Source organism: Gopherus evgoodei, chromosome 5 (genome assembly GCF_007399415.2).
Source record: "Gopherus evgoodei ecotype Sinaloan lineage chromosome 5, rGopEvg1_v1.p, whole genome shotgun sequence".
Classification (NCBI taxonomy): Eukaryota; Metazoa; Chordata; order Testudines; family Testudinidae; genus Gopherus; species Gopherus evgoodei.
Genome location: NC_044326.1, coordinates 23090996 through 23163084, shown reverse-complemented (window position 1 = coordinate 23163084; position 72089 = coordinate 23090996). Strand labels below are relative to the sequence as shown.

General features: G+C 41.6%; 1 protein-coding gene across 1 annotated transcript; it reads left to right on the top strand.

The window, feature by feature from the left end:
- Positions 1 to 31137: 31137 nt before the first annotated feature.
- On the top strand, positions 31138 to 69890 carry HTRA3 (HtrA serine peptidase 3). Its single transcript, XM_030565059.1, has 9 exons — positions 31138 to 32165; positions 45249 to 45348; positions 48219 to 48441; positions 49950 to 50144; positions 53238 to 53270; positions 53926 to 54040; positions 63180 to 63228; positions 67526 to 67621; positions 69139 to 69890. The coding sequence occupies exons 1-9, from the start codon at positions 31742 to 31744 to the stop codon at positions 69302 to 69304; spliced, it is 1401 nt and encodes a 466-aa protein (XP_030420919.1). The 5' UTR covers positions 31138 to 31741; the 3' UTR covers positions 69305 to 69890.
- The last annotated feature ends 2199 nt before the right edge of the window (positions 69891 to 72089 follow it).

The window sequence follows — 72089 nt, the reverse complement described above, 5'->3', positions numbered from 1 at the left end:
CTTCCCTGAGGGTGGTAACGAGGCACCTGTAAATCTCCTAATTAGGAGAAACCTGGCCAAAAAATTGAACACGTCATTACCCTTATAAATTGCCCACCATGTAAGCAGTGGACAGGGAGAAAACGAAAAAAGCTGGACCTTGTAACCGAGCCTGATCAACTCGAGGTCTCCCTTGGCCGCGTGTTTTAAGGAGCCTACCCGATTGCCGGTGACGATGAAACTTTTGTGGTTTGTGTGGGTGAGTATGCCTAGGTGCTGATTTTGCTATTTTTGTTAGCTAACTGAATCTGTGATCGTGTTGTAAGCCGGAGTCTCACGGCAAGCTTTAATTGTCTTATTGCATTTTGCTTTTATTTAGACAAGTAATTGCATTTATGCTTAATAATAGCACCAACAGCACCCTTACTAACCCTTGGAAGGACCTGAATAACTACTGGGACCTAGAGAGGTACCAGGGTCAGCTTCTGTTTGTAATTGCAGTATTTTTATTATTTGTTCTGGTATTATATTGTAAGCCCAAGTTGTAACTAGTATTGAGTTGTTCCTTATCCTCACCTGTGACCCATTTAATAAACCCTCAATTTTAACCCCACGACTGATTGTTTGCGTTATCCCCATTGCTACCTTCGGGGCACTTGTCACCCCTCCCTAGGACATCCAGTGATCGAGCCTCCGCCCTATCCCAACGCTCATTACCCGGTAGATAACGGGTACCTTGTGACCATATTGGTGAAGCGAGGGGCGAGAGTAATCAGTAATCAACAGTGGCCAGGCTGCATCATTTTGTAATTGACCCAGGAGCAGTAGAGGGTGTCCAGGTAAGCAGGCCAGTGCAGTGTACAATAGCATTGGGAGGACTGCCAGAACAAAATTAATTTGAAATGAGTGGTGTCTATGTGTACCTTACAGCCGAATAACTCATTCCAAACTTGAGTCAATCTAATTCCAAAGTGAATTAACTTCACATGGAATGAGATGCCAAATAATTAAAGAAAAAACAAAGCAAAAGAGCTTTTGTGTAAAGACACAAGGCAATTTATCTAAAAAATTCTTGAGTTAATCCAAAATAATGTTAGTATTTTTATTTTTCTAATAGGCAAAGTTAATGCTATTGTACTTATTTAGCTAGTTTGGAGTTCCATCACCAAATTTGGAATCTAAATTAAGGTATTAAATATGAAACCCTCTCTAGAAATTAAGCCATTTTAACCTCTTATTTTATCAGTTTCATTGCCAAGGGAAATATTTTCAAAAGTAAAAATGTACAAGATTTATTTTTGTATGTGTAAAAAAAAAAAAATTCCATTGATATTCAGGAAAACATAAACAAACCAGAGAGAACTAATCCTGAGTGAGGTAATGGCAAAGTTAAACATTAAGACTCTGCAAGGGCTGAGCCCTGCTAACTTTTTTTTTAAAAGGTGAAAATGTTAACCTTATAGGCTGACAGTCTGACTGGTCTCTTCGACAATTACTAGATGTAAGATGATAGAAGGATTTACTGAACCTTTTAAAAAGTTGCCCTCAGATTACAGGGTCCAGGCCATAGTTTGTGCACAAACACATATACAGTTGTATAGGAATGAATTGTGTGCCCCGATCTTGCAAACGCTTACATACATGCTTAATTGTAATCCCATATGAAATCAATGGGATTACTCACTGTAATAAAGATGAGCACGTGCATAAATGTTTGCAGGATCAGGGCCAAATTCAGGAAGCTGACAAAAGTAGAGCTGAGGAAACAATGAGGACAAATAATGTACAACCATTTTTGGAATTTATTTTTGAAATTCAGAATTTCCTATCCAGCTAAACGTAGCTGAGGCAGGGGTGGAATGGGAAAAAGGAATTGCGAAATTTAATTCCTTTCATATTTTTTATTTTTCACTGAAAAATTGAATGTTTCCATCCAGTCATAACTGGAAGACTCAACAATTTCCATCCACAAATAGCTCAGGCAAAAGTCTGTGTAAATGGAGATAGTCACATGATGATTTTGCTTCTGGGTTTCAGAAAACCTGGTTTCCAAGGACAATTTGACTTCTATCCAGGTGAGAAGTCCTATAGTTTCTGGGACACTGAAATCATGGAAGGATACTGATGCTCTTTGCTTTTATCGAAGGGAAATCTTGGCCTTCTGTGCAAACCATAAAACAAACCAAAAGATCTGCACCAGAGAGCTGTGTAACAGCTTGTGCGGAGAAGAGTTTATGTAAATCAGTTCCTTGCCTATCTTACAACCAGCCTGTGGAAATCATTATCATCATTACTATTATTTATCATAGTGCCGATAACGTGTTAGGCACTGTATAGATCCCAATCCTGCAAAGAATTGCACAGAGCTCCTGTGTGAGCTCCCACATGAAGCCCCATTGATTTCAGCGGGGATCTGTGTGGTTAAGTGGGTCTGCCCAGGTAGTTACATTGACAGGATCAGGTCCATAAATACATTAATTCCCTTTCCTGAAAAGATTACAGTCTAATGGCAAATGTGCCACAACTAGTGAGAGCTGGAAGTTATGGAGGATGGTTGGATGGGCATTACAAAAATAAGGTCAGCCCTTACACATAAATCTCAGACTCTTCAGTGGGAGTTCTGGGTGTGCAGTAAGTATAAAATGTGCAAAACAGTGTTGCATAGTGGCCAAGAGAGCCACAGTGTGAACTGGAGAAGGGAACACTCTAGAGGGAATTAATGGCTGGGGAGAACCTGTGTTTCGTTTTGCTCTTCCTCCATTCAGCAGTTAGTGCACCTTCCCACGAGCTGTGCATTAGGATCTATTTTCAGAAGACTGCCTCACATGTGGTACAAGAAGGATGCAAATTCCACACACGCTGCCTCTTCCACTGAGAAGACATTAAAAAACATTTGCTAAAAATGATTATCATTGTCCCGGTTTCTGGGATAGTCATAACAAAGGGCAAGGCCATCTGGTTCTGGAGCTATCTGAGGGTGACTTTTGGACCACCCATCTTCCTTTTGTGCTTCTTGGCTGTCTCAAACTCCCTTGTCTCCTTTGAAAATCGCAGACATTACATCCTCAAAGATCAGGATGAGACAGGAAGCAGTAGAATTTATACATATGCACATATTGTGTCTGCAGGAAAAGAATATACAGTTAGATATAGATTTAGTTTGACTTAATAAAGGGTGATTTACACCCCTGAGCATGTCAGCTTACCTACTTCTGAAAAAAAAGCCAATGCTGTTATAAATTCATAATACATTGCTAATGAACCTGAGGGTCATTTTGTGCATTTTTAGGTAATCTCTGATTTCTTGTGAACATCTTAATGTTGTTGTTGGCAGTGGCAGCTCCAGGCACCAGAGCTCCAAGCGTGTGCCTGGGGCAGCAAGCCACGGGGGGTGCACTGCCAGTCCCTATGAGGGTGGCAGTCAGGCAGCCTTCAGCAGCTTGTCTGTGGGAGGTCTGCAGGTCCCGCGGATTCAGCGGCAATTTGGCGGCAGGTACTTTGAAGCTGCAGAAGCTGCAGGACCAGCAGACCTGCTGCAGGACCAGTGGACCTCCCGCAGGCGGGCTGCCGAATCCTTGGGTCCAGGGACCTCCTGCAGGCATGCCGCCGAAGGCAGTCTGCCCACCGTGCTTGGACTGGCAAAAAAGCTAAAGCTCCCCCTGGTTGTTGAGCTGAGGGATGTGAATCTAATGTTGAAACAAAGGGTATACTGTAATTTAGCAAAGAATATTGTTTGAATAAACATGAAGGTTCACTTAAAAAAATGCTACACACAAAATATTGTAGTGATTTAAATGTCTACAGCATGACAGATAATTTCCATGGCAAAACCACAATGAAAGCCCACAATTCCTGTCACAGCAGAATTCATCATCATGTTCCACTGTAACTTGGTAATCACTGTAATTACTATCAGGGAATAGATTTAGTTGCTCTCTTTGTCTGCCAGATTTTGGGTATCTTTCTCTCCAAGGGCCCGATCCAATCCTTGGTAAAGTCAATGGAAAGATTCTCATTGACTTCTGTGAGGGTTGGATTGGGCTACAGATATGGAAATCCTTCACATGCATACATAGAATCAAGCATCTTTTACACACTGTATCTCATCCTGAAGAGATAACTAATAACTCATGTACTTCTGTAAATGACAAGGTCTTCAGAAACAAGTTGTAACAGGTTTTGGGATACATTCATGGACAGCAATAGCCAAAGTTCAGCATTGCCTTCTCTCCTCAGTGGCAGGAGTCTGGTTGCAGCATCTTAATTCAGCTACCCAGGGTTTTTATGTCCCAGACATAAAGAGAGAGAAGAGGGATGACAAGTGGTGGGATGGAATATGCACTATTTGTTTCTTGAACTAGAAGGGAAATAAGGGGAGAAAACTGGGGGAAAGTTGGGGGTACCACCCCCCCAAATCAATTTTTACTTCTTGACATTCTCTGCGACAAGGGAAAATTCAGGTCTCCCTGCTGCAATCATTCCCTTTGCTCTCAAAATAAATAAATTGAAACAGTTACATGTTTATTTCTATTATAATAGATCTTTCTTCCACCTCATAACCCTGTCTGTGTCCTTACTCCAACACAATGTAGTGGAAGGAGAATAGATAACACAGAAGAAGCCCCTTCCAACCCTAATGATTCTATATAATCAACTTGTCTGCACAACCTCCTATCTGGCAACCCTTCATATGCACAGTGTTTCTGCTTAAATGAAGAGACATTTTTAACTCTATCAGAAAAGACTATTTTAATGCAAATGAAATGACTAAAGAATCCTAAAACCTCCAGTGGTTTCTTCTGGTGACTTAAATGAGAGGCTGTTAGTTCATTGATGACTGAAAATCTAAACTAGATGGAGTAGCTTGTTATGGCTCCCATAGAATATGGTTTGTTACGGTGATAGTGTGAAAGACATTTCTGTTTCAGCTTCTGTCTTTCAAGTCTTGCATTCAGCTGTTTTAGGTATACCCAATCTTTTAGAAAATTATTCTTACTAATCTCTCTTGTTGAAGGTTTTGTAGAAAATGACTGTATGTGCATTTGAAAGTCATCCCTCTCTTTTCTTCTAAGATGGAGGTACTAGTTTGCCAGGGAACACTGACAGGCCCATCTTATTACATCTGATCTAGCACATTTTATGTGTGAAAGAAGAGCCAAGTTAAAGGTATAGAAAGGAGATATGGTATCTTATTTTAAAAGCTTTTTGTTATCTTGTCTTTTCAGTATGAATTTTAAGGCTTGTGGACAGTGCTGCATTGACAGCTCTGGAGAGTCATCTTTTTGGGGCCCGTTCCTGGTCTTTTGGGAAGTAATGGGAATTTCACCATTGTTTAGAATGGGAGCAGGATCAATCTCTGTAAGGCTCAATCTGCCAAGATGTTGAGCACCTCTGTACATGTTCTGAGATCCTCAAATCCCTTTGATATCAATGGAAGATGTAAGTGCTGAGCCTCTTGCAGAATGGGACCCTTAATCCAAAGAAAAGATACAGCATCAGCAATGGCAGTGCAAGCATCTTACCACTGCCCAACATGTCTCAACCATGACCTTGACAGGCCATCTGTAAGGGTAGTCTCCATGCCCATGTGATCTTTTGGCCTGTCGTCTGAGATTGCTGAATAGTGCTTCATAAAAATGAATCTATATCAAAATCCTGATTCGAAATATTCCTGAATTTGAAGTTGCTTGAAATGTGGATGCAAATATTGTAAATAGCTCTTAACTTTTATTTGATAGAACCAAAACTTCAGGTCCGAAGAGCTCCAAATATTGGGATGTTCAAAATTGCAAGGTGGATTCTGAGTCTTGGACTATTAACTTCATTGGTGCTTTCTGTGCTGCGCACATCTGCTACCAGAATCTGGACTGAGCTCACCAAACAGCCATCAGACGATGATAAGCTTTGATACCTGCCAGTGTGAGCTGGATTCTGAATGGTAAACTGCAAGCTCTGTTGCCTATTATCAGTTGCCTGGTCCATCCAGTCTCCCAAGATGTTCTCTCTGTAAAAATGATATATTAGAAAAGGGTTAAGCACCCGATCTGACTCCCAATGAAATCCACAGAAAGACTCCCAATGACTTCAACAAGACTTAGATTAAGCCCTGTTTGAACTGTCAACTGAAAGCTTGTTTTTGTCACCAACAGAAGTTGGCTCAATACATGATATTACCTCATCCACCTTGTCTCTCAACTAGACAGATGAGGCACAATCAGTGCTAATTTGGTCCTTCCTCCTTGTCAAAGCATCCAGTTATGGATTTATGAACCCAATTAAAGTTAAATAGTGTCTGGCATGTATGTTAGTTCTTTTTTAAAAGAATTTTGTGAGACATTTACTTTAGGGTATTTATTTTAAAAGCTTATAGATGAGCTACTGTTATTAACAACCTCAATCACAGAAAGCCTTCTAGGATAATTAAAGCCAAGAACAAAAGGGAAGCCACAAAATATAAACAAGCCATGGGTCTGAGGAAATGGCATTAGAATGAAGTCACAGAGAGAATGAGAAAACATCAAGTATGTTGTGGTTGTGAACAGCTAAGCAGAAAATATATAGCATAGTAGAGTGGCTGTCAACCTTTCCAGACTACTGTACCCCTTTCAGGAGTCAGATTTGTCTTGCGTATCCTCAAGTTTCACCTCACTTAAAATCTACTTGCTTACAAAAATCAGACATAAAAATACAAAAGTATCCCAGCACACTATTACTGAAACAGTTCTCATTTTTATCATAAAATAAATCAATTGGAATATAAATATTGTACTAACTTTTCAGTGCACAATATATAAAGCAGTATAAACAAGTCATTGTCTGCATGAAATTTTAGTTTGTACTGACTTCGCTAGTGCTTTTTATGTAGCCTGTTGTAAAACTGGGCAAATATCTCGATGGTTTGATGTACCCCCTGGAAGATCTCTGTGTACAGCCAGGGGTATTCATATCCCTGGTTGAGAACCACTGGCATAGTATATAAGAATTTTCAGTGCTAACGGTCACTAACCTCCTGAATTCTGTTCTGCAGGAAATCAAGCTCCATGTGGAGGAGGGATAGCTCAGTGGCTTGAGCATTGGTCTATTAAATCCAAGGTTGTGAGTACAATCCTTGAGGGGGCCATTTAGGGATCTGGGGCAAAACTCTGTCTGGGGATTGGTCCTGCTTTTTTTTTTTTTAGGGGGGGGGAAGGATAGCTTAGTGGTTTGAGCATTGGCCTGCTAAACTTAGGGTTCTGAGTTCAATCCTTGAGGGGGCCACTTAGAGATCTGGGGAAAAAAATCAGTACTTGGTCCTGCTAGTGAAGGCAGTGGGCTGGACTTGATGACCTTTCAAGGTCCCTTCCAGTTCTAGGTGATAGGATATCTCCATTACATTTACATTTATAGCAGCAAAACTAGTTAAATAGGCTTTGTTTTGACTGTGACCTTTGTAAACAGCTGAAACTTTGTTTTCTGTGTGCATAAATTTTAGAGAAAATTTCTAAAGGTTTTAGTGTAATGCAGCATTGATATGGCTTCTGGTATTCAAATAAAATAGGCCATATCCTCAGCTTGTGTAATTTGGTATAGCTCCATTGAATTCAGTGGAGCTTTCCAATGTACCCGAGCTGAGGATCTGGATAAGTTAGGTAAAACAGATGGAGTTTAGTTGGGAACCATCCAAGAGGAGCTACAGTGAGTTCTGCATTAGGGGGGCTGTGTTGTGAGTTGGTGAGGTGAATATTCATGTGTCTGTCTGCTGTGACCATTTGTTGACTGGAGCTAGTTTCAGGGACTGTTTGACCATGTGGCTGGTTGTTTGAAAAGTGTGACTGTTTGACCATGTGGTTGTTTGTTTGAAAAGTGAGAGTTGGGAGTGCTCTGTTCCAGGTGGGCCTTGAGTGGTTGATTGGAGGGAAAGCTCTGAGCTGAGTCAACTGCTTTGAGCCAGCAGCCTTATAAAAAAGCAACCAGTTACGAACCAAGTGAGTAGTGAACAGAGGACAGGCAAACAGAGGGAGTTTGCCTGGGAGTTGCCTTGGAGGGGGAGTTTCCACCAATGATGTTTTCTTCTTTTCTTTTTTTGCCTTTCAGGCTTCTTTGACCAATAAATACAACATTTGAAGAGGCTCTTAGAAGGAAGGCGTTATGGATAGCAAGCGATCAGCTGTTGTGACCTGCACAGGATGTGCCATGTTTGTCTTTTCTCAGAGTATAGAAGTGACTTCATCTGTACGAAGTGCAAGCTAGTCTCCATATTGGACAAGAGGGTTAAAGGACTACCAAGTATGAATCCCTGTGTTGCATTGAGAAAATTTAGACTTTCTGGATAGAAGTCAGCATTTGGTACTGCAGACTCAGCATCCTGAAGAATCAGAGAGGGCAGTGCAGAGGGGAAGAAAATTGGCAGCATGTGACCTCCAGAAGAAGAAGAAATAAGAGAACCCATGTACTCTCAGTGCAGATAGAGGTCAGAAACTGTTTTCAAGGTCTCTGCACAGGTATTACAATGGAGAATGGTTTGGAAGAGTTATCTGATGGAAGGGATCAGAAGGAGACCCCACTGACCGGAAGGCATGGGATGCATGGTCCTTGGGATGGTGGTTCCATGACCACCACTCCCAAGAGAAGGAAATGGGTGGTGGTGGTCAGGGACTCCTTCCTAAGGGGGATGGAGTCATCCATCTACTGTCCTGACCACGAGACTTGAGAAGTGTGCTGCTTGCCTGGAGCTAAAATTCAGAATGTGAGTGCCTGCTGAAACTGATTGAGCCCTTGGACCGCTACCACTTCCTACGTGGCTCTGGGAAGAAGGATAAAGGAGTTTGAGGCACAAGTCATGGTCTCATCCATCCTCCCTGTTGAAGAAAAAGGTCCAGGTAGGGACCATCAAATTGTGGAGGTAAATGCGTGGTTACGCAGGAGGTGTTGGAGAGAGGGCTTTGGATTCTTCAACCCTGGGACGTTGTTCCAGGAAGAAGGGTTGCTAGGAAGAGATGGGATCCACCTAATGAAGAGAGGGAAGAGCATCTTCGCAGGCAGATTTGCTAATCTAGTGAGGAGGGCCTTAAACTAGGTTTTCCAGGGGATGGAGACCTAAGCCCAGAGGTAAGTGGGGAAGTGGGATACCAGGAAGAAATACAAGGAGGAGAGTGCAACAGAGGAGGCCTCCTCATACATAGTGAGAAAGCAGGGCAATTGGCTAGTTATCTTAAGACCCTGTACACGAACGCAAGAAGCCTGGGAAACAAGCAGGAAGAATTGGAAGTCCTGACACAGTCAAGGAACTATGATGTCACTGGAATAACAGAGACTTGGCGGGGTAACTCACATGACTGGAGCACTGTCATGGATGGGTATAAACTGTTCAGGAAGGACTGGCAGGGGAGAAAATGTGGAGGAGTTGCACTGTATGTAAGAGAGCAGTATGATTGCTCAGAGCTCCAGTATGAAACTGGAAAAAAGTCTGTTGAGTCTTTGGGTTAAGTTTAGAGGTGAGAGCAACAAGGGTGATGTTGTTGTGGGCTTCTGCTGTAGACCACCAGACCAGGTATATGAGGCTTTCTTCGGACAGCTAACATAAGTTTCCAGATCATGGGCCCTGGTTCTCATGGGGGACTTCCATCACCCTGACATCTGCTGGAAGAGCAATGCAGCAATGCACAGACAATCCAGGAAGTTTTTGGAGAGTGTTGGGGACAACTTCCTGGTGCAAGTGCTGGAGGAACCAACTAGGGGCTGTGCTCCTCTTGACCTGCTGCTCACAAACAGGGAAGAATTGGTAGGGTAAGTAGAACTGGGTGGCAACCTAGGCATTGGTGACCATGAGATGGTTGATTTCAGGATCCTGACAAAAGGAAGAAAGGAGAGCAGCAAAATATGGACCCTGGACTTCAGAAAAGCAGATTTTGACTCCCTCAGGGCACTGATGGGCAGGATCCCCTGGAGGCTAATAGGAGGGGGAAAGGAGTCCAGGAGAGATGGCTGTATTTTAAAGAAGCCTTATTGAGGGAGCAGGAACAAACCATCCTGATGTGCAGAAAGAACGGCAAATATGGCAGGTGACCAGACTGACTTAACAGAGAAAACTTTGGTGAGCTTAAATGTGAAAAGGAAGCTTACACATAGTGGAAACTTGGACAGATGACTAGGGAGGAGTATAAAAATATTGCTCAAGCATGCAGGGATATAATCAGGAAGGCCAAAGCACAACTGGAGTTGCAGCTAGCAAGGGATGTGAAGGGTAACAAAAGGGTTTCTACAGGTATGTTAGCAACAAGAAAAAGATCAGGGAAAGTGTGGGACCCTTAATGAATGGGGGAGGCAACCTAGTGACAGATGATGTGGAAAAAGCTGAAGTACTCAATGCTTTTTTTGCCTCTGTCTTCACAGACAAGGTCAGCTCCTAAACTGCTGTACTGGGCAGCACACTATGGGGAGGAGATGAGCAGCCCTCAGTGGTGAAAGAACAGGTTGAGGACTATTTGGAAAAGCTGGACATGCACAAGTCCATGGGTCTGGATCTAAAGCATCCGAGGGTTCTGAGGGAGTTGACTGATATGATGCAGAGCCATTGGCCATTATCTTTGAAAATTCATGGTGATTGGGAGAGGTTCTGGATGATCGGAAAAAGGCAAATATAGTGCCCATCTTTAAAAAAGGGAAGGAGGAGAATCTGGGGAACTACAGACTGGTTAGCCTCACCTCAGTCCTTGGAAAAATCATTAAGCAGGTCCTCAAGGAATCCATTTTGAAACACCTGGAGGAGAAGAAGGTGATCAGGAACAGTCAACATGGATTCACCAAGGGCAAGTCATGCCTGATTAACCTAATTGCCTCTTTGATGAGATAACTGTTTCTGTGGATATGGGGAAAGCAGTGGACATGATATACCTTGACTTTAGCAAAGTTTTTGATACGGTCTCCCAAAGTATTCTTGCCAGCAAGTTAAAGAAGTATGGATTGGATGCATGGACTATAAGATGGGTAGATCATTGGGCTCAATATCAATATCAAGGGCAGCGATCAATGGCTCGATATCTAGTTGGCAACCAGTGTCAAGCGTAGTGCCCCAGGGATCAGTCCTGGTGCCAGTTTTGTTCAACATTTTCATTAATAATCTGAATGATGGGGATTGCACTCTCAACAAGTTCGCGGATGACTACGCTGAGGGGAGAGGAAGATACGTTGAATGGTAGGGCTAGGATCCAGAGTGACCTAGACAAATCGGAGGATTGAGCCAAAAGAAATCTGATGAGGTTCAACAAGGACAAGTGCAGAGTCTTGCACTTAGGATGGAAGAATTCTATGCATTGTTACAAGCTGGGGATCGACTGGCTAAGTGGCAGTTCTGCAGAAAAGAGGACTGCAAGGGATTGCAGGGGACAAAAAGATGGATATGAGTCAACAGTGTACCCTTGTTGCCAAGAAGGTCTCATTTAGTCTGCAGAAGAGAAGAGTGAGGGGGGATTTGATAGCAGCCTTCAACTACCCAAAGGGGGGACTCCAAAGAGGATGGAGCTAGGCTGTTCTCAGTGGTGGCAGATGACAGAACAAGGAGCAATGGTCTGAAGTTGCAGTGGAGGAGGTCTAGGTTGGATATTAGGAAAATCTATTTCACTAGGAGGGTGGGTGAAGCACTGGAATGGGTTACATAGGGAGGTAGTGGAATCTCCATCCTTAGAGGTTTTTAAGGCCCGGCCTGACAAAGCCCTGGCTTGGATGATTTAGTTGATGTTGGTCCTTCTTTTAGCAGGGAGTTGGACTAGATAATCTCCTGAAGTCTCTTCCAACCCTAATCTTCTATGATTCTATGAATTTAACAGTAACACTTTGACACTTAAAAGGCAGCTCTGAGCTTCAACTGGCACAAGTTAAAAAATAGAAGACATTTAATAACCTGCCTTTATATTTTGTATTTGTTAACTGTACAGTCTTATCTTAATGATTATGCACTGAAAATTATTCTTGCACTATGATAGTTGCCTATTATCTGGTAAATTTTAACCTGACTCTATAATGGAGAATATATTTATTCTTAATTATTTATTTAAAACATGGTGATTATACAGAATTATCCTCTAGTTGGCAACCATGTAAATTAGGTTGTGATCTCATAAAAAGCTGTAGGACCAGGCCTGGTTAAGATTTGGATGGGAGATTTGACCTTCAAGGAATAATCAGGTGCCTCAGTAAGTGGTGTTGATAATTCATAGAATGGCATTCTTCCCTGTGAGTCAATACTTATTGAATGCCCCACATGTTGGAAGGAAGCACTGTGCTGCAGAGGAAAATAAACTAGAGTCCTGTCCACTTGTGGTCATTAGAAAGACTCTATGGAACATTTCACAAGAGGAAAGGTATGAATCTACATCTTGGCCAGATTACACTGCCTCCTAAAAACAAGTAGAAAAACTTTTTGGTTCAATCTTGCATTTCTTGCACATTCAAAGCCAAATTCTCTGCTGGGTTCTATTGAAGTCAGTGGATGTGTAACCAATTACATCAACAGAGAATTTGGCCCTCTATTTCCATCAAATTTTGGGTGTGAAAAGAATGCAGGATCAGTCTCTTTCTGTGTCAGCTGTGAACTGGGTAATCCACCAGGATTGGGTGTTTTTTTCTGATGCTCACAGGGATAAGTGAGTGAGAGTTATTTGAATTCCAGAACATAGTACTGCAGAGGAAAAGAAGTAAAATGCCAGAGGGTTAAATCATGTCCACTAGCAGACGTTTTATGTCACCACAGTGCATTATATGGTGCACCATGCATTTTCCGTTGAGATAGAAGAACAGACTGCTTCTACTGAGTACATTCCAAGAAAAGAGCTTTATGGGTCTTCTTTAAATATGAATTATAATATAAAAGTAATAGCTTTAACTATGCACATAACATGCTAGGCTGGCAAGTGTTTTACTTAAGCCTCCAATGAGGATACATAAGCTTGACAGAATTAGATTTTTATTTTTTATAATGGTGACAGATATTGATTTTTATTTTAAAGCATTTTTTTCCAATTTTTATTTATTTAAATGTTTGCAGTTGCAGAAAATTAGGGGGGGGCATCAAAGAAAAGTGGAGGATTGAACAATAATTATTTAATGACAGTGGCCATTGAGATTCACAAACTTAAAGCTTTACAACTGTTAAAACACAAATTGTCAACATTACATGTCCAGGTATACAGAATAAATATCCTTAAATCAAACTCCAGTAAGTTCTCAAGCAGTATTTTTCTTACTTTGCCTATAGGAAAATATAAATTATTATTGATGGAAATATTTTTTAATTGGTTTGTGTGTATATGGTGAAATTGATTTGTTTACAGACATTTACTGATTGTGATGAGGCATGAATGCCCTGCACCGGGACTGCAGTGGTTAATTCCTCTCTTTGGGATAAGGAGGCCACACCCCCTCAACCGTCCTGGGCATATTCTGGCTGGAGACCAGGTATAAAAGGGAGCAGCACAGCTCATTCAGGGCTGACCACCAGAGAGGAAGGAGGTGTGCTGCAAGCTCCTGCTGAAGGACTGCGAGCACTTCATGACAAGGAGGCCAGCCAGATGGTGGGGACCCATGACCCTCAGGCTCCGGAAGCCACAGTGGGAACCATGAGAAGACAAGCCATGGAGAAGCGGGTAGGAAGCAACCCAGGCAATCCTTGTGGGGAGGTGATTGTAGAACCAGAGACTAGCTAGGCATGTTTCGGTAGGATCCCCACTGAACTGGTGGTGGGCAACCCCACCACCGACAAGGCCATGGGTCGGGACCCGGAGGAGAGGGAGGATACAAGTCCCCCTACCCTGGCAACCGCCCACCAAGGAGTGGCATCCCACCTCACCAACCCGACTGGTTCTGGCCACTCTGACCCATAGTCCCTGAGGGCAGCTCTATTGAGTTTGGCCACCCCTCCACCCAACCTCCCCAATAGAGAGGGCGACTTTATTGGCTTTGGCTGTTAGACCAATTCCAGGACCCAGAGGATTTGTGCAGATTTGGTTGTGAAGCTATAAGGACCCTTGCCCCATCCCAAAAGTGGATGGGGCAGGCATGCCCCATGGCATTGATAAGAATCTAATTCTGCCAAGCCTAAGGATATAACATGCTAGTAGTAATAAACTTACTGAATATCAACACAACAAAAAATTACCAGTAATTTGATAATATCTCTGATCTGAAGTTTTTATAAGATCCATGATACTTCATATTTATGAGGGAGAATAAAAGAGAAGATAAGTGAGCATGTATGTGAATAGGTGAGTCCATTCATGACATTCAAATAAGATAAACAAAGACAGATACAGTAGTTTTGTTTGTAAGTTCAGGGCTGCCCAGAGGGGGGATCAAGTGGGGCCAATTTGTCCCAGGCCCCGGGCCCCAAAGGAGCCCCCAAGAGAGCTTTTCAGGTCCCCTGGAGCAGGGTCCTTCACTCGCTCCGGGGGCCCTGGAAACCTCTTGCGGGGCCCGGGCCCCCAGAGCTTCTTCTGCTCCTGGTCTACGGTGGCAGGGGTCCTTCCGCTCCAGGACCCGCTGCCAAAGTGCCCTGAAGACCTGCAGCAGGGAGCCCCCGCCATTGAATTACCACAGAAGACTCGGCACTTCGGTGGCGGGTCCTGCTTAGGTGGTAATTCGGTGGCTGGGGGTCCCTGCCGCGGGTCTTCAGGGCACTTTGGCAGCGGGTCCTGGAGTGGAAGGACCCCCCGCCGCTGAATTACTGCCGAAGTGGGGGGTCCCCGCCGCCGAAGACCCCAGGCCCCCTGAATCCTCTGGGTGGCCCTGTGTAAGTTCATCATTCACTATCATGCTTGGATACAACCAGGGAGGCCAGGCAGATAGGACTTTGTAGGGAAGTAGTTGTGCACAGAAAATGGTGGAACTCAATTGAATGACCTGTGTACTTTCATTTCAAATACATCATTCTAGGTATTTCCACTGTGTGTGTGTGTGTGTTTGTTTCATCTGTTTCTGAAAATACGTTGTTTTGACCATGGTAAAAAATTCTAATGATCTTTTCTTTGAATAGCTCTAGCAGACCCATTCCGTTATGTCAGGGATGTGCCTTTTGTTGTTCCAATGCAAATCCACCCAAATTTGGCTAAATTATAATCCTTTGAAAAGTCACAGTTCACACATGTTCAACAAAGTTTTCCAAGAGGTTAAGAGTGTTCTTCAGCAGAGAGCTGAGCAGAACTTTCCCTGCAGTTGCAATGCCCAGCTGCTTTGTACTGAGTCCAGGTTTGGACACTGGAAGTGAGAGCAAGGAACCTGTCTTTGCTGGGCTTTCAGTGACCATGCTGCTGGGCCCAGGCAGTGTGGAGGAGGAAGCTGCCTGAATCAAATGCAGAGGGCACAAGAGTCAGACCTGTGAGTGGAGGGTTAGTAGATTGAGACAAGGAGTCTGGGGAGAGGAAGGGAAGACTGGGACTGGACGTTGGTATGGGGGAGGAAAACTGGGAGTTAAGGGCATAGGTGCTGGAACTAGAGGTGCAGGGGGTGCTGCTGCACTCTCTGACTTGAAGTGGTTTCCAACATATACAGGGTTTACAGTTTAGTTCAATGCCTCTAGGCACCCCCACTATAAAAATTGTTCCAGCACCCCTGGTTAATGGGGAGACTAGGATTGGCTGGGCAAATAGACTGGGACTGAGAGATGAAGTCAACTGAAGGGAACTAGAAGCCAGTCAGTGGGGTTATGTCTAAGCTGAGGAAAGTGCTGATTCCCCAGGGCAGACTTTAGAGCACTCACCAATACTGGGTCACTTGTTGCACTTAAGGGGAACCCAGGAGGAGGAGTTAAAAATAAATCAATGCAATCCCTTAAACCTTCAGTCACTGCAGCACGGGCCTATAATGACATGAGAATCTCAAACCCCCATACAGACAGCACCCTGCTCCTCCAGACCCTTCCTCCACCACCTCCCTGACTGACTGAGAGCCTGTGCCCTCATACAGACAGCGTCCAGCTCCTCCAGAACCTTCCCCACCACCTCTCTGACTGATTGCCAGCCTGCACCCTCATACAGACAGCATCCAGCTCCTCCAGAACCTTACCCCACCACCTCTCTCACTGACTGCCAGTTTATGCCCTCATACAGACAGTGCCCTGCTTTTCCAGACCCTTCCCTCAACATCTCCCTGACTGACTGTGAGTCTGTACCCCCATACAGACAGCACCCTGTGTTACACAATGTGCCCGTTGCTTTGGGTATGCTCATTTATTAGGGTTACTCTTCGGGGAGGGGGAGGGAGGTGTTTCTGTAATTCTGTGAATGCACTGCTTGTGTCATTTGTGTGTTCATATGGAGTGCTACTTCCCCCTTCTGCAAGTCCCCTCCGAATGGAGCTATCCTGCAGGACCTAGGTTCCCCAAGGCTGGGTGCCTCCAGCCCCAGAATCTCTCTCTCTCTCATTCTCTCTCTCTCTCTCTCGCAGCACTTCCAAGCTACCATCCTTATATGTCACAGGTACAGCACCAGAATAGAGTAAGCCTGAGCAGGCAGGGTCGAACAGCACTTCCAAGCTGCAACCCTCGTATGTCACAGGTTCAGCACGTCCCTATCCCCACTTTCACGTTACAGTAGTTCTGGTAGTAACCCACTTGATGAGCAAACCCCACAGTATTTTTGGGTGCTGCGGGGGTCTTTAGCTTAGGTAAGAAAAAAGTTGTTGAAGAGTAAATGAGGAAGCCAGAAACACAAAAGAGTAAAGCTCAGAGAAAGAGAGAGGGAAGCAACCAGTTTAACCATAGAGGTTATTTATTGAATAATAGTGATAACCACACAAGGAGAGCTTAAACAAACATAAGTTACATTATAAAAGATTACAAAAGTCATATATAGAAAACTATACCTGATCAAATAAGTCAGGGTGAAAAAGTTATACCCGAGGTAGAAAAAAAAACAGAGAGAAAGAGATGGCATCTCACCACTCCATGAAGCTTTACCTAGTCAGGGCTTCCAGGTGATGGTGGTAGCTCAAGGCCCTGAGTGCTGGAGACAGGCACAGTCTCCAGCATGATCTGTCAGGAGAAGATGAGGTCCCAGTGGAACTGATGCAGAATTTGGATCCATGCATCAGAACACTTACCTGAATGTGGGTTGGGTTTTTTTGTAGGGAAACAACAAAGGTTCATGGGAAAGCACTAGATTTGTTTATGGGTAAACTGATGACTCAAGGGTTTTCTTTAGGCTAGACAATAGGAACTGATCATTCCTGGGTGGTGGTCCTTCAAGGGAGCTCACAATGCAATTAGGTAGCTTCAGTATTTTGGATATCAATGAAGATTCATTATTAGAATTGGTTTGATAACTGCTGAGCTGGGTGTGTGCAGACTTAGGTTCATTAACATCTGGAGCAGAGATCCCCCATCATGCAGTGCTTCCCTGCTTTTCTGGTCCCAGAATTCAGTGCAGTTCTTGCCTTGGAATCTATGTTCTCCATTCTGTATGCTAATAGAGATGCCTCCCTGTCCCATTTTTGATGCAGATGAGGCTAGGAGAGTTGCCTTAATCTTGTCACCCTTGTCAGGAGGGTTTAGATGTGTCTCTCACCACCTTTTCATTACATTCTGTAAGTCTTCTGATTGGTTTTGATTCAAGCATAGGTTGGAGGGGGTGTCTTTCATGAGTCAGACAGGCTGGATCCTGCTCCGTGGTTCCCCAAGAATACAGAGCTGACTGGTGTCACCTGCTCCTCCTGACCCTTTCCTCACCACCTCCCTGACTGACTCCAAGCCTGTGCCCTTATACAGACAGCACCCTGCTCCTCCAGACCCTTTTCCAACACCTCTGGGACTGGCTGTGAGCTTGTGCCCCCATACAGACAGCATCCAGCTTCTTCAGAACCTTTCCCTACCACTTCCCAGATTGGCTGCCACCCTGTGCCCCCATACAGACAGTGCCCCATTCCTCCAGACTCTTCCCCCACCACCTCCCTGACTGACTGAGAGCCTGTGCCCCCATACAGCCTCCAACTCCTTCAAAACTTTCCCCTGCCACCTCCCAGACTGACTGCCACCTTGTGCCCCCATACAGGCAGTGTCCAGCTCCTCCAGAACCTTCCCCAACACCTCCCTGACTGACTGCCAGCCTGTGTCCCCATTGGAGCTAATAGAAGAGTAGGGACAGTGCAACAGAACTAGGAGACATCATGCCCAACAAAGATTCAGCACAGCTTCCCAAATGATCGCATTGAATGTGAACAGTTATCTGTGTAGAGTGAGGTTGGCAAACAGAAAGGCCATTGATAGCAAATGTGGTGTTACGAATAATTTCAGTACCCCAACTGTTCAACTGACACAAGAAAATGTGATTAAACAACTGGAAAATTATGATCATAAGTACTATTGTTTGTGTTTCATCATGCTACACACATCTGCCATAAAAAGGCTTATGAAATCATTTACAGTCTTTTATCTTCATAAACATTCTTCATGAACTGACATCATACAAAACACGCCAGGATACACAAATAAAACACAATGGCAAACAACTGAATACAATGAGCTCCACCTGTTGTTTTAACCTTAAGGTTGAGATTTCTACCAATATGCCTCTGCTAATTATTTCCAGGGAGAGACCTATTAAAATTCTCATGTTTGTGGTTCTGCTTTCCCAGTCAGAATTACTTTGAGTTACAGATATTTATTTGTATATAAATAAATATAGTTCCATATATTTATTCCCCACATCCAGTTTCTTTGCAACTCTCAACTTGTTCTACTTTTCTCTGTCCATACTCTATGCAGGTGATTCAATGTTTTTTACCTTGAACTTCATCCTCTTATAGACCCTAAGGTTAGACGGAACCATCATGATCATCTAGTCTGACCTCCTGCACATTGCAGGCCACAGAAGCTCACCCACCCACACCTGTAATAGACCCATAACCTCTTTGCCACACTTGGCTCCTTCATTCCTCACTTGAACTGCTCTGCCCATCCACCAATCCCCTATCTTGGTTCTTCCCTTGCATCTGTGTCCTCTGTTTCACCATCATTTTAATATCCCTGAAGTTTTAGGACCACGAAGACTTTCTCTTCCATTAATTTCTCTCTTTATCTCAGTGCTACTATAAATAGTTTTAACTTGTCTTTTCTGACCCCTGTGCCTACAGCCCTCATGCAATGTTGCTAACTCTTGTGGTTTTAACACAAGTCTTGCAATATTTGGTGTTTTTTATTAAAATGCCAGCTCCTGTAATCACACGAGAATCTTTTATTTTATAATGTAAGTCTCTAGCCTGCATAGTTGATAGTGGAAAACTTGAAAACACAAAACCAAAAGGTTCAAAGAAAAAGAACCAAATGCTAATTATTTTAAAAAATCTCATGCTTTTTAAATAACTCTCATGGTTTTTGAACAGTTTAGGTTGGCAAGACTGCCAATGGCGCCTCCCTCCACCAATTCTCCCACTGTTTTGTTAATTAGTTATATTTTATGAGATAAACGGTAGGGTCATATAGTGGCTTAAAGTGTACCCTAAGCAAAGCATAAAATTGATGTTAAATTCTCATTTTTACTCCTTGATAAGTGAGATTGAAGACATAAGCATATACCATTGCACAATTTAAGCAGAATAAATGCTCCTTCATTCAAACCATTTATCATCATTGTACCAATTAATTCTTGGACCAACATAGACAGACAAGCATGAGCAAAAGACCAGGAAACAAGAAGTCTATCTCTGGTTATCATTTCTGGTTCCTTTGTGCTTCATCCTTTGAGACATCCAGTTAGGCAGCCTCTCTTACAAACATTGGGACTGATAAGTTCAGTTGGCTCTCCTGGCCCACTGACGTTCATTTGTCCTTTAATAACAATGCCAGGCAGTTTTAAATGATTGTGAAAATCTTTAATTCATCAGCAGTGCCAGGAATATTAGCTTAACTCTGGTCTTCCAGTTTAAGCTGGTGTAGATAACCAGATAGGTGTTTTAATCCATGGCCTTGAGAGAATGCTATAAAATCAATAGGCACAGGAGTCTGGGTTCTTTGTCAGTAGGAAAAACAGTCCCAGAAAATGGGAAGAAGATCAAGAGAAGGAAGGAAAAGATGGAAGACAGATGTTAGTTCTGTGGAGCTTTGGGATAATGTCCAGTTGTTTACACAGTTAAAGGTAGACTACAAACTGTTTTGTTATAGTGAGTTATAAACAGTACCCTTCATGGTTACATTAGAGACAGGCTTGGTCAACAAATGGACCTTGTAAAATTGAAAAAAACCCCTCAATGTACAAGAGATTTCTCAGAAGTCTTTTCCTTCCTTGCTTAACGTAAATTTAACATAGCTGGTACGCCTCTCATCGCAGCACTGCCTGCCTCTTGGCCAGAGACCTTGCCAAATCTGTCAAGGAGATAATTATTACCATATGGAGGGAACTCTCTTTTTCTTCCCTTTGGTAGAGAATTTTCCTTCTTTTTCTTCCCATCCCATCTGCCAACATTTTGTCACTGATTATTGTCCCGCTTCATCCATCTCGTCATCCCTGGACTTTATACCCTCTGGACTCCTCTCATTTCCACCATCGTACCCTTTCTTTCTCTCTCTCTCTCTCTCTCTTTCTGTCATCTAGCTCCTTTTCCTCTGTCTCCAGCATGTTATTGTATCCCCTATCCTACAATAGCCTTCCTTGACTCCTTCTTCCTCTCCAACTTCCAACTCATGTCCTTCATCTTGGAGGTCTTTGAGTGCATCTCCTAACACCCTCTGAGGTCTTCTGCAATCTGGCTTCCACCCCCTTTACTCCACTGTGACAGTGACTGTGCACCAATTATACTAATGACCTGCTCTTGGCCTCTTCTCTATACTTAATTTCATCAATCTGTTCATTGTTTTGACATAGTCTATCACTCCCTTATTATCAACAGTCTGTTTTTGGACTTCTGCATTTTTGGGCTAGGTTGATTCTTCTCCTTCCTTTCTAAACATCCCTTTTTTGCTTTGCTCTGTTGCTTCTTTTTCTCCTTCCTTCTAATGTTTTGTGTCACTCTGGGACCTATCTTTTTGTCCCTTTCTGTTCTCCCTCTGTATTCCATCCCTCAGTGATCTTATCCGATTTCACTGCTTTGTCAATCCCCAAACAACTTCTTTCTGCTGATCTCCCACCTCCAGTGCCATGTCTGTGACTGTCACAGAGAGACCTCTTGTGCAGTGTCCGGTGACCTTAAAACTGGACATCATCTTGGCGTGAGAATACATGTATTTGCAGCAGGAAGTCAGTCAAGATCAGGGAACGGTGGGAGTAGGTTCTAGGCAGGAGCTCAGCAATGAAGCAAAAAGAGGCAGTGCAGCATTAGGGAGTACACTGTTTTCCTTGCTCCAGTAAAATTTTTTGATGGGAGAAAATAATTTTCTGTGATTCTTTTCAATTGTCACATGACACCTAGCTCCAAAAAGATACATCACATGCTCCTATCTGCAAGGTGGGACAGGTAGTGGTGTGGCTTTCCCAACAGCCTTCACCCACACCTAAACCGATAGCACTGAGTGCCTTGATGCCAATTATACACCTCTACCTCAATATAATATGACCCTATGTAACACGAATTTAGATATAATGTGGTAAAGCAGTGCTCCAGGGGGCGGGGCTGCGCACTCTGGTGGATGTAAGCAAGTTCGATATAACGCGGTTTCACCTATAATGTGGTAAGATTTTTGGCTTTGAGGACAGTGTTATATTGAGGTAGAGGTGTATTTCCCTTTGGGGTGGAGATGTGACTTTTCTCTACCTAAGTCTGACTTCATGCTGTGAGCCGAACTTGTTTTTCTAGGTCTAGGCCTGATTCTTCTGTCACACCAGTTTCAATGAGTTCAGAAAAGTCACTTCTAATTTGTACCAATGTATATCAGAGGAAAATTAGCTCCTTGATTTTAGAACATGCTTTTGATAGCTTTTAAAGGACGCATGAGTTTAATGCATTCTAGAGATTCTGTGTTTCTTCCAAAACTGTTTTTTTGGTGTCATAGGTTTGGAGAGAATACAAGAAGGGAAAACTGATCCCTACCTGCCTTCCATCACTGTCATAGAAGAGATTTGCTATAAGAATATGCCTTTGTTGTGCAGCGATAAAGGCCTCAGACACAGCTTCCCCCTTTGATGAAGGCAGCTGAGAACATTCTCACTGTTTGGATTGACCTGTTTGTGAAAGTTCTCTTTCTCCCCCCGCTTCTTCATTTGACAGTCCAGTCTGAAAACAAACTGACAGCTGTATTCTTGGACCAGTCTGTGGGATTTGCAGTGTCAGAAGTGCAAACAGACTGTAGCTACTTAGTTCAGGAAATGAAATGCAGATAATCTGATAAAACAGAGTAATAAACACTGTTTGTTTATGTGTGCTTTGGATTTCTTTTCAAAATACTCCTACAAAGAGCTGAGAATGACTATTCAACATGTGCTCTTCATTTAAAGTCCTGAATGGCAAGGCCAAATTGCTCATTAACTTAAATAATTTGATCTTCAGAAAAGCGAGAATCCCTGAACTTGAACTATATTAAGTAAACAGTATCAGTGCATTACTTTTATATAGAAATTCATCCCAAAGAAGCACAAAGCCCTTTGTAATATGAATGCAGACAGAGCTAGATGAGAATAAAAGGGATAAATACTGCAGAGTTTAGGACAGAGAGTGCAGAAAAAGACTGTCTCTAACTTAAATGGAGAGGGAATTATTTAAGTAGGGTGATAAGTAATTACTCAAACTGGAATTTGGAGAGGACAGTGGGGTTTAGTTACCCAGTTTGGACAGGACAGTGGGGTTATGTCCTTACCTTGAAACGATTTGTAAAGATATTTTTAATTATCACAGGGGTCAAGAGTCTGGTTTGACATTTAATCCAAATGACACCTCTCTAGCAGCACAGATTTCCCTAGATCAGCACCAAGATGCGGCATCGGTTCCTTACTAACTCAGGGCCAGTTTGTGACCCATTTAAGTAAGGTGCCCCCTTACTAGTCTTTAGTGGCTGCCTGGACTGCTGGTAGCAGCACAGAATGGAAAACAGCATTAATTGGATCCTGCATTAACATTTGTGCAGCTGGGCAAGGAATGGCCTGGCAGGGATAGGGATAGGGTGGAGCCTTGACTCCATCCCCACAGGAGGATGAGCACACACAGCAGGGTAATTAATCTATGCCAGATATAGGACATGCCTGGATTCCTTCCCCTCTGGACCAAGAGCAGAACCATGACCAGAGTGTGATTCTGTGAGTTACAATCTGGCTCCTGGTGTGCTCCTAGGGCAGGGCCACTACAGACTACCCCATTCTCAGAGCTTGCAGAAAAGCTGCCATCTACCCCTCAGGAGAGAAGACAGCCACTCACTGAATCATCTGCACTCTTTCCTGTACTGCTCTGGGTTTGTCTTGAGAAGCCTTCCATCCAACTACTGACCCAGCATGACTGTTGCTGAGTGATTCAGAATCCATGTAATTGTTTTTCCCATTATGCAGAATTCTTTTCACCGAACAATGATTCATTGTCTGAAGGAATTTTAGCTGCATATAGTCAGTATTTGTATGTAGTGTAGTTGTAGCCATGTAGGTCCCAGGATATTAGAATGACAAGGTGGATGAGGTAATATCTTTTATTGAGCCAACTTCTGTTGGTGAGAGAGACAAGCTTTCAAGCCACATAGAGCTCTTCTTCAGCTCTGCCCACTCTACCCTGAATGGTCCCTTACTATATATGCTAACTACTATGCCAGTGGTCCTCAACCCTTTTGTGGCCAATAGCACAGTCATGTTTTCAGAAGAGTGGGGCGGGCGCCAACAATTTTTCAAGGCTTAGTTTGCATTTGTACATTAAATAATACAAAAAGCATCATATTTAATATTACATAATATATGAATCCATAAGATAAAAAGGTAATTTTACATGTAAAAGGCATTAATTAAATTACTCAGCAATTACTCTTTCACCTTACCATGTGAATTTGCTTTCTTTTATCTACCTGTAAGAAAAATTAAGGAGTTTTTACAAAATAAATATCATAAACAGTTTTCATCTTATTTATTTAAAAAAAGTAGAACGTTGTTGAACTGCTGATCCAAATATATTTATTATTCTTACTTTAACATAGATATCCAGTTATGGTTAATTAAAAATATTATTTGTATTGTTACTTGTATCTGGATTTCAATAAACAAACAAATATGAAAAAAAGTTAAACACAAGTTAATCATACGGGCTCATCAGCATTTAATGGAAAATAGGTATAATTATTAGGAAAAACCATGTGAATTAAAGTCAGTGTGATTTTTGGCACCGCATTTCTTCAGCCAATTTTTCATAGTTGGGAGAGTAGGATGATATTCCCGTTTGTAAGCAATCGTCAAGATGGGCATCTGTAAGCCGAGATCTGTATTTTGATTTTATGATGTTCATTGTTGAAAACAGAACTTTGGATAGATAAGTGGAACCAAAATAAGATTCTATTTTGTATGCTACATTTTTTAAGGCAGGAAACTCTTTTTGGTCAACCAGATTCCAAAAGTTTTCATCTGTTGTGCTGGATTTTAGAACAATATCATTTTGAAGGTCCAAAATCTCCAGTTCCACATCTTCTGTTTTACGTGAACGATACTCACAATTGATGTAGCCATTTCTGTTACCTCTATTTGGCGAGTAAAAGGATTCACAAGAAAGGCAAGTACAGGCTCAATGATGGTGAACCGTTGAAATCTCTTTTCAAATTTTTCCAGAAGTGTTTGAATGTGGATAACAAATGGTGATGGGTTAAAATCACTGTCACATACCATTTTCTTCATACTTGGGAAATGTTCAAGAGACTTCGTCTTCATATGTGACATTCACAAGATCAGTTTTGCTTTGAATGTTTGTCTTTTCTCTGGAGCTCAAGATTTAAAATGGTTCAATTTGTCAGTGATGTTGACAAGAAAAGCCAAGCCCATTAACCAGCTGAAGTCTTCTAGTTGCTCGAAGTTCTGATTTGTGGACTTCAGAAATTCTTTGATCTCTTCAATTAGGCTTAAAAAACATGCAATAACTTTACCTTTGGTCAGCCATCGTACTTCTGTATGCAAGATAAGATCAGATTGTTTATCATCAACATCTTCTAACAGGGCCTTAAAAAGTCGGTGTTGCAAAGGTTTCACTCGAATAGAGTTAATTATTTTAATAATGACATTCATGACGTGTTGAAAAGAAAGAACTTTGACGCACAAAGCTTCTTGGTGGATAATGCAATGATAAGACATAAAGTTCAGAAAGGATTCATTCTTCTGGTAGAGTGCAATGAATCCATTGGCACAGCCCATCATTGCTGGTGCCCCATCAGTGGTGATCACAGACAGCTTGTGTAGTGGCATACTAATTGATGTTGTGTATGATGTGAATAAATTATAGATGTCCTCACCCTTTGTTCGCCCTTTCATAGGCAATACTTTTAGTAACTCTTCTCTTACAGTGAAGTCACTAAACACCATAATCACCATAACTGCCAACTGCGCTGTATCCAATATATCTGTCAACTCATCAAACTGAAGTGAAAACCAGACACATATTTCCAAGTCATCCTTTAGATGAATTTGGATGTCGCTTGAAATTGCATGTATCCTCCTCGTAACTGTGTTGTATTGCCGACAAATACTCACGTTTGTTAGGAAATCCTTGAAACAGGCAATCAGCACCAGTCAAAAATGCTTCCTTCAACAATTCACCATCTTGAAAGGGCTTTTTCTTCTTTGCGAGCAGATGAGCAATTTTAAAGGAAGCAATAGTAGCACTTCTAGACTTTACCACTTGTCTAGTGAAAACAGATTGCTGGGCAAATAGGTTTGATTTGAATTGATTAATTTTATTCTTTCTCAACTCAGATTTAAGTGGATGGCTAATGTCAAAAGAGCTGTGATTAGTTTGGAAATCGCGTTCGATATTATGTTTTTTCGGCACTGCAACAGTACCACCGCACAATAAGCAAACATATTTCCCTTTATTTTCAATAAAACAATCGGATTCTTCCCACTCTGCATTGCAATAATACGTACTTGTCTTTTAATTGAATCACTCATTTTGGGGCAAAATGTTAAAAAATAAATAAATCGCAAAGCACGAGAAAACAGCAGGATCAGTGCAGCGGAAGAATACTCACATACAAAGCCGGCTCCAGGCACCAATGGAGCAAGCACATGCCTGGGGCGGCACATGCTAAGGGGCTGCATTCCGTCCATTCTTGGGGCAGCACAATCAGAGAGGGTTGGGTTTTTTTTTTGCGCTTTGGTAGGTTGGGTGGTGGCAGTCCGAGCTGCTCTTTTTTTTTTGCGGGGGCAGTTTTGGCAGTGCAAAAAGAAGCCGTGGCCCCGGGTGTGCCGGGGACAGAAAACACCGGCGGCCTGCAGCCCCGGAGTGCTCTGTCCCTGGCAGGTATGGGGCTGCGGCTTCTCTGCCCTGCTGGGCACAACTTTTCTCACTGTGTCACTAGACAGGCACACGTAAATGCCCCGGCGTGTGACACGGCACCCGCGGGCACTGCATTGGGGACCACTGACTTACACTAAACAATCTGTTCCAAATTGCATTGTGCCTTGATACCAGGAGTACCTTTCCCGGAGCTGAAGAAGAGCTTCGTGTGGCTCAAAAGCTTGTCTCTCTCACCCAACAGAAGCTGGTCCAATAAAAGATATTACCTCACCCATCCTGTCTTTCTTATATTCAATATTTGTATTTGAAGTGAATTTAAGGGGTAGGGATAGGTATTGGATTGACGGCACTGGACAGTGAAGTTCTTTATTTATCCACAAATGAAGTACAGCATGCACAGGGTCAGTTCCATTTCTTTTCATCCCACCATGTGTATCAACCTTGTTTTGGAGAGAGAACCTATGGGCATGAGAGGGTAGCTCAGTATCTCTAACCACTTAGGCTATGTCTACACTAGAGAGCTTAGAGTGGCGCAGCTCTACCAATGCTGCGCTGTTCCCACCACCAACATAGTGCAGTCCACACTGGTGCTTTTGTTGGTGTAACTGCTTTTTTCACACCTGAGTGACATAAGTTATACCAGCATAAGTGCCAGTGTAGACATAGCCTTAATCTTTGGTCTCTCCGGTGAGACTGCTAAGGAAGGATAATAAAAGATTGATCCTGCATGGTGATGAATTCCTACTGGGAGTTGAGAACACTCAGTACCACTCAGGACACAATCAAGATTGAGTCTTAGTGGGGCCAATATTTTTGTTATGTGTACATCTGTCCAAAAGAAATTGTAAAACAAATTCATCTTACGTTGGCCACTAAACAGCCATCGGATAAAAATACCTTTCAGACCCTCCCACCCTGAATTAAAGACATGCAAGCCATTAACCTAGATGTGAAGGGCTGTGTAAAACTCCATACATTTGCTAGATTTCAAGTTCCCCGCGGACAGACCTAAGTCATCCTATATATTTGTAGGCCCCTAGTATAATGGAGATTTAGCTTAAGTGGGACTTCTGTGTATGTCTACAATAGAAATAATTAATAACAATAATAATGATGCTGTTGTGAAAGGTTCTGTCACCCATCAGTAATACCATGGGCTACCCAGTCACTCTCAGCCCATTTATTTACAACTAGAAATCTTTTTCTTGACCGCTCACTTGCAGCTAAAGTTGTGCCAAAAGAACAAAAATACTTCCATGAAATTTTATTTATATATATATATATATATATGTGTGTGTGTATGTTTGTACACACAAACACAGGCGTTTGTTTAAATCCCAACACTTTTCTCTTGTGGTTTCTCCTCCTCACTTCAACCCCAAAATAATGGCTTTACATGAAAAGACAGATGTTTTCAACATTTTGTTTCCGTTAAAAAAATCTTTGTCAGATTATTTCAGTTTTTTAAAATATCTAGGCTTTTGCTCAAAAGCAAAATTTCACAGGCTTTTTTTCCATGAAACTGAACTAGTTCAGCAAAATCCAAAAGGAGTATGACAACAGAACATTTCAAAGTCTTTGAATTTTAAGCTGGGCTACACAGAACATTCTCAGTCAAAGCTTGTTTTGTTTTTCTGTATCAAACACTATAAATATATTTTCTATAAAGTAACAAGAAAATGAATATTTTGATTTACAGTAACAACCAAGCCTGCAAAGACTTACTCATATACTTGCCTTCACCCAATGGGATTATTCACAGAATGTAAAGTTGGATGGCCCAGATCCTCACAAGTATTTAGGTGCTCAACTCCCACAGAGATCAGTGAGAGAGAGGTGCCTAAATATCTTTGAGGATCTGGGTTGACGTGTGCATGATTCAGCAGGATAAGGGCCTAAAATAATGATGGGCAACTGGTAGCCTAGCTGCTGTATCTGGCCTGCTAGATCATTTTATTTGACTTGCCCCTGCCCAGCTTGATGCAAATGATCCAGCAGTGCCAGGGCCAGGAAAGGGATGGAGGGCCATGGTGAGGGCAAGGCCTTGCATGCCTGCATCATGTGACACTGTGGTGAGAGTCAACAGGCCAGGGAGGCAGCTGGGCCCAGCCCCATGGGATAGGAATTGCCACTGAGGAGTGGATGGGAGGGGCATGCTCGCTTTCAGCTCCCCCCCCCCGGCTCTTCCATCCCCCCAGGGGCAGGATGTGACCCCCACACACACATTACACAACCCCAGCCTGCCAAAGGATTTTAGTGAGTGTGATGCCATGGCTGATCACTTGACTTCCCTCTGCTACAGCAGCTCATGCACTCCTGGACAAGAGCGCTACTGCCCTTTACCATGCACAGATGATCAGCCCTGCCGGAGAGCTAAAAACAACATTCTTGTAGAGCAGAAGCATTGGTGGGAAAGTCTAACACACTAAGGCCTGGTCTACACTAGGGGGGGATTGATCTAAGATACGCAACTTCAGCTATGAGAATAGTGTAGCTGAAGTCAACGTATCTTAGATCGACTTAGAATCACTTACTTCGCATCCTTGCGGTGTGGGATCGACGGCCGCTGCTCCCCCGTCGACTTTGCTTCTGCCTCTCGCACTGCTGGAGTACAGCAGTCGACAGAAGACTGATCGGGGATCGATTTATTGCATCTACACTACACACGATAAATCGATCGATCGCTACACGCCGATCTGGCGGGTAGTGTGGATGTACCCTAAGAAAATTCAGGAGTCCATCGCTGCATCTGCCTCCTTGTCCACTGGACCAGGCTTAACAGGCTACTCTCTGGCTTGTCCAGAGTTGCCTCAGCTACGTGCTGCATTGGTTTTGATTTCTTCTTCATGTTGTGATTGTAGGGCAGGGCAGACAATAGCTCACGTGGTGGAAGAGTGCCCAACTCGACATCTGGAGGGCACTTTACAATGCCTAGCCTCCCTTGATACAGAGGCCATGCTCTAGTTACGGAATCTGGTCATTGAACTCTGATATCCACATACGAAAAGAAGGACTTTCTCCTGAACAGAGCTTGCATGAGATTTCAACTTGTGTTCATGAAAGAGTTAACAAGGAGGGTAAATATATTGGCTCCACAGGATGGAGAAGGAAATAAAGTTAACAAAGATCACAGCCTATAAAAGTGACCCAGGATACGTTTACACTTAAAAAAAAAAAATCTGTGACAGAGTCTCAGAGCCTAAGTCCTCTCACTCCTTCTCATGAGCCATGTAGACGTTCCTGCTCAGGCTGGAGCCTGGGCTCCGATACCCTCCCTCCTCACCTGGTTTTGGAGCCCAGGCTCCAGCCCAAGCAGTAACCTCTACACTGCTATTTTTAGATCCATAGCACAAGCCCCACATGCCCATCAGTTGACGGGCTCTGAGACCATAGGTGCTGCAAATAGTGGTGCTGCCGCACCCCTTGGCTTGATTTGGTTTCCATTACATACAGGGTTTACAGTTTGGTTCAATGGCTCTCAGCACCCCCACTATACAAATTGTTCCAGCCTCTGTCTGAGAATCACAGCCACAGGTTTGTTTTTGCAGTGTAGACTTACCCACAGAAGCAGAGGTGCAGTCTGAACAGATGACTGGAAGCTAGAAATTCCTGAGTACTAATGTTGGCTGTGACAATGTCCTCTCATGGCCTTGCTCAAATCATTCATCACCTAAAGTCAATGGGTGCAATCTGGACCTCAATCCATGCCTTAATTGCCCTCTCTATAAAATGGGAATATAATATTACATCCCTACCACTCAGCACTATGAGGATTAATTAATATGTGCAAAGTACTATGTCAGTATTACCTAGGGTGACCAGACAGCAAATGTGAAAAATTGGAATGAGGGAGGGAGTAATAGGACCCCAAAATTGGGACTGTCCCTATAAAATCGGGACATCTGGTCATCCTAATATTACCTCCTACTGAAGTATTTTATAAGAATGAGAATGTAAAAAATAAGGATTAAAGTAGATTTCAGCTAGTGGTAATTTGCAGGCAAAGGGCCAGATCCTCAGCTAGTGTATATAGGCATGATGATTTCAGTGGATCTATGCAGATTTACATTAGTTGGGAATCTCACCCAGAGCTGGGAGTCAGGAAGTCCTGAGCTGTAATCTAGCTGTGCGACTGAGCTTTTCTGAGGGGTCCGGCAAATCATCTCTCTGTGCCTCAATTTGCTCATCTGTAAAAAGAGGATCATAATACTCACTGCTCTGATAAGAGTGTTATGGGAATTCACAGGACAATGGGGTCTGATCTTGGTTTGTCGTTAGGCCTCACCACAATGAACACAATTAATAATGTTTGTAGTGTGGTTTGAACACATATAATTTGCTATATTTAAGTGTTATTTAATTAAGGCAAAGGTGAGAGGGAAAGAGGAAGAACATGAGGGAAGATGATGCCGTAGGCCACTTCCCTCTCCGATTTCCATGCATGCCAAGACTGAATTGTTCACAGCTAATTTTGGACCATCTGCTTGCGAGTTAATCCCTCATTTTCACACAGTGTAGCTCTGTCCTTCTGCCCACGGGCCCCAGAAACGCTGGGCTCACTCCTGCTTTTCATTCTCTCTCTGTTTACCAACAGTTACTGTGGTGATGCAAACATTAAAAACCGAGCCTCTGTCCCAAAGTAAACTGCAGTCATTTCCCTTTGCACTGAACCCAGCCAGCTTCCTGACCCCAGACATGATGTAGCCCTGTGAGTGTTTGAAGGGAAAGGAGGAGGGTTCTCCACTGAGTAGGTGGGGCCTGAGACTGCTGGCTGAAGCTGAGGTCTGTGCAGCTGGTCCTGCCTGTGCTGCTGCTGACAGGGACGCCTGAGAGGCAGCTGCAGCAGCAGCAGCAGCCACATCCCGCATATAACTGTCTTGCTTAACTTGCTTCTGTCTTCACTGCCTCTTGCAGCTCTTCCTCCTGCAGCGCTCCTGATAACTCCTTCACAGCCACTGCAGACCTGGGGAGATAGAGGCTGTGTGTGCAGACTTTTTGAGGACTAAATCAGCTTTCAGAATCCCAGCCCTGCAAGCTAGTCCCGAAGAGCAGCTGAGCCTTTGCAAGTTTACTCTACGCGAATCGACTGATCCAGCCTTTACTTAGTGACTTCATGTTTTAACCTCTTTCCAGCCTCTGTTTTCTTTCTGCCTACTGCTCCCTTCTGTATTGTGGAGAGCCCCATAACATTAGCAGGGTGCACGAGTCACAGGCTGGGGGCTGTTGAGGAAGATTAACCCTTTCCTTTTCTTGTGTGTGCGCAAAGCCTAACTTTCCCTTTTCTATTATTCCCTCATTGCATTTTAATTGCACATTTTGCCTGTTTTTACCTCCCACCCCACCCCTTGTTATTCCCCTGGATTTGCACATTTTCCTCTCCCTGATTAAAAAAGTGTCACTGGTGATGACAGTTTTTCTGTTGCCAGTTTCGTTCCTGCTGGTGCTAAGTTCTAGCCGGGCCTTTGCAGAGCCCTTTCTGGCCAATGGCAAGTGTCCAGCTCGTTGCGATGTCTCCAAGTGCCCAAGCCCCAGCTGCCCAAGCGGCTATGTCCCCGATCGTTGCAACTGCTGCCTCATCTGCGCTGCGGGAGAAGGTGATTCCTGTGGCCGCAAGGAAGACCCACCGTGTGGGGACAGCCTGGATTGCAAGCACCCCATGGGCAAGCGCTTCGGGAAAGGCGTGTGCCAGTGCAAGCTCAGCTACCAGGTGTGCGGCAGTGATGGCAGGACCTATGACAATGTGTGTCAGCTGAAGGCGGTGAGCCGTAAATCTTTACAACAGGGGTTGCCAGCTGTCATCCAGATCCAGAAAGGCACCTGTGAATCGGGTAAGACCATGCAGGGCACCGCCACATGCATCGTTACCACTGGTAACATTGAGCTGCTGCACTTTCAGCAGGGCCATCTTGGGTGATCGGGACTGCTTAATGTGCTCCACCCAGGAGACAGGATGCAATGGGTGGGGGAAAGGGAGGCGTTTTGTGGGTGAAAATGAATCCCTTAGCTGTTATGCACATCCCACATCAGTTTCCAAGTTAATGAAACATTTAAATTTCAAGTAATCTTGGAGGACTGGATGGCTCAGAGCTGTTGTCAGTTAGACGCCTTACTCAGTTTGGCAACCGAAGAAGATCTAAGCTGTTTGTGGCCTATTGAAATGATCCAGGATGTTCAGGCCTTGTCCATATCAGATCAATCAGACTCACTAATGGGCACTGTGATCTAGTGGTTAGAGCCCTGGATTCAGGAGTACTGTGTTCTATTCCTGCTCTGCTATTGATCTGCTGTGCGACTTTGAGCAAGTCACTCTCCGTGCTTCCGTTTACACCAGTTTAAAATGGAATAACGAGACTTACATTCCTTTGTAAAGCACGCTGAGATCTTTGGATGAAAAGCGATATAAAAGAGTAAGCATAGCATTTTATTAGCAGTATGAAAGCAGCAATAGAAAGGCCAGGACTGCACAGTCAGCATTATCCTTTCACCCTTAAAAATGGTCCTTCCAAGTCAAAATCAGGGCACTGAAATCTTACAGTCTGGGGCATTTCACAATGCCTATATTTGCACAATGAAATGTTTTGACCTGGCATACATCTATAAAAACAAAACAAAACAGCACCTGTGATATCTTACATATAAAGCTGGGCAAGAAGAGACATAACAATAACCAGCCTATCAGGTTCAAGCTAAAATATCACTTATTTTTTGTTTTACTGTAACAATGTACCATAGTCCATCATCCATACAGTAATCCCCACATATCACAGTGCTTTTGTGTATTTTGAAATGGCAAAGATACCAGGATACTATTGTCTGTTCATCTTGTACACTAAATCATATGAACGTTTTAGAATGCAATTTGGTATTATGGTTTTTGCCTGCCCTAAGATATTGTACTATTCCCTGCTCATGTCCAGCTGGATTTACTAACTTCAAAAGATTTCAGTGATCAATTATTGATTTTTAGGTATTAAAATGAATGACTTTTCTGGAAGTGTCAATTTTACTTATTTTTGCAAAAGTTCACAAATTTTCTAGTAAATTATTTAACGACTGATTTTCACATTGTTTCCATCAACATCCCCAAAAACAACAGTGGGTAGGTGTTCTGGCATTTCAAGTGACACATTAGTGCTTCAATAATGGCAGATGAAATATATTAGCAAGGGTTGTAAAACCCATTAGAACTGTGGGCAAACAATTCATTGGAAAGGATGTAGGTAGGGAAAGGGGACTGCCTGTTGGCAGACTCTTATAGCACTTTTCATCTGTAGCTCTCAAAGTGCTTGAGAAAGGAGCTAAATATTGTTATCCCCATTTTATAGATGGGGAAACTGAGACAGAGAAGTGGAGTGACTTGTCCTAGGTTATCTTGCAGGCCAGGGGCAGAGCCAAGAATAAAATACAAAAGTCATAAATCCCAGTCCACAGTACCTTCTACTGAGCCACTTTGCCTCCCTAAAATTTTAAAGTTGTAAAGTGCTTTTATCTAGACATCACATATAAAACCATTAACTCTGACACTTTCAATACTTAGTCTGAACTCATTCATTCAGAACATTTAGAATGTTTAAGCATAAAAATTAGCATTTGGTATTGTATCTAAGGACTTAAGGAATGTTTTGGTTTTGGTGCATGTGGCATTTCTTCATGGCATCCTCCTGTGTTCACTGTAATAGACTCAGGAATTTGGAGCAGTGGGGTAGAGGTTACATTTTTTTCAAGTAACTGTTTTTGTGTTCCTTTAATTTGACAATTTGTTTATGACCTGGGAAAACATCAGCTCCAATGTAACATCTGGTTTAGAGTGAAGTTCTGAATTTTTTTTTAATTCTACAGCTGTGCTGACTGAAGCTCAAAGTGACCAAATGTCTTGCCCAAAAGTCAGACAGAATCAGTGGATGAGGCAGGCGTAGAAATAAATTATGGTTCTTTTAAAAACAGTAACATGCTATGGCTGTCATAAAAGATTGTAAAAAAGTAACTGTTCAAAGTTAAAGTCCTGCTTCTACATTTTCTCTATTTGTGCAGGGAATCTGGCTGCAGGTTGCTCAGAATTTGGAGACACTGACATACTTATAAAGTTGATCCAATTTCTCTCCACCAGATGTATATAAAATGATATCCAGACTAATGATAGCTTTACCAAGTGGCTTAGGCTATACCTTACAGAATATACCATGGCACGGAGGAATAACCTTGGAAGTTCTGCTGCTTTGCTTGTCAGAAGTTTGACATATGTAGGTGAGGTTAGGTAGTCAGTATATTTAGCTAAGATAAGGAGATGAAACACTGACTGTACTTTCTAATGACATATATCTCTGATAAATGTGGTTAGATAAAAATAGGACTGGTGGAAGACAGAGGGAGGAAGAATAATGTCAAAAACAGAAGCCCAGAATGACTGAGTGGGTAAAGAGCACTCATTTTTCTGACCACCTCTGCTCCTTCTTAAGAAAGTAGCATGAAGGACAGTACAGGCTCTTACACTGGGCATGCTGAATCCAAAGAACTGAGTATCATAGATCATTTGTATATACAAACACACCTATAAGCACCAGACTATGATGTCACTATTGTTACTGTGTAATGGCTTGAACCTACGAACATGAACAGCCTTACTCAAGCGAGTAGCCCAAATGACCATGGGACTACTTGCAGAACTTGGGATCAGGCCATAGAACAAGTAAATTGTTACTGATTTAATGCAATGCAAATTCATTTTTTTTCTTTGCAAATCAGCATTTTGCTATAGCTCTTAGTTTTTAAATGAATGTGTTCTATTGTGTTTTCTATCCCAAATGTAAAAAAACAAACCATCCAAAAATATTTTCCTCATTATTTTAATAGCAGCTTAAACCCTCCTGGAAAACAAATGCTTTGCAATCAAAGATGCAAACCCTTACCTTCCATTAAAGTAAACATTTGAAGTTGTAATAACATTACTTATGCTCCCAATAAAGTCAATCAAACTATTCAAATGACTAAAGAATTGAAAGATCAGGCTAAAATTTTGCAGGTGTATCACATATGTTTTGTATTTCTCTTGCCAATTTCTTAACTATTAAAGACATTTGCATGCAACACGTTTTTAAGAGCTCCTTAGAATTCATGTACTGTTAATACAGTGTTCCCTGCATGAAATCATCATTCTCTGCAACATCAGAGTTGGTTTCTGTGTGAACAACCCCATTTCTATGATCTGGGGAACAGTAGAAAGGAACAGGTGAAGTCTTGGAAAAACAAAATCTTCTTGTCATATGAACACATTTAGCAACGAAAATCCAGGTAATAAAATTAGAGAAAATAATTAATACACCATGCAAGTGGAATTACTGTTAATAAATCTATTATATTTCAAAATAGTGTATGTGCTCTGTATACTGAATATCCACACACACATATAATATAGAATATTTCAAAAGTTTCTCATGGGGGTAAGTAGCTTTTTAGGGACTTGATTTAAAGACTATTGAAGTTGATGGAAAGAGTCCCTGTGACTTCAGTCAGCTATGTATCAGGCTTTATGGCATTAAGCTTGCAAAGATTTATGCACAGAGGGACTTTATGCCATGAATAGTCCTGCTGAAGTAAAGGCTACACATGGCATAAAGTTACTCATGTGATTCAGTCTTTGCAGGATCAGAGCCTAAAAAGTTGAGTTGACTACAATGTTTAAATCCTTGAAAAGAGAATCAGAAAAGATGTGACTACAAATCTATCCAGCACAGCTCTGCCTGGGACATTGAGGTTTACCGACTGTTTGCACATGTGTGTAATCTTGAAGTTACAACTTGGTATATAATTACTTTAAATGTTTGAGGAATAAGGCCAAGTGAGAGAAGTACTAGAGTCTTTTTTTTTGTATTGCTGTCATAAGAGCCTCCAAGCAGCCTATGACTGTATATTTTAATAAGGGCAGCCCATTGCAAGCTAGCAACTGGAAACACAAACTCAAAGGGGCACATTCCTTTTTTTTTTTTTTTTTGACTGTTTTTGTTTAGTCTGAGACTGTTTTAAAACATTTGCTTTGAGCTCTTGTGGGGAGAAGGGAAAATATTATTTAGTGACCAAAAGGAAAATATTATTTAGTGACCAAAAGGACATTTAGAATTCGATACTTTATTGTTCTGGTACAGAACATCTAAGGGGAAAGAGACATTTTGATGATTTCTTATTGCTTTTATTGCTTGTGAAAGAAGATCAGGCAGAAAGGCAACGTGAAGCTCTCTCCTTCTGAAGCTAGCTAGGCAGCAAACTGTCCTCAGCTGGAAGGTATCTTTCAGTCCAGCTCCATCCTGCCTTTGTTAACGCAGCTAAAGATTGAGAAAGCCCGTTTCAGTGTTTGTTATAAGAACATAAGAATGGCCATATTGGGTCAGACTAATGGTTCACATAGTCCAGTCTCTTGTCTTTTGACAGTGGCTGGTTCCAGATGTTTCAGAGGGAATGAACAGAACAGGGAAACTACTGAGTGATCGATCCACGTTTTCCAATCCCAGCTTTTGGCAGTCAGAGATTTAGGTCCACCCAGAACATGGGGTTGTGTCCCTGACATCTCAGCTAATAGCCATTGCTGGACCTATCCTCCATGAACGTATCTATTTCTTTTTTGAACCCACATATACTTCTGGCCTTCACAACTTCCTCTGGCAAAGAGTTCCACAGGTTGGCTGTGTGTTGTGTGTAGAAATACTTCCTTGTGTTTGTTTTAAACCTGCTGCCTATTTATTTCATTGGGTGACTCCTGGTTCTTGTGTTATGTGAAGTAGTAAATTACACTTCTTTATTCACTTTCTCCACATCACTCATCATTTTAAAGACTTCTATCATATTGCCCCTTAGTCATCTCTTTTCCAAGTTGAACAGTCCCAGTGTTTATAATCTCTTCTCATATGGATGCTGTTCCATACCCCTAATCATTTTTGTTGCCCTCCTCTGTACTTTTTCCATTTCTTTTCTAGTATATCTTTTTTGAGATGGGTCGACCAGAACCGCACGCAGTATTCAAGATGTGGGCGTACCATGGATTTATTTAGTGGATTATGATATTTGCTGCTCGTCATGCTGTTTTCATTTGTGCATGTTAGACATCTATCTTAATAATATGTTGCCCGAAACATGACATAGTCTTATACTAACCAAGACTTTATGGTCAATGCACAGCTATGCAACTTAATCTTAATTCATTAGAAAAGCTGCCTGGGATACATAATCTTTTTATTTCTTTTTCATTTCTTTCCATGAGCAAATCCAAGCACAACAGGGGCAATGCTTTCCTCCAGTGATCATTTGTTAGGTTGCAGTCCTCTATAAGCCTTAATAATATAGCTAAACACACAAATCTTTTCAATTTTAGACTTTAAATTAATTCTGAACCTGAATTTTTAAAAAAATTAGAAGACCACAAACTCCTACTAAGCACAAAATGGCCTATTTTAATATAATGTATTACCTCCAGAAAGCTAATGAGCCTCATCTTGCTCTCACTCTTATTAATAGGCCAGATCCTCAGCTGGTATAAACTGTTGTATTTCCATTGACTTCAAAGGGGCTATGGCCATTTACTCCAAGTGGAGGATCTGGCTCACTGCCTCCACACTGGTTTAACTATTGACTTCAGCTCAGTTTTCCTGATTTACATGAGGGTTAGTGAGATCAGAATCAAGTCCATCATCTCTGCAGTTTAGCAAATCCACAAGTTATTATAGACTTCAGAATCTAAGATAGTAATAAGATGATAACCATGACACCTACATTTTCAGTGACATAAGATTTAACCCCACAACTCCCAGTGATGTCAAAGAGGATTTTAATGATACCTGTGTGGTTAAATCCCATAAAACTGAAAACTTAGAGCCAGATTTTTTAAAAAGATCTAACAGTGAATTACTCCCACTGAGGCATCTAAACAGAGGGGCAGGATTTTGTGTTCTCAGTGGCAGCGGCTGAGTGCTGAACCCTTGTGAAAATCTATTCACTTAATTTAAATGTCTAATTAGGAGCTAAACTGTTTGGAAAGTCTGGCCCCATGAGCACTTTTGGAAATCTTGTAGACAACTACAGATTCAGACAGTCCAGAAACAGTTCTGTCAAAAGTGCAATACTATGCAATGCCCTTATTTTGATTAACAAATGTATTTGAGCATAAGCTTTTGTGGGCTACTGGGGACCTCCTGCAGGCAAGCCGCTGAAGGCAGCCTGCCTGCCATGCTTGAGGCGGCAAAATACCTAGAGCTGCCCCAAGCATGGCAGGCAGGCTGCCTTTGGCGGCTTGCCTGTGGGAGGTCCGCGGTCCCGCGGATTCGGCGGCTTGCCTGCGGGAGATCTGCTAAAGCCCTGAGACCAGCGGACCTCCCTCAGGCAAGCCGCCGAAGGCAGCCTGCCTGCCGCCCTCGCAGTGACTGGCAGAGCGCCCCCCGTGGCTTGCTGCCCCAGGCATGTGCTTGGCGTGCTGGTGCCTGGAGCCACCCCTGAGCCCACTTCATCAGATGCATAGAATGGAACATATGGTGAGGAGATATATAAGCATACAGAGAATATGAAAAGGTGGGAGTTGCCCACTCTAAGAGGCTAATTAATTCAGATGAGCTATTGGCAGCAGGAGAAAAAAATCCTTTGTAGTGATAATCAAGATGGCCCGTTTGAGACAGTTTGACAAGAAGGTATGAGGATACTTAACATGGGGAAATTAAACACCTGCGGCTGGCCCATGTCAGCTGACTTAGACTCATGGGGCTTGTGCTGCAGGACAGTAAAACTGTGGTGTAGACATTTGGGTGCGGACTGGAGCCTGGGCTCTGTGACTCTTCCCTCTTGTGGGGTCCCAGAACTTGGGCTCCAGTTGGAGCCCAAATGTCTACACTGCAATTTTATAACCCTACAGCTTAAGCCCCATGAACCCAAGTCAGCTGACACAGGCCAGCCATGGGTGTTTAATTGCAGTGTAGACATACCCAATATCTCACTCCTCATTTCCACTTATTTCTGCCACGCACACACTCTCTCTCTCTCTCTTCTTTTATTTTACTTAAGGAAGAGACAAAAATATAAACTCACCATCAGTTGTTGAAGGCTCTAATGTTAATAACTGACTTTTTGGAATCTGTTGTTCCAGCTGGTCCAAATCAAAGCCTCTCAGTACGTGAGCTGCGTATATGTACTGTGTTCTAGGCATCCAGGGCCTCGAGGCAGTCTTCTGCTGCTAATTAATATAAAACATTTCTACAAAGTTATAAATTTTGCTTCTCCAGCCAGTCACAAGGGAGTCACTAGAGTCAGGCTCTGAATCGCCCTCATGGCTGAGTATACTGTCTGCAGTGCTTCTGATATTTGCTGGCCCAGGGAAAGAGGGACAAAGTTGTCTCCAGGCTAGGTGGTGCTCATTGGTACAGGACTGCCCCACCTCATTTTGTCAGTCCCCTTCTATGTTTATGTGACTTTTCCTCCGTTACCCCTCAGTGTTGTCTTCTTCTCTTCCTCTCCTACCATATTTTCCTTCCTCCTCTTCAGTTTATCTTTCCCTCCTCCCCTAGATCAGTGGTGCACAAACTTTTCCAGTTGTGCCCCCACTTAACATGCACGGGATTTGTCATAACCCTCTCCCCTCTAGTACTTCTAATTGAAAACTGTTTTTTTGTTTTTGTTTTTGCAAGGTGGCAGAATGAAAAAATAATTTTTATTACTAAATTTATAAGACCAGCTAAAAGTTATTAGGAAGTAGTAAACACAGAGCATTGCAAACTGCAAATGCAGATTTAAAAAAAAAATTCAAATGAAAACAAATTAACCACTCGTGGACTGTTTGTTAATATCACTTCTCACAGCAGACTTACTAGCACCCCATTCCCACCCTTACTTGTCCGCTGCTGCAGGCAGCAGCATGGCTTTCAGAGCTGGGTGGCTCTGAAGGCAGTGCTGCAACCAGCAGCAGCAGCAGCAGCAGTGCAGAAGAAAGGGTGGGGATGGGGCACTAGTAAGTCTGCTGTGAGAAGTGATATTAATGAAGTTTCTTCCTGCCCCCCAAGAAAACCTCTTATGCTCCCCAACCCCGTGGGAGGCACACTCCCCAATTGGCGCACCACTGCCATAGATCACACCTGGAAAGCTGCTGCTACTCATAATGCTTCCTTAGTGGTCCAGCAGGAGCAGCCATGTGTAAAAGATCCATTGTTTGTGAGACTCACTCTCTTGCTGTGGCTGCTGATTCTGGTGGACTAGGGAAATGCTGCAGACAGGATCCTAGGTGCAGACACAAAGGGTAAATTGGTGCAGTTCTATTGTTTTAAATGGAGCTATGTTGATTTTCATTAGCAGAGATCTGCCCTACAGGGCCACATTTATCATTAGATTACTCTAGTTTTGTGGCAGTTTACATCAACTGAGGTTCTGGCCCTCAGCCTTTCAGAGAACCTATAGGAAGATGTGATAATAATAATATGTCATGTCAGGGCATGTACTGAACTTGTATGTAAATATTTAAACTCTTATAAGTAGATTTCATTGGAACAAGATGTACTATAGAGTCAAGCAAATTGCCTGTGATTTGAAAGTCAAATGAATCCCATGCAGCAGACGTAAAATAAACAGCACTGTACACTGCTTATAGCTGATTGACCTACGTGATCCCTGTTTGCAGAATCCCCTTCGAACAAGGTACTGGAGCAAGTGTATACAGTTAGTTAGAGAGATTGTTCAGAGTGTGTGGGAATGAACATAGAAATAAAAGGCTGCATCTAACTCTGCCAAGTCATTCCATCTATTTACACAGTATCAGATGCGGGAAGGAAACAGACGCAGACAGCTTGGGTGTTCAGGAAAGCGCCGCCGTGAGGCGTGGCAACCTTTTTATTCTTTCAGTTACAGCATCATGCATAGCTTACAGCCTTGTTTACTTGTTTCGCATTGGTGGAGGACTCTTTCTTCCCCTTTTCCCTTCACCCGCTGCATGTAGGCAGAACGTGCTGTACTCTCCTAATCTTGTGATAATATGGAGTCAGCATTCTGTGGCAAAAGGGGGTTTTGCAGGGGGCGGTTTCTGGTGGTTTGCCAGCCAGGACCGATCCCTACAATCATATACATTTAGCTTGCTGAATGTAAGTGTGGTTTCCACTAAAAAACAAATCCTGCTCCAACAAAAGAAAAACCACAGCTGATTGTTACTACTATGGGAGTTCTATGGAGAAATGTCCAATTGTCTTTCAGTTGGCTTAATCTGTGAGAGGTTTCGTTCCTTGGAACACTTCGCTGGTAGTCGTGTTACAATTGTATCCACTCCATACTGAACTCAGATTGCACTAAAAATCTAAGTCATTTTACCCAAGCCATCAGGAGTGAGCTGAGTTGGAGTATGTAGCCCAATGAGGGCTCCTTGTTCTTGTGTCACAAAACAGAAAGAGCAGATGCTCCCAATCTACCATCTCTCTACCATTCCTTATTTTATCATGTTACCTCTTCTTTCTAAGGTAAACAGTCCCAGCCCACTTAGTCTCTCTTCACATTAAAGCATTTCCATGTACCCCATCTTTTCCATCACTCTTTTCTGACCCCCCTCTAATTCTGCCCTAGACTTTTTGAGGAGGGGTGACCAGCCCTGCACCCAGACACTCAGACGCCAGTGCCACCAATTTATATAATGGCACTAAAACAGCTTCCATTTTATTTTCCTTCCCCTTCCCTATACATCCTAACATCCTGTTTGTGTTTTTGGCTGCAGGCTGCACAGTGAGTCCAGGCCTTCATTGAGCTGGCAACAGGAGCTCCCTTTCCTAAGTCGATATAGTTAATTAAAAACCCTGTAAGATGTATGAATGGTTTCATTGTTTCCTCCAGTGATGCATTATTTTGTGTTTGTCAACAATGAACTTTATTAGCCATTGTGTTGCCTATTCACCTACCTTGTTTAGATCCCCAAGATGCATCCTAGTCTTCTCTCTGGACTTCAGTAAACTAAATAACTTGGTGTCATCTGAAAATTTTGCTACTTCACTACTCACCCGCCTTTCCAGTTCATTAACACAAATATTAAACATCACTAGACCTGATAACTGAGGCACCCCATTGTTCACATTTTCCATGCTGAAAATTGTCCATTCAGTTCTCTCTTTGTTTCCTGACATGTTTTGATCTGTGACAATACTTCGACTCTCACCCAACGACTACTTAGCTTCTTTAGTTCCTTCTAATGAGAGACCTTGTCAAAGGCCTTTTGGAAGTCCAAATAAATTATGTAAACTTGTTCTCTTTTATGCACTAGTTTATTGACACATTCAAAGACTTCTAATAGATTAGTGAGATATGATGTCCTTTTGCAAAGCCGTTACTGGTTAGACCATATCATATCATGATCTTCCAGTTGTCATATTATTCTGTTTCTAAAGATTATTTCAATGAATTTATCAGGCACAGATATAAGGCTGGATCACCTCTAGAGCTCACCTTTAAACTTTGGTGCCCAAGATAATCTTTGAATTAAAAACCAGGTAGAATATCAAATATAGGAAAATGTTTTAAATTATTACTGATTCCTTCTCCCATCCCTCTTCCCCCAGCCCCATGTCTCTTCCTCCTCTTCCTCCTCTGTGTCAGCCTCTCTCTCTATTTTTCCTTTATCAGAGGGGTAGCAGTGTTAGTCTGGATCTGTAAAAGTAGCAAAGAATCCTGTGGCACCTTATAGACTAACAGACGTTTTGGAGCATGAGCTTTCATGGGTGAATACCCACTTCCTCAGATGCAAGTGGGTATTCACCCACGAAAGCTCATGCTCCAAAACGTCTGTTAGTCTATAAGGTGCCACAGGATTCTTTGCTATTTTTCCTTTGTTTCTGACTCCCTTTCCCCTCCAGCCTCTTAGTCTCCCTACTCTTATTCTCAGTCTCCTTCTGGATCTATCTCCGTCTCCTTCTTTAAAAGTTAGGTAAGCCGCTGCAGAAAGAAAACAATGTAGATTATGCAGAGAAGTGCTTTATCTGTGCCTCTTGCTTGTCACATTGACTAGGCTAAGAAAAGTCTAATACATTTCAGTAGACTCTTCCATTCGTATAGCATTGTTCCCTGAAGCACTACATAAACGGAGCATATTATGGGGCCAAGTCAACCTTGAGCCTGGGCTGAGTTCAGTGCAGGGACTGAGGAGGAGGCATAAAAGTTCAGACCTAAACAGAATGGGCCTTAACTTCTGTTCTAACAGTGAGAGAATAGGCTGTGTTCCCTTCTCATTCAATCCACATCCTGCAAGTCTCCCTTAGGTATCAGGCGTAATGGAATAAGTTTATGATGTGTAGTGAGTCCATCAACTCCTTCCTATAATGCATGGAACTACAGCCATTGCACCAGATCTGAACTAACCTAGAGATGAAAAGTGCTATGTCTCATTACAAATCCTCCGAGCAATCCGGTACTCTAAGAGTTTATTTTAAATCACCAGACTGTGTACATATGACTACAATTGAGGTAGCCGAAGATATAAAAGAAAGCTGTGATTGATCTTCTGACAGTGTTACAAAACAAGATTAACTCTTTATTGGTTTAAGCACTAAGTTTACATCTACCCTGAAATGACTATACTGTGTTCCAGCGGGGAATGCCTTATTGTACTGATTTCTATGATCTGTTTAGTCTCCACCGTAGTTTGGCTGGGTGGGAAACTAGTCACAATTTTGGTTACAGATGTGAAGTGTGATCTCCTCCTGCTGTTCTGTGAGGAAAATCAGCTCAAACTTTATTCCTATGCTCATGCACATTCCTGCTGATTTAGATCCTGAACCTCCAATGGGATTCATTCTCATGGAATGCCATTGAAGTCATTGGTACTCCCTGCCAGCATAAGGGTCTGTATAAACACTTCCCTTTGCAGGACTGGAGTCTTAGTCATTATGGGAGTGTACAGTTAGAGTCGTTTACAACAGGGCCACCCAGAGGATTCAGGGGGCCTGGGGAAAAGCAATTTTGGGGGCCCCTTCCATAAAAAAAAAAGTTGCAATACTATAGAATACTATATTCTCATGGGGGGCCCTGTGGGGCCTGGGGAAAATTGTCTCACTTGTCCCCCCCAACCCCCCCGGGCGGCCCTGGTTTACAAGCAGCTTCTTTTATGCTAGGAAATTTCAGAAATGTACTATTTGCCATTGCAAAACATTTGCAACAGAGTTTATCATAAAAGTGCTGAGAAACAATTGTCCATGTCTTTTAAGCTTCCTGTACTTTCTTTGGGGCAAGACTATCTACTATTATGTTTGTACAGTGCTACAATGGGCCCCGTTCTCCTTAGACACTACTGTAATAAACATGATCAATTAAATATAACGGTACAGATGTTCCCAAACTGTAATATCAATAATAACACGGAAAGCCAGGTTGGTTGTGGTGTTTATCTCAGAGATATTCCTCCTTTTGCAGAATTTCATATTTTATTCATATTTCTTTTCATAATACTGTCAAACTTATTACTGAATTATAGTAACACATCATAAGGATTCTGGTAGATCTGCTTTCAGTTGGTATTTTCACAGTGAGTTCACATATAAGTTTTTGGGGCAAGGACTGTCATTTATGGTACTTTAGTATAGTGCCTTGCACAGTGGGATCCTGACTTGGATAAGATCTCTAGGTGCTACTGCAATAGAAATTGTAAATAACAATTATGACTAGTTTTGAAAAAAAACAGCCAGACAAGGCCATCACTAAACCTTGTGAATTCCAATTAACCTAGGAAGTTCTTAGCCAAATGATCTTGCCAGTTTCTCAGGCCAAAACAAAACACAAGCAGCTTTTTAAAGTCTCGTAATGGCTTATATGCCTTTCCCTGTCTGGTTGGAAAATGTCCCCATGTGAACTATAGACAAATTTAACTCAACTGATTGGTACAAAGGGTATTTTCTTATTAACATACCCAATTTTTTCTGCTAGTATAGGTCACCAACAGCCCAACAGCCCAAGATACAAGTTTAACTTCATTGCAGACGTGGTGGAAAAGATTGCGCCCGCAGTTGTACACATTGAAATTTTCCTGAGGTAACTTTTTTTGACTGTGTGTGTTCTAATTGTATTGTTTAGAAGCATGCAACACATGCTTGTTCTGCCTTTTGAAACCAAGCAGCCTAGTAGCAGACTAGCGCTCTGACTGAAGCCTGTAACTGTTAACGTTTTCTTAGAAACCAGCAATCTCCTGTGGTCAGACAAAGATAAACAAAACCAAAGTATTGCAGGAGTGTTTTTTCAAATGATGTCTCAATCTCCCTGGAGCAGTGATGCCCAGTGTTAATTCAGCTACGCTTGCATGTAGGAAAGAATCCTGGTATTAAGTGATAGTGCAAATGGATACTAAATGATAGTATTAGCAGTACCTAGCTACTTATACTGCTTAACATCTTCACAATACTGTACATATGTTAACTATTCTCAGAACCTTTGGCTAGGTGAAGTATTATATAGAATAAAATGAAGCTATCTTACATGTTTTTGAGATTCATTCAATCTTGATTTGGACAGAATGTAAAATACGAACCACTCCAGTAAAAAAAAATGTACATAAAAAGCTAAGCTAGAAAAAAGCTGCTTAAGGTGAGAACTTAGAGAACCTCACTCTGTTTACTTCATCCATGAGAAGGTTAAGAGGCAGGAGCTGTAAGTACCTAACTGGGGAAAAGATATCTGATAGCAGAGGACGCTTGAATCTATTTGACAAATGCATGATAAGAGCCAATGCATGGAAGCTGAAGCTCGATAAATTCAAATAAGAAGCACGGTGCAGTTTTTTAACAGGTAAGGGAATGAACAATTGGAACAACTTACCTGGGGATCTGGGGGTTTCTCCATCACTTGACATCTTAAATTAAGTTTGGATATCTTTCCAAAAGATCTGCTGCAGTTCAAAGAGAAGTTACAGGCTTGATGCAGGAATCATTTGGTGAACTTCTATGATCTGTGGCATGTGGGAGGTCCAACTCAATTATTCTGCCTGTAAAATCTATGAATCTATTAATAGTTTGCAAAAACTTTAAAACCCAAGACCTGTTTGCTCTCTCTGTGTATATTATAACTCCATTCTCCTTTCCAGAAAAGAAAACATTTGCCCCAGAGTCCTTGCAAAAACTCGGATCAGATTAACTCCTCATCCCTCAGTGATGTGCTTTGTATTGGGCACTGATTGTGTCCCAGGGCTGGCTGCACTTCAGTGTTGCTGTATGTACCCTGGGCTTCAAATAATTTCACAGACTGGACTGCATCTTACCAGGGAGATTGATTCCTGGATCAGCTCCCCTCCCGTTTGCTATCACTGAAACCATCTCCCTTCCTGTTTGCATAAAACACCTATAGCAATGGCAGCAATTGCTGACAAGGACGAGTCATACTTAGAAAAAATCCTAATATATTTGTAACTGTCTTCAGTGCAATAAGTGTTTCTTCAGTTTTCTAAATCACACCATTTGCTTGTGCTTTTCATTTTGTCTCCCCTTTCTATCTCTTCTTTCCCCTTCTCAACCTCTGCCTTCCTCTGAAAATGCTTTTGTGCCCCCGCTCCACTTTCCTATCCATGAGTTCCTGCTGCCAGTTCCTCCTCTTTCTTGCACAAGCTGCCTCTCCGCCTGGGGCCTTTCTCCCTTGTTCCCTGGTTCCTCACTCCTACCAGAGGCTCCAGTCCCATTCGTAGTTCCCTCTGGTGTCTGGAAGCTCTTGTTTCCTGCCTTCATTCTCCTCTCACATAGCAGCAGTGATGAGTGGAGTCAGACGGGCCCATTCCTTCCCCTTTATTCCAGCTACCTTTACTGGCATCCAGGCACCTTCTTTGCAATGTAAATTACAGAGACCTGTAAAAGTAGCTGAAAACAAAGATGCAAAAGGACCATGTGACCTTCCAGCTCTTTGCAAGCCTCTAGCAAAGTGCTCCACGGTCCAACATTTCAGAATCCCTGGCATGACATTCATTAGAGCTGGTCTAACAATGAACATAACATAAGAACGTAAGAACGGCCATACTGGGTCAGACCAAAGGTCCATTTAGCCCAGTATCTATCTACCGACAGAGGCCAATGCCAGGTTCCCCAGGGAGTGAACCTAACAGGTAATGATCAAGTGATCTCTCTCCTGCCATCCATCTCCACCATCTGACAAACAGAGGCTAGGGACACCATTCCTTACTCATCCTGGCTAATAGCCATTAATGGACTTAACCTCCATAAATTTGTCCAGTTCTCTTTTAAATGCTGTTCTAGTCCTAGCCTTCACAACTTCCTCAGGCAAGGAGTTCCACTGTGTGCTGTGTGAAGAAGAATTTCCTTTTATTTGTTTTAAACCTGCTGCCTATTAATTTCATTTGGTGACCCCTAGTTCATGTATTATGGGAATAAGTAAATAACTTTTCCTTATCTACTTTCTCCACATCACTCATAATTTTATATACCTCTGTCATATCCCCCCTTAGTCTCCTCTTTTCCAGGCTGAAAAGTCCTAGCCCCTTTAATGTCTCCTCATATGGGACCGTCCTCAAACCCCTAATCATTTTAGTTGCCCTTCTCTGAACCTTTTCCAGTGCCAGTATATCTTCTTTGAGATGAGGTGACCGCATCTGTACGCAGTATTCAAGATGTGGGCGTACCATCAGTTTATATAAGGGCAATAATATATTCTCCATCTCATTCTCTATCCCCTTTGGATCCACATTTTTGTGAAAATGTTGTCTCTCTTTGTCAAGGTTTTAAAATTCAGTATTTTTTTACTAGATCTAACATCAATGATAAAGTGCTTTGGGATTCTTCAGCGTGAAAGGTGATATATATGTATGAGTTGTTACAAACCGTAGTAAGCCTCATTAAATAATAATATTATTATTCCCCACAAGCTATTTAATTTATGAGATATTTTGTTGTTTGCTTCTGGTACAGACATCCTCTCTTTGGCCGAAATGTCCCCTTGTCCAGTGGATCTGGGTTTATAATGTCAGACTCAGGTTTAATTGTTACCAATGCCCATGTGGTGTCAAGCAGCAATGCTGTATCAGGGCGACAACAATTAAAAGTGCAGCTACAGAATGGAGATACCTATGAAGCAACAATCAAAGACATTGACAAGAAGTCTGATATAGCAACAATAAAGATTCATCCTAAAGTAAGTAATCTAAAGGGTTAAATGAATCAGACTGGTTGCCTCCGCTCAGTTGTGTTTTAGGCACAGCCTTGTTTGCTGGAACATATTCTTAAGAATTCTCTAGAAACATATGTGGAATTGTTCATTATTAATGTCATGCAAATTTCACAGTGCAAATGAACCTAAGATATTTTTAATAGCAAGACATCGTCTTCACATTTCTTTGCTCCAGTCAGGAATTAGCAGCCAGAGAGACTGCAAAATAAGCAAACGGCTTTCCAGATGAGCAGATCTTGTTAATATGATACAATCAGCTAAAAGGGGGGGAAAGAAGTTCCCATTTCAATGACTAAACAGAGAGTAAAATCAAGGGCCCAGAACTAGTGATTTCAATGCAGTGCTCTGATTATATCACTGAAGATCTGGCTCAAAATATGGAATGTTACTAACAGTGGAACGTCACAATGATCTTTAATAAAAGTCTGGTTCTTCCAGTATTTAGACCAGAAATAGTTCAACTGGGCAGGAATTGAACAAACTGCCTCATGGAAACTTATTTTAATTGTTGCCTGGGAATACTATATCTCTCATTCAGTAGTATTTACTAGTCAATGTGAAGCCTAATATAAATTGCAGATGAAATGTAAGGAATGGACTGCAGCTGTAGGCCTGGGAAATTTCACATCTTGTTAATAAATTATTTCACCGTTTCTGGTATGGAAGTACTGATTAAAAGAAAGATGTGGATGCTGCATATTGGAAAACATAACTGGAGATGTGTGTGTGACTGTGGTTGAAGAAAAAAGTCCTTTTGATGTTGGGAGAGGACAGGATATTTGAAGTGAACATCCTCTCTCTCAAAAATCATCTGCTTTATTGGGACAGCTTAATACTTGTAGTTAAAGGTGCCACCCTGCCAGAGATGCACAAGAGGGGAACATTGGCCAAAGGGGAAGAGTCAGCCTGCCGAGAGCAGAATATGTGATGTGGTTGTACAGAGGGGAACCTGCCATAGTACACAAGAGTCCCCTAGCAGGTACTCATAGCTTACATACAGCCAGGCTCTCCCACATTTACTCACACAAGGTGATACCTTACTACACAAATAATCCCATTGATTTCAGTGGTGCTACTTGGGCAGTAAGATACTGCACAATGTAAGTAAGGATGGCAGAATCTGGCTTGTGATGGGTTGCACACCATGACAATGGTGATCCCATGGAAAATGGGTTTGTCCCAGAATGCCGTTGGGGCTTATTCTGCCATCTACAATAATTGCAAGGCAGCTCTATTAGCACTGAGCACTTTTCTTCTGAAGACAGTAGCAGGAAGCAGTGACCTGCAATGCATTGAGCTGGCCTGAGTTGTGGTATCCTGACTTACGATGACAGAATTGCTCTTTCACTGGACATAGGTGGCAGCATATCCTTCTGGCTGGTAGATAGGATTTGGTCCTTACATTTCATTTTGATTGACCAGCCATTAACTGACAGTAATTCTTTGTTTTCTTTCTGTTTTTATTTTAAAAGAAAAAACTGCCTGTATTATTACTGGGCCACTCGGCTGATCTGCGTCCTGGGGAGTTTGTTGTGGCTATTGGGAGCCCCTTTGCCTTGCAGAACACTGTGACAACAGGTATTGTCAGCACTGCTCAGCGAGATGGAAAGGAGCTAGGCCTGAGGGACTCGGATATGGATTACATTCAGACAGATGCCATTATCAACGTAAGTACTGGGTAGTTGAGGAGTTCAGAAACTCACCAGGTTTATAGTCCTGGAACCTTGAATTCCACCCGTGATGCAGGGAATAATTGCCCTGTTAGAGGAATTCAGCTGAATAAAAGGGACTTCTTATAAAATAAATTATGCTCTCTTCATGCATGACAGATAGATTATTCTCTGTCTGTGGGTTAGATTCTGACCTTAGCCCTGAGGAAGAGAAGGTGCCCCACCCCAGCAATGGTCCTGAGAGGCATTGTGAATGAGAGGCACCCCTTGGAGTTACATTCCCCCCGTTTGTGCCTTATTCCAGGGAGCATATGTGCAATGACTAGGATGACCAGATGTCCGGATTTAATAGGGACAGTCCCAATTTTAGGGTCTTTTTCTCATTTAGGCTCTTATTACCCTCCACCCCCTGTCCCCATTTTTCACATTTGCTGTCTGGTCACCCTAGCAATGACATATGACTGTTATAGACCAGTAATGAATTATCATGCTCCTGTCTGTGCTGGCGTGGCTACTCTGACATGCAAGTTGTGAGAGTGGAGGCAAAGCTCCATTCTCTACCCAGGGAAAGAATAAATGGGTGAGTAACACCACGTACCTGATTGTGCCCAGTTTTAAGGTTCAGGGGTCCCACACAGGGACTTAAGGAGAAGTTCCGACTCACTTGTTCTGCCATATAGTCCAAATGAAAATCTAGCCCTAAATCACTGTAACAGCCTGAGACTCCAATCAGGATTGAGGCCCCATTGTGTTACGTGCTGTACAGACACATACGAAAGCACAGTTGCTACTCATATGAGGGGCTACAAAGGATGACCGAAAAAGACTAAATTATGCCCTCAGATACTTGCGTGCAACTTCTAGTGAGTTTAAAACGAAATGACAACTAAAGTCTGCCAAAACTTTAAAACAAAAACATTCCCAGAAATATGTATTCACTAAATTCAGACAATGTGCTCCGCAGAGTAAATTAATAATATTTAGCCTTTTACACATACAAAACGCCCTTTCTAAATATTCATTATTTCTGACAACACCCTTTTGAGGTGGTTGTATCAAAGAATCTGGTTTATACACTGGGAAACAAATGTAGATGAGGTTGAGGGTGACATTTAACAGCCTAAGTCTCATGAAATCCTGCAGCATGTGCTAAAAAGAGAGGAAATAGACTTGAACAATGCCTCCTGTGATTTGAAGGCCATTGTGAGTGAGAACAATGTAGAGAGAGAAAAGTCTTAGTGTCTGGACATAGATCATCGCATCAACATTTATTTATCCTTTGAGTTATTTTTACAGTCCTCAATAAAAAAAATTAAAATAGCAAAAAAAAAACCAAAAAAACCCAACTTCTAAATCACGGAGGCACTTTAAAGGCTGTATTTGAAGGGACAAACAGCAAGTTGGTGGCAGAGCCAGGATTAGAACAGGACTTTCTTGACTTCAAATCGGTGAACATTACTCCAAACCTGTGCATGAGGCCACCTCTGCCCCCAAAAGCTTCTGATTCAGTTCAGACACAGACAGCAAAGTTCAATACATAATATAAGAGCAAAGGTGATATTATAGTAGGCAGGGCTTAAATTCTCATAGAGTATTTCCTGGAGTCCCCCCACTGACTTCCCCCCAAGCATGCTATGGAAACTCCAGGGGGATTGAAAATATTTACTGGAGCTCCACTCTGGACTACTCCAGCTGAATGTAGGCCCTGAGAGTTGTGAAGAAAGGAAAAGACTGGAAAAAGCGACATTTTGAGCTGTTCTTCCAATCAAGAACATGGGGTATGAAGATGGTCTCAGGCCTGGAGAAGCAGTAAGCTTAGTTAATTCACTAAGCATAGGAAGAGTCTGATAGTTGCTCTATTCAGACGCATTCCTCCTGCTCAGCCAAGACACTTTAGCAAGAATGTGTAGCTGCCTTGTGAAAGGGCAGGACTGACAAAAGAGGGAATGGGGCAATACTCTACTAAGAGGGAATGGGCAATACTCTACTAAACTGAACTATATTGTATCTGTACACATGGGTTTTTTACCATCAAATTATTCTAGCACAGGACAGCAAGTGAAAGGTGACTCTCGTTCTCTGTTATTGTGGAAGTTTTTGCATGAAAAAGCTGCTTTCATGGCTCAGTTTTCCACAGTCAGAAATAATTCAGATCTGTTACAAATGATTACTTGAAAAAGATACACCATGAAATTAATAAAAATCAAAGTAGATTTTGTGTTTTATTTTTCTGAGAATAAACAGCACTTTGCCCAGTGCAAACAACAGGTAAACTCTTAGAAGGCTTGTACTGATATTATTCATCCATTGCTTGTTTATTTTGACTAGTAGCTTGCTGCTCTTGGCTCTTTGATAAACTGACCCAAAAAGTTGTCCCAAATCAAAAACAAATGTGTGCTGGCAACAAGTAGATAGGCAAGTGACCTCTACACATCCCACTTCCTGCAGCTCTCTGCTTTTTGGGTTTTTTCCTTGAAAGTCTTCAGATACTGGGAAACCTCAAAACTGCTTAGTTAAACAGTTGCCACGTTTCCCCCCAGAGCTAGCTGCATATCCATAATTAGTAAAGCAGGGTCTGTGTCTCCTTGTCTACCTCACAAGGAGGAGACGCAGTGAGGCTTAATTAATGTTGGCCAAGTTCTTTGTGCTCCTTGGGAAAGTAGCTGACAGTATCCCAACCCAATGTGCTGATTGACAGGTCTAGGTTTTATTTAAAAATATTGGTTTATTAACATTCTCCTGAGAAGTAATTTGCTAAACATGGATTAAATGTTTCCCAACCTTTTTGCAGCAATACCTATGAGAATAAAAATATGGTTTTACATTTTAGAGACTTTCTTTAACATTTCCCTAATACTAATCCCAGTTTAGAATCTGATCCTGCAAAGAAGCAATTATAATCAGGTTCACCACTTGGATTCCTGTGCAGGATCAGGCCCTTTGATTCTCAGTTCTCTATGGTAGGGATTGTGTCCTTCAGTGCAGTGCCTAGCTCACTCTCGGGTGCTAATAAATAACAGGATCTGAAGTGTGATTTTCCTTTCCTGCCATAAAATAACTATTTAACATATTCTGCCATTATATTTACAGTATGGAAACTCAGGAGGACCTCTAGTTAATTTGGTAAGAACAGATCGATTTTTTTTTCCTTTACAGAACTGGCTTACTTATCTCTTATGTTCTCAGTGAAGGTGGAATGTCCAATATATTATACACATGCACAAATCTTACATCATTGAAGGGACATGTCTTCAAGAAAAATCACTAATGGCTAAATTGTCAGATAATGGCATAAAAGCTATGCCTATGAAAAACATCTATATGTGTCCAGTGTGGCTGCAGACTCTCCATTTGCTAATGCAAATCTGGTAATTGCACATCTAACTGTATACGCAGAAAGACATGTATCTGAGGTGCGTACAAATGCCCATTTTCTGCTTGGAAAATGGGCAAGTGCCCCTTTTTTTGCACAAAGAACTTAGCATTAAGGTCTGAAAATGTGTCACTAGAAGACAAGTAAAGAAAAACAATTTGATTCAAGGTGAAGAATAATTTTATCGTTATTTATTATATCACCAATACCATATTTTGGATACCTTTCTCAAAACCCATGAAAACAATGATAATAGGAAAGAATAGCTTCCCCAGTAAGTCATTGCTCTACTTCTCCAGAAGGTAACTGACCTCAACTTCCTTATTTGAAAAATTAAGCCTTAAGCAGGGGGATTAACCTCGTAGTCCTTTAGAGACAATTTCATTGACTGTCTTCTTTCCACAGGATGGTGAAGTGATTGGAATAAACACTTTAAAGGTTACTGCTGGAATTTCCTTTGCTATTCCTTCTGATCGCATCTCTCAGTTCCTCACAGAGTCACATGACAAACAAAATAAAGGTAAATTCTTCAAGCAACGCTGGCTAGAAAAAATATTGTTCTAAATGATACTGCAAACTCGTATTTTAGTAGTTTGGTCTGTGTTAACCAAAATAGAAATACAGTGGCTGATTGCAATATCCAGCATATCTATTGTATTGATGTGGCTCCATGACTATAATACCTCACAATATCTAATGCATTTATCCTCACTAGTCCCCTGTGAGGTATATATTATCCCTTTTTATATATAGTGAACCGGGCAAAGAGAAACTAAGCAACTTGCAAAAGATCAGTCAGGTCACATGTGGTAGAGCAGAGAACTGAACCTGCAGCTCCTGGGTCTCACGCAAGCATGTAATCATTGCATCATTCTTCCTTTTTGTTAGGCTACTCTACTGTACTCTGTATTATAGAATAGCACCATGCCAGCAGTAATGTTGAAAGACAATAAAATTAGTTCATAAAGAACCTTTCATCCTGAAGTATAATTTATAAATTATATCCCTATGGAAACACATAATAATGTTATAATAACTAAAAGAATGAAACATTTTTTTACATTTTTCTTAATTAGTACCCAGTTCTGAGAGGCAACTAACAAGCTTCACAACAGGAGGAAACGAAATGTTGACTAAGAAACCCTGCTGTATTCCCATTAAAAGTTCCATAAGATCTTTAATAGCCACAAATGGTTGACAGGACAGAAGTGAGGCTCGGATCACTATATAAATAACTTACAAAACACATTTAATTAATTAGGAGGTGCTCTGGAATGCATTTATCTTAAGAGATCTTTTTGTTTTTATAAATGTGTTATTTGAAAATACAGTCTGGATTTTGGCTGTAAATTATCTGGTTCAAGAACTGCGTAATTCGTACACATTCAGTTGGCAGTGTGACAGAATGGACAGCTACAGCTCTTGGACACTCTCAGGTGTGAAATTGGAAGATGGGGACTGTCAGTGAAAGGCCACCAGGATGCAGGTCATGGTTTCTGTTGGTGTTTAAACTGATAAGGACAAATGCTACCCACCTGCCCCAATGGGTGGGGGAACTTGATATGGACGGCAGTGAAGGGGAACAGTCCCAGCACCGAGGGAGGGAGACAGTCACTTAGGGACAGTAGGTAGCTCCTCCTCCTGGGCGTCTGTGGCACCAATTGGCCAGCTGGTGGGGAGGGCTGCTGATTGGCTAGCATTCACCAGCATTTAACAGGGTACGTGGAGCCTCTTTTTGCTCCTGGAACCAATTAAATGCCTGGTACAGGAGAGTATGGGTGATGCGCAGGTAGCACCTCTCCTTTGTATTAAAGTTTAATAAAAGTTGGGGCCTTCTGCTTATTTCCATGCACGTGCCTGTCCTCATTTTGCTGCTGTGTCTGCATCAAATCACAGGAAGGCTGCGCACAGCTGAGGGAAGGAGTGTTGGCTTACAGCCTGAGAGAGATTGTGGAGTCATTGTATATGGGGATTTGGGATTGAAGACAGCTTCTTGGAAGTAAAAGTGGTATTCGATTATTCATAAACCTAGAAACCCAAAGAATAGACAGTATCTCACATATAAGACTCAGAGGGAAATTCACCAGAAAGGGTGAGAGTTGTAGATGAACCAGCTTAACTTGAGGTACACTTCGGAACAGCTTGTGCTTAACCTTAATCAAGGAGGATTTCCCTCCTCCTCTTTTTCAAGGGACAGTGACAACCCCCACTGCAGATTACCCGAAGGAGACAGGGAGCAGGCAGTGTGGGGGATAAGATCCAAACACCCTGGACACACTGGGTAGCTTTGGGAGGGATAATGCCACTACACCCTATTCATAAATGATTTCTATTTGCATGGGCTCCACTATTGGTGTGATGATGATTGATGATTATTGGTATTGGGGTAGCAGCTAGGCACCCCAGTCAGGGCCCACAAACCCATTGTGCTAGGTGCTGTACAAACACAGAACAGAAAGATTACTCCTGCCCCCCAAGAGCTTACAGTTTAAGTACCCCAATTACTGTCAAATGTGCTTCCCCACACTGGACATATCTGCTGGTCTTCAGGCTCCTATCTCTAACTGTGTCTGACACCTCATGCTGAATGAGTTTTTGCCATTTCAGACTCAACATGGCGAAAACTGACCTACTAATATTTCAGTCCAAACCTTCCTCCCTACCTCCAGTCCAATTCATAACTTTATCATCTTCCCTATCCCCCAAATCCATAACTTAAGGGTTATCTTTCATTCCTCCCTGTTCTTTTCTCAGCGCATCCAGCTGGTATCCAAGTGGGGTCACTTCTCTAAAACCCGCCCCTTTCTTTGTGTACTGACTGCCAAATTGTTTGTCCATGTCCATATCCTCTCCCAACATGACTGCTGCAAGCATCTCTTATTGGGTCTCTTCCCTAGTAACCTGCCCCACCTTCTCGTGCCTGTCCATCCAAAATGCTGTTGCCAAAATCAGTTTTCCTATGCCATCCCCTCCGCCATGTTGAGTCATTGCAGTAGCTTCCCATTGCCCAAGCCTCACACTCACAGTCTTTGTGTTCAAGGCAGACCTAGCCTACCTCTCTGACTTGGTCTTCTTTTGTGCCCTATCTCTTACTCCTCTACGCTCACCAATGATTCTGGCCTTGCTATCCCCTTTATCTGCTTCTCTCACAGACATGCCTGTGTCTCTTTCCATGCTGGAATGCCCATCCTGAACCTGTACAACTGGTCACTCCCTCCTCTTCCACCATATTCAACCCCCTACTATGCAGAGCAGACAAGAAGTGAAAGGGAAGAGACAGACCATTGTGATGTGTATGTACCGTACTGAGTGGCCACCAGATCTTATCTTCAACTTTGTTCCTTCTCTACATGTCACTTGGTTACTAACCCTCACTTGCAGTGTCATACTGAATCAAGACACTCATCTGGTCAGGCACCACTTGTATACTTGTAAGGAAGCACCTGGCCCATTTGCCCTGAACCACTGCCAAAGCAGGGCTATTCTTTAAAGTCATTTACTAGCCCTTGCTGTGGTGAAAATGTGGAAGGAATGAGTTTATTTCAGCAGTTATTTGCATGGTGTTAAGGATTAAGTTTGCATTTTTGGTCACTTAGTAATAGTTTTCAAATGTCCATACTTATGTTGTTCCTTGTTATGACTGTAAATAGAATTTCTAGTTTTTCATCATCTTTTTCCTTGGGGACAGTTACATTTCATCATATGAAAATATAAAAAGGGAATTGGTAGTTTAACTTTGATCCATCCTCAGAATCATGCTACAATTAAATCATAGGGAATCAGGATAAGGGTGTTTCCATTCTGCTCTGAATATCATCTAATTGAAAAGATTGGATTGTGGAAGCATAAACTAGTACAATAACCTTCTTAGGAAATGCCTCTTTATACTTTGATTCTGCTGTAGAGAAGACAGCCATGACATTGTATAATTAGTATAACTATGGTTTTTAAAATCTCAGTTGAGCAGATAACTTCATCTGTGTTGTATAATGTGCATAGTCATGAAATCATACTGTGTGTTTACTATGTAATCCTCCTTTCACAGATGAAGAATCCAAAATATATACTGTATTAGGAATCATGAGCAATATTTAAATGTATAGTTGTTTACCACTCTATCAAATGGGATGGTCATAATAATAATACCTTATTTATTATTACCTTAATAATAATATTTTTATTATATAGAGCTTTAGCCATTCAAACCTATATAAAAGCATTAATTAACCCTGAGTACCTCAGGTAGGTAGGTAAAATCATCCCCATTATATAAATGGGAAAATTGACTGTGCAAAAGCTGCAATTTTCAAACTCGGTACCTAAAATTAGGCACTTAAATAAGTGGTCTGATTTTCAAAGGTGCTGAGAATCTCCAGCTCCCTATGACTTCAGCAGCTCAGCGCCTCTGAAAATCAGGCCACTTATTTAGGTTCATAGATACGAAAAGATCGGCCTTAGCAATCTGCTGAAGGCCAAAGTGGGAATCACTGGCAGGGCTGGGATCAGAACTCAGGACTTTCTAGAAGGGTATTAGCAGGGAGTATAGGATGAAAGACAGTAAACTAACTATTAGCCTAAATATCAGCAAAATATTCTTGCTTTTGAAGACAGCTAAACTGAAGCATCTCACAGGATTGTCTCTATCCAGGGTTAAGCAAGCTGTTGGGTTTAGCAAATAGTAATAATTATTAAAGATAATAATAGAGATAAATAGTTGCATACAGGTAAAGATATTGATAACTGTCATTTGAGCTGTTTTTCATCTTAGAGTTGCATTCAGATCATTGGTTCACTCTATAACTCAGTTACACAGCTTGAGAAAATACATAGCCAACCTGTAAACAGGAGAGACTGGAACTTTTTCACCGTATCTGTTTGGCAGTGGAATATTTTTCTTAAATAATTTCAGGCCCGCTGATGCAGTCTAAATGCAATGGGTGTGAACCAAATGGTAGGAAGTTTCCCTGCATACCAAGTAGAGTGCAAGATTAGTTCCTTCCTTAGAAGGTCTTGGTGAAATCCTCACCCCATTGAAGTCAACAATAAAACTCCCATTAACTTCAGTGGCACCAGGATTGCACTCTTACTGACTGCCAACAGTGGCAGTACTGACATGATAAAGTTATTCATGTACATGAGTGTTTGCAGGTTCAGGCCCATAATTTGGCTCTAACAATAATACTGTACTTTTGCTGTAGCTTTGTCTGTGGTTATGAATATTTGTGCCGTTAGTCCCTTACTGATCTGTCTTGTTTTGTATATTATCAGAATCATCAATCAAAATGTTTAACTTTGAGAAGAAGAGGCTGGTAGTATCTAGTGTCTTTCTTACGTATCAGAATATCTTATAGAACAGAAAGCTCCTTAAGTAGTTAGCTACTTCCAGCCTTTGGGGCCAGATTGACAAGCAAGCTCTGGCTGCTTTGCACTACTCCAGTTTAACCAACCTGTTAAGCCAGGTTTGCAGCTGTTTTGCGTCGCTGGAGTGGTACAAATTATCTAGATTGCACTGGTGAGTCCGGCACATTCTGTTTCAGAGAACTTTTTAAAAGATCTCCTTCTCCATGGGTCATACTGGCTTCAGACTGAAGTTGTTCCACATATGTATAGCTTGATTATTCCAGCATATGAACATTTTAAAATAATAATAATAATAAAGCCTTAGTTACTGTGATTTCACTCTAGTGAGAGGCTCATTATTTTCAGGACCTCTTTCCAGTCTGTGCTTGCTGTCTTAATTATTTTTTCTTCTGCCTCCTGATCCCGACAGCAATTTAAAGTGCTCATGAAACCTGCCAGCTTGACAGTTCTGGAGACTGTAGCATGGCACGCCATAGCTCCAGCTTTCCCACACTGCTCTGCTAATGTAATTCAACTCTTCCCTCAGAAGGGCCATCCCTTTGTGGTGACAATGCACTGTAACTGAGTCTCAGTGCCCATTCATTCCTTGGCTTCTTCGCTAAGATTGCCAGCAAGGCTGCCAATTTATACTCCCTCCCGCTGGTTTTGTTGTAGAAAACTTAACTTTTGCATATGACATTCAACTTGGAGAAATGTAATGTGAAGTCCTTTTTGCAAAGAGAGTCTTAAGTTCTCATGTGTTCTGACGAGAACGCTCCAAGAAAAAAAGATGCAGGAGTCCTTGCAGAAGGCTTCTGCCCAGGGCACAGCAACAGATAAAATAACCTCACAAATAAGATCCTCTTGTGCATTTTACTATAAATATAAAACCCTTATTTTAAATGAGGTTTGTCAAACTCATTCCGGAGAGAGGGCCAAATTCCATTTTTATTTATGGTCCATAAACCGTCAGACCACAGCAGATCTCCCATTGGACTGTATGGGCAATTTCTACAAAGATCTAGGGTGGAATAAGGCCTTTACGTAGTGACTAAGCCATTATCATTATATTATTCTTATTTGTTCGGTGCCTCATTATCACATTTAGCATCACCCACAGGGACAATACTGCCCTTTAGGATCAGCACTCTCTATTCCCTTGGTTTCTCATCCATCTCCATTCTTGTATCTGTTCTTGTACTACTTCCATGTCTGTGCCTCTCATCCTTCCATTCATCTGCATTTTCTTCTTTGCAGCAATTCCCAATTCAACCCCTGTCAAGGTATTTTTCCCCCAGTTTGAACTTTAGTGTCCAAAAGTGGAGACCTGCATGGACACTTCTAAGCATAATTCCTAGCTTAGATCTGATCGCGCTGCCACCAGCCAAAATATAGTGTTTGACACACTTTCTGTTCCCCCAAAACCTTCCCTGGGGAACCCAAGACCCAAACCTCTTCGGTCTTAAAACCAGGAGAAATAAACCATCCCCCCTCCTTTCCCACTCCCAGACTTTCCCCTCCCTGGGCTACCCTGAGAGGCTCCACTGATCCAAACTCCTTGGATCTTAAAACAGAGAGGAATTAACCTTCCCCCCCCCCCGCTTTCCCCCCGCCAATCCCTGGTAATCCCCTTGGGTCTTAAACAAGAAAAAAAATCAATCAGGTTCTTAAAAAAAGAAAGCTTTAATTAAAGAAAGAAAAAAGTAAAAATTATCTCTGTAAAATCAGGATGGAAAATGTATACAGGGTAGTCAGATTTATATAGCCTAGAGGGACCTCCCCACCCAGCCTGATATTCCAAGTTACAGCAAACAGAGGTAAAATTCCTTCCAGCAAAATACACATTTGCAAGTTAAGAAAACAAACATAAGACTAATCCGCCTTTTCTAGCTAGAGCTTACTATTTTGAACATGAGAGACTGTTTCAGAAAGATTGGAGAAATCTGGGTTACACGTCTGGTCCCTCTTAGCCCTAAGAGCGAACAACGAACAAAACAAACAGCACAAATAAAGACTTCCCTCCACCAAGATTTGAAAGTATCTTGTCCCCCTATTGGTCCTCCGGTCAGGTGTCAGCCAGGGTTACTGAGCTTCTTAACCCTTTAGAGGTAAAAGAGACATTAACCCTTAACTATCTGTTTATGACAACCCCCCTCTCCATTCTGTGCACCATTGTACTGCTTTCCCCTTCGCTATCCCAAGTCTTAACATGACCAGCAATGAAACAGTTATTGGTGACATTTAAAGGGTCATTCGACTTGTACACACTCTCAGAAACTGCTTTTCAGACTGATTGCAGACTCAGGAAGATGACACATTGCATCATTTCACACTTAGGTCCCACTCAAGTTTGAGAGATTCCCTTTGCAAACATGAGAGCTAGGAACTGTGTGGTTTCTTTTTTTAAATGGAAGTTTCAGTTCCAAAGAAGTTATATATATGTTATACAGATCACATAAATGGATCTGGCTCAGGGCCATGGTGGTTGACAGCCTTGTTTTGAACAATAGAACTCTATCTGAAGTCTATCTTTACTGTAGCCAGTTTTGCTCAATTCATCTTAAAAATTTCGGGAGAGACTAAGCATTCCTGGGAAGGCAACAAAGATGGCTGGAGGTATCCTGTAAGATTGCCAAGGGCCCAGTAAATCCCACATTTTTGGGATGTGTTCCATTGACTTTAACGTGGATATAGGGTGTGCAAGGAATCCAGGAGTAGGTCCCCAGCCTGGGATTATTTATCCTGGAAAGAACAAGTATTAGAGGCAACTGTTTAGTCTCTCCTCTTCATCCTCTCTCATAATGTGAAAGCAGCAGGATGCTCAAAGAAGTTGCAAGACGGTTATTCTGGAACAAGTGAGAGGACATTCTCTTTTATACAGGATATAATCAACTGCGGGACGTCATCAAATCAAATTAGTACATTAAGTAGCTTTTGGCATTACCGCCACTCAGAACGGTTGTAGCTACAGAACCAGTGGAGTTGTCCCTGCCTATAGCAGGGCTGAATTTGCCTCATTTAAACTCTCTTGCGCCACAAGTTCAAATGTGTAAGGATCATTTCACTGTGTTTTCATTCTTTGAAAAGCAGATACATTGAGGGCTTGTCTACACTTGCAGAGCTGCAGTGGTGCCACTGAAGGGCTTCAGTAGAGACACTAGCTTTGCTGACAGGAGAGGTAATCCACCTCTCTGAGAGGCAGTAGTTATGGTGTCTGAAGAAAGAATTATTCCATCAGGCTAGTGCTCCCTACATAGGGTCTTAGGTTGGCTAAATGCGTCACTCAGGGGCATGGATTTTTCACACCCTGCGTAACATTTTCTAATGTAGAGTGGCCCTAAGTGTCATGTAGTTTACTTGTGTGGGGCTTTCAGAGGTGTCCTTAGAAGGTTCTGCCTCTATAAACATGGAAGACCCCATGGCACTTTTGTCTCATTGTTTAGGCACAGGCCCGGGAGGCAGGAGACTGGTTCTGTGAGAGCTTGAGTCATGTAACCTCTCAGTAAAATGGGGCTGATCATACTTATTTGCCTCATGGGTGTGTGGTGAATCTAAACTAACTGCTGTTTAATGGCTGTGTATATAGTATTGTAAAGCACTTTGGAGTGCTATGGGATCTGCTCACTACGTGTGCTGTGCGACTAGTTGCCTAAAGTATTGTTTCTACTCCCTGCTTGGAAACTTTTAAAACAAAAGACTAGGTCCTGGTCCTGCGAGCACTTCTGTATGGGGATTTCACAGTATGGCCTTATGGTTAGCAAATGTGGGCTTTGACAAACCAACAAGGGAAGCAATTTCCAGGGTTGAGGACCTATTACTGAGAATTCTTTGCCTTTAGCATAAACCAGGAGCTCTTAGCTTGAGCACAACATGTGAGCTCAATACCTGCAGTATCAGGCAAGGAAAGAAGTGTTTTATTTATTTATTTAACATTGTAATTTATTTAATTTTTTTTTCCATTCTTCTCCCCCTGAAACTATTAAATCTTTTAGAAATCTAAATGTTTCCTGAACTTTCCTTAAGGAAAACTTCTATAGTATTGAAACCAATCTTTTGTGAGTTCTTTTATAGTGCCCATTATCTCAGCAATGGGACTAGAGAGGAGAAATCCTAATTCTAATCATCCAGGGATTCATGAGAGAAGATACAAGACCTTATTAGAGTCATTCTAATCACTATTCATGCTTTGCATTCTCTGTGCTATTAATCTTGGCAAAGGCTGATACCTCTTACTTGTACTGACTCTTACTATTTCAATGGAAAAGGTGTTCTTGTGATTGCCTAAAATCTTTACATATAGCTGCTGTGTTTTTTTCCAGATGGGAAAAAACGCTTCATTGGCATAAGAATGCTGACAATAACACCCATGTAAGTATCTTTTAAATATTTTCATATAAACTGCATTGGTACACATAAAATGTATTATAAAGGTTCAGCAGTGGTTCAGAGCAACAAAGTTCTGATTTGTATGTAAACTTCCACGAGGTTTGTGAACATTTTTAGTTTTCAGTAGTGAAATTTATGTTCTGAGATCAGGAAATGAATTATCTCACAGTTCTCCCACTACTGCCAATATACATTAATGCGTGCTCTGCAAACTTTCTCACTCTGCTTTTCCCAGTCAGCTGATGTTCTGTCAGAATCCAAGTCCTTTTCCACAACCAAAATGAAAGTCACACTAAGCATTATTTTGATACCAGGGCAATACTTTTTCTTTAGTCCAGATACAGTGTAGGACTAAAAAAGTCATTTCCATTCACTTGTCCCATTTCACAGCTTACTTTGTTAACAAAACCAACAGAATATTCCCTTGCCAGCTGAATGTATGCAAAAGAACTGGCAGAATAAGAACAATTTCTTCCAATTCTCTCTTCATCATATTTAACATAAGATCTGTCATTGTCTAGTGTCTGAAATATCAGTGGAGAGCAAATGAACATAAGAATGGCCATATTAGGTCAGGCCAATGGTCTGTCTAGCCTAGTATCCTGTCTTCTGATAGTGACTAGTGCCAGATGCTTCAGAGGGAATGAACAGAACAGGGCAATTTTTATTGAGTGATACCTGTCATCCACTCCCAGCTTCTGGCAATCAGAGGTTTAGGGACACCCAGAGCATGGGGTTGTGTCCCTGATGATCTTCGCTAATAGTCAGTGCTGAACCTATCCTTCATGAACTTATCTAATTCTTTTTTGAACCCACTTATACTTTTGGCCTTCACAACGTCCCCTGGCAATGAGTTCCACATGTTGATTGTGTTGTGTGAAGAAGTACTTCCTTATGTTTGTTTTAAACCTGCCACCTGTTCATTTCATTGGGTGACCCCTGGTTCTTGTGTTATGTGAAGCGGTAAATAGCACTTCCTTATTCACTTTCTCCACACCATTCATGATTTTATAGACTTGTATCATATCCTGCCTTAATTGTTTCTTTTCTAAAATGAACAGTCCCAATCTTTTTAATCTCTCCTCTTGTGGAAGCTGGTCAATCCCCTAATTATTGTGTTGTCCTTCTCCATATTTTGCCAATTCAAATATACCTTTTTTGAGATATGATGACCAGAACTGTATGTAATATTCAATGTGTGAGTGGATTTATATAGTGGCATTATATTTTCTGTCTTCTTATCTATTTCTTTCCTAATGATTCCTAACATTTAGCTTTTTTGACTGCTGCTGTACATTTAGCAGATGTTTTCAGGGAACTATCCATGAAGCCCATTGCCATATTTGGGGTTGGAAAGGAATTTTCCCCAGGATGGATTGGCAGAAATCCTGGGGGGGTTTCACCTTCCTCTACAGCATGGGGCATGGATCATTTGCAAGTTTAAACTAGTGTAAATGGTGAATTCTCTGTAACTTGAAGTCTTTAAACCAAGCTTTGAGGACTTTAGTAACTCAGCCAGAGGTTAGGGCTCTATTATAGGTGTGAGTCGTGAGGTTCTGTGGCCTGCAGTGTGCAGAAAGTCAGACTAGGTGATCACAGAATCACAGAACTGGAAGGGACCTCAAGAGGTCATCTAGTCCAGTCCCATGCTCTGAAGGCAGGACTAAGTATTATCTAAACCATCCTTGACAGGTGTTTGTCCTATCTGCTCTTAAAAATACCCAATGATGGAGATTCCACAACCTCCCTAGGCCATTTATTCTAGTGCTTAACCACTCTTGACAGTTAGGAAGTTTTTCCTAATGTCCAGTCTAAACCACCTTTGCTGCAATGATCCTGATTGTCCCTTCTGATCTTAAAGACTATATGTCTATGACTGCAAGGTCTTGCTTGAGTGGTAACACCTAATTTAGACCCCATCATTTGTATTATATTGGGATTATATTTTCCAGTGTGCATTACTTTGCATTTACCAGCATTGAATTTCATCTGCCATTCTGCTGCCCAGTCACCTAGTTTTGTGAGATTTCTTTATAACCCTTTGTACGCTTCTGTTTACACTTAGACAATTCCTCTTTTTTACCAGTTATACCAATAGAATAAAAACCAGCAGGATCTTATTAAGAGGGATAAGGCAAAGATGCCACATTTACTGTAAATATAATAATAAAGCAAAAGATAAAAGTAAACAATGTTGTTTGACTACTTATTCCTATTACTACTTCTTCCTTACACACACACACACACACACACACACATTCATTCAAGTTCTGTATAGGTGTTATAGTTACCAGCCTAGAAGTTGCTCATGCCAAGTTAGTGGCCAGGTATCTTGGTCATGAGGATGGAGCCGAGTCTGTGTCAGATGCACCTGATGCTCCTGGAGGTTGGCAGCAGAACCAGAGGCTCAAAGTCCTCAGTCTTTAGAGCTTATTCTTATAGGAATTAATTCCTATGTTAGTTTATGGGAGCTGTTTCATCCTGCTGTTGCTGACTCAGTCAGCAGATGGCACATTCCTGGTGGCTCCACACTGTCCAAAGGTTGTGTTTCTTATCCTTCCAGGTGTTGGGGTGGATCCCACTTTACCCTCTGGGGGTTGTCTGGTGGTCCACTTGACACATTCTTCGGCCAATGGCTACTCGCTTTCTAGGCTGGCACCTCCCTACCCATTCATGTACATCAAGCTTTCATCAACATACATTCCATATTTTAACCATATTTTTAATTTACTGTCACTTTCGGGATGTGTGTTAATTCATTTGAGACTCTCAGTCCTCTAATCACAAGGGACGGAGGTCTGTTTTTAGGAGCCCTTGCTGTTACAATGAAGTGAGCGTTTGTTTGCATTGTATCAATTACAGCTTGAGGCTCACAGCGTTCACTTCAAGAACAAAGTCAATTAACTTGTTTGTAAGTTTTACATAGTAACAGAGTATCTTTCACAGGACAGATACAATCAATGTTTTTTGCAAACAGGAGCTTACAAGTTTTAACAGAAGAACTAAAAGATTTGTGTACTTGGTGAAACTGGGGGTCACTGTCATTTGGGGGAATCAGTTAGTACCTTCTTTAATATCCCTACATCAGTAGCTCTGTCTCCAGTGTGGTAAAAGGCTGTGTGACTAAACACCTGTTCGCAGCATATGCAGCTGATGCTTTTGTCTAAACAGTATTTATTTTATTGAATTATGTTTTTGCTGTCTCCCACATAATGGTCAAATCTTCAGCAGGAATAAATCAGTGTATCTTCATTAACCTCAGTAGAAGCTGAGGATTTATCTTTAAATATCAAGACATATGCAGTCAGTGTGAGGCTTTGCTGCATTTGCAATATCTAAAGACGTATGGCAAGAAGTTTCCCTGGCCGTTTTTAGTAAATAACAGTGCCTTTGCGTGTGTGTGTTTGTTTTAACTCTATTAACTTCAAGGGGGGAAAAATGAAGCAGTGCTGGTTTCATTTCCGTCTGACTGCATAGCTCACAAACTCCCCGGTTATGATACTGAAGCACAGCTATCCATGCAACTGAGTTGAAAGTCTTTACACTCAGAGATAGGCTTGAAGCAAATCTGGCCCCCTAATGTTTGAGGATGACTGAATCCCAGGCTTAGGGTACAAAGTGTTTTACAGTCTGTATTATGCAGCTGGCTTCTTACTCTTTTAACAAGCCAAATGCAGAACACTTGAAAGCAGAGCAAAATTTCCCAAACAAGATTTTTCTTGAAAAACTCAGGAGTCTGGTATTGCTGTGGACCAGACACAGGTCTCCTTTCTGACTACTGAAGTTTTCAAAAGTGCTATATTTTTAACTGTAGACACAATGAGAATGAAATGCCAAAATAAACAAACTAGACTTGCCTTATCACCAATGTGAATGTTACTCAGCTTATAAACTCTCTGGGCCATCTTTTCATTCTGTTTTAAAAGAGCACCTAGCACACTGGGGTCCATGACTGGAGCTCTTAGGTGCTTCCACAATACAAAGCACAGCAATAATAGAACAAGCTATTTCTGCATGAGGTACAAGACATTTATTATGGCATGTGGAATTGAGGATGCATGATAACAAATCTGATTCCTTTTAAAAATCTGCTGATATAGAGGTTTATTTTTTTCATTCAGGCAATTTTAATGATAATTTGTGGATACATATTTAGGTTAAGTAATGTATTTTATTACACTTATTTTATTCAAGAGAAAGCTCAAGAATAATGTAGTACATTTGAAAATTATTTCTCTTTGAAACAATTACTGATTTCAATATTTTAATTTTCTCTTAGTCTTGTGGAAGAACTAAAACTCAATAATCCTGACTTTCCTGATGTCAGCAGTGGAATTTATGTACATGAAGTTGTCCCAAATTCACCTTCTCAGAGGTAGGTGGAATCCAAAGCAAACATAATTTTTTTTATCCAACAGAAACTAACAGGCAGTGTTGTCATTTATATCCAAGGTCTTGCATGTTCTTGCTTTATATTATTTTTGCTTTTCAAAGGGAGTTTGGGCCTTTTAGTAAAATACCTGTTAAAATATTTTGATGAATTTCTATTAACATTTAAAATAGTCAAATATTTATAATATCTTTGCTAAGGGCAACATCTTAAAGTATTAGCTAGTTTGAATTTTTAAATAAATAAACACACTTGAAGAACTATGTAACCATATTTGTATTAGAAAAGCAAAATGAAGTGTGAATAAACAGAACCTTTAATATAAATGAGGATGCTGCTTGCCAATCTTTGTTGAATAAATGTCTTCATATGTTCCCTGTTACTATGACATAGTAGCTGTTGGCTTGAATTTTCTACAGACTAGGCTCAGTTTTCAAATGTCATTTCATACTAATATTATTAAGCCCCAACACTTCATCTTGGAGGAATGAATGATTGTTTTTTCAGGCTTTCTACATATCCGATTTTAAGACTTTTTCTAGGAATTAATAAGAAAATTGGAAGATGAACTAAAAGTCATTCAGATAAATATTTGAAGGCAAAGAGAAAAAAAATTACCAGCATTTTGGTCAGTACATTCCGTCCACTTTAGAATTTTTAGAAGGAGACTTTGTTTCTTTTCAAGACACTCAGTGTATATTCCAGGGAACAGTCTAATCTTGGCAGAGGGATGGACTAGAAAGACTCACTGGTGAAAGGTATCTTTCATGTCTATGTTGTTATAGAAGTTTATAGAAGTTTTGAGAAAACAATACCTAGTGAAAACTAGATTCGTGCTCTATTTGTCGTCACTGTTTTAGAAGACATCTCTTCAACTCAGTGCTCCATTGGCATAATTTTTCATATAACTTTTTTTTTTCAAAAATTGCAGATTCTGCAATGCCAAAACATTTTGCAGATTTGTGTTGATTTTGCCAAATTGCTCATTTTGGAAAAATAAAAAATGAAATAAAACATCTCATTTCAATTTTTCAGTTTTGAACTGACATTTTTGTTTCAAAATTTTCTTTGTTATTTTTAAAAAGTCAAATACATTTAAAAATTGTCAAAATCAAAAAGAAACATTTTGATTTTGTCAAATTGAAATATTTAATCTGAGCAAAAGCAATTTTGTTAATTCTCTGAAAAATTCAGAATATTAATTTTTTATCCATTCTGAAATGATTTTTCAACTTTTTGAAATTGCCAACAAATCAAAAAAATCCATTATTTGCCTAGCTCTAATGCTTCTTGTTTGATTTTAGAAAACTGCTGAGATTACAGTTTGCTGCAGTTAGTAACACCCTGAGTTAAATTCACCCCTATGGAAAGGCTGAGAGCAAGACTTATGTACCACTTTCATCAAATAAGTGGTGCATAGTCCTTGTGCTGGTCCTATATACGGGGTGAATTTCATGCCCTTGAATACACAGCTTAATCCTTGCTTTATCTTGCCTATGCAGAGGTGGCATCAAAGATGGAGACATCATTGTTAAAGTAAATGGACGTCCTTTGATGACCTCCAGTGACCTGCAAGAGGCTGTGATGAATGAGTCACCTCTACTACTTGAAGTTCGAAGGGGAAATGATGACTTGTTATTTAACATAGAGCCTGAAGTTGTCATGTAAATCGAACTGAGGAAGCTCACACCATAACTAAACTCACTTATTCTGAAACATCAGATACCTCCTTTACAGCTGCAGTGATTATACTTCCTGTTGACTAATGACAAGGTGGACTAACTTGATTGCCTGAGCCATATCTGTACATAGTAATTAAATTTAATTAGATTACAAAATAAAAACAAACTTGATTTTACCTTTAAAGCAATTTTGTTAAAAATATTTTGAGGATAACAACAAACAACCCCACAATGTGTGTAAATTGGGCACATTAATCATATATCTGCCATTGCAGGGGCCTCAGGCACTGGTGCACTTTGGCCCTTCTGTTCTCTGCCTGTGGCACATAATAGTCTTATCTCCTGTGACCGTAATGCTCCGGTCTAATTTTGGTTGTTGGCTTTAGTGTATGGGTACTGGGTGGTACTGATGGTCTGTGATATACAGGCATTCAGACTGGAACTGGTGGTCCCTCTGTCTTAAACTATGACTCTTTCTGGAGTGTAACTATAGAAATTAAGGGCTTGGCTACACTGGAGAGTTGCAGCGCAGGTGGTGGGTTTACAGCGATGCAACTTACTCACCGTCCACACTTGCAAGGCACTTACAGCACTGCAACTCCCTGGCTGCAGTGCTGGCTATACTCCTGCTCTGCCTGGGGTATAACGATTGCAGCGCTGGTGATGCAGCGCTGCTTCGCCAGTGTGGCCACCAAAAGCGCTGTAATTGGTCTCCAGAGGTATTCGGAGGTATCCCAGAATGCCTGTTCAGCCACTCCCAACAGCACTGCAAATGCTGCAAATGTGGCCACACTGCAGCGCTGGTAGCTGTCAGTGTGGCCACACTGCAGCGCTTTCCCTACACAGCTGTACGAAGACAGCTGTAACTCCCAGCGCTGTACAGCTACAAGTGTAGCCATACCCTGAGTATCAGAGGGGTAGCCGTGTTAGTCTGGATCTCTAAAACAGCAAAGAATCCTGTGGCACCTTATAGACTAACAGACGTATTGGAGCATGAGCTTTCGTGGGTGAATGCATGCATCGGACCAAGTGGATATTCACCCACGAAAGCTCATTCTCCAATACATCTGTTACTCTATAAGGTGCCACAGGACTCTTTGCTGCTACAATAGAAATTGGCTGCAATCCCAGTCCCTTTAAATTTAATAGAAGTTTTGCCATTGATGGCAGGGTCAGTCCTGTAATTTGAAGTCCATAACTCCATCAACAGTGAGGAAACATGGTTAAAAAGGGGAAATTGCCATTGGATGATTATAAGCAGGATTTTGACACAACAGAACTAAGCTACTTTGACCAAAAGCTGAGCTTTTTTTGTTTGTTTGTTTTTGCGTTTTTTGCCTCTTTGAATGTGAAATTAGCATTGGCAAAGCCTTTATTGGTTCTTGGAGCTTGTACATTATATATGAATGCAGGTGGGGAAAATTTGTAAATATAAAAATAGTATGAAAGCGGTAACAGGCTATAGAGTGTTACACCTAGGTCATGCAATTCTGGAATATAGTAAATGATTCTTATAGAATTAATGCTTTAGTTAAATATATAAAAGTCAAAACAATGTGCAGAAAAAAAAGTTTGAAAATGCACAGTATTTTTACAGGGCTTTTTAAAGTCAAGGTACAAATTAGTTTTTCATTATATTGGTATGCTTTGCTGAAAAATTGATATACTATGCTTGTACTGTATATGTTTCTACTGTAAGGAAATTGAAGTTTGCACAAATAAAAATTTGCTTTGCACCGCTGTTAATAATTATTTTTGCAAATATTCTCTTGTTTTGGAACAGACTCTCCCAAGAGATTATTTAGCTAAAGAAAGTTGGGCTGATTGATAGGAAGGCCTTTTAAAGGCTACAGAAGCCTTGATTTCGTACCTTTGTAATGTAATTTTTTTGCTTAGATTCTTCCCTTAGTCTATGTTTAGTAATGCCTTATGCACAATATAACTCACATTTTATAATGTGATTTTCATATTTTATTATTATTATTTGTACTGTGGTGGCAACTAGAGAACCCTGCTAAGATACAGTTGGGGAACTGAGGAACAGAAAGAGTAGGTAACTTGCCCCAGGTCAAACCCACTGCTGGCCCATGCTGGTTAAGTTGGGCTAAGGGGCTTGGGCTAAGGAGCTGTTTTATTTTGGTATAGACATTGGGGCTTAGGCTGGAGCCTGGGGTCTAGGACCCTGCAAGGTGGGAGGGTCCCAGAGCTTCAGCTGCAGCCCAAGCCCAAACGTATACACTGCAATTAAACACTCCTTAGCCCAAGACCTGCAAGCCTGAGTCAGCTGGCACAAGCCAGCTGCGGGTGACAAACTGCAGTGTAGACATACCCACAGTAAGCCTGGGGCATAGCCAGGAACTGAACCTAGCTTTCCTGAGCTCCAGTGCCTAAAACATAAGAGCTGCCTTTCTAGTTCACCATCGTTCCTAACTCACGTACAGGAATTTTCTAAGGCCACCGTCTTTGTTCTGTCTTGTCAGGGACTGTTTTTAAAACTACTCAAACGTTTTAGTCTTGGGTATTGATTGTGCAAGCCTTGTGCATGTGGAACTTCCACGGAAAGCTACAAGTGTTCTGTATGTGGAGAATTAGCCAGATCAAGCCCTTTGCAGTAAAATACACACACAGGCGCCAAACCTGCAAATAGCTATGCAAATACTTAACTATTAACGTAAATAGTCCCATGTTTTCTGTATACAAAGGTCAAGCTCTTTTGTACCTGTGACAGGGCACATGAACCCCACACCAGCCTGGAAAGGATTAAGGAGCTG

Bases quoted from the DNA above. Each gene is read 5' to 3' on its own strand.
- HTRA3 (XM_030565059.1), top strand. From the start codon at position 31,742: ATGACAGTTTTTCTGTTGCCAGTTTCGTTCCTGCTGGTGCTAAGTTCT. The intron at 48,442-49,949 runs GTAAGTAATCTA...TTATTTTAAAAG, and splicing joins CAATAAAGATTCATCCTAAA to AAAAAACTGCCTGTATTATT. The intron at 54,041-63,179 runs GTAAATTCTTCA...GTTTTTTTCCAG, and splicing joins ACATGACAAACAAAATAAAG to ATGGGAAAAAACGCTTCATT.